The sequence below is a fragment of the Solanum dulcamara genome, chromosome 2, assembly GCF_947179165.1.
Source record: "Solanum dulcamara chromosome 2, daSolDulc1.2, whole genome shotgun sequence".
In the NCBI taxonomy this organism is placed as follows: Eukaryota; Viridiplantae; Streptophyta; class Magnoliopsida; order Solanales; family Solanaceae; genus Solanum; species Solanum dulcamara.
In genome coordinates, this window is record NC_077238.1 from 74,188,570 (window position 1) to 74,254,618 (window position 66,049).

The following is a 66,049-nucleotide window of genomic DNA, read 5'->3' on the forward strand; positions in this document are numbered from 1 at the left end:
CTTCAAATATTCAAGAATCTATGCATTTGGAATCGTAGTATGAAAATCCCTAAAAACTCATCACTTGAAATTAAGAGTCAATATACATATAAATCAATAGGAGTAAATAAACTTAAAATATACCATAATCTATGCATTTGGAACCATCATATGAAATCCCATAAGATTTCATCATTTAAAATTGATATACTAAGTTGAGAAAATATTTGGGCTCCATGGGTGAAAGAACCCATGAATGAAAACCCGCATACCTTAGATTGAAACTTTTAGGAAAGTTTGATTCTTGGTCTTCTATGAGGAGCCTTGAATCCTTTGAGTTTGAGAGAAAAATTGGAGGGGATGATTTGAGAGAGATGAGGATGAAGTTTAGGGTTCTTTGGAGGTGAAAGACTGCAAAATTTGACCCCAAAACGTTCCAAGTTCGTATATATAGATATTAGGTAATTTTCCCAAAATATCCCTACAAAATTTGGAAAACTGGACAAGTTCGCGACAGGTCCCCGACGCGGACGTGTCACGCACCTTTCTGGTCGACAAAAAAAATAAAATTTGGAAAAATTATCAAAGTTCGCTGCAGGTCCGCGATGCGGACTTGTCGCGGACTTGTCGTGGACCTCTCTGTTCAACCAAGCATAACTTTTGACTCTGAACTCGGAAAAATATAATCTTGGTGGCGTTAAAAGGAAGACTCAAAGACCTTTAATTTTATAGGTTATGGTCCACCCAATTCTTTATATTCTAGGAGATATGGTCATTTGAAATTGACCCTTATACGAACTCATTTGGAAACTTAGCCGATAAAAATTCTTTGGAATCGGCTTGGTGTTATAGATCCCTTATGACCTAAAACACATCTAATACTCTTAAAATACTTAGTAATTGATCCTAACTCATATATACAACTAAAAGTCGATGAGTTCGACCTTATACACCTAAAAAGAATGGTTCGAATCTTGGCATAGAAATTTTTGAGATATTACAGCGAAGAAGAAGTACATTGCGACTGGAAGTCTTACATCCATAGCATATAAATTGTCTTCATCATTGAGAACAAAGTCGTGTTTGAAAGCACAAATCATACAAGAACAAGTGCCTCAAAAGTCTCCTCGAAAATCTAAGTGTCTGATAGCACAAGGTATACAGAAACAAACAAAAAAAGGGCAGTCAAGTGCACTAAAGCTCCCGCTATTCACAGGGTTCGGGGAATGACCTGACCACAAAGGTCTATTGTATGCAGCCTTACCTTGCATTTCTGCTAGAGACTGTTTCAAAGGCTTGAACCCGTGACCTCCTGGTCACATGGCAATAACTTTACCAATTACTCCAAGGCTCCCCTTCAAGGTATATAGAAATAAGTGCAATAAAATTCTCAGAATTCTACTACTGCTAAAGAACAGGTTGGGAAGGAACCAATTCCACAAATGTCTCAAAAATCCTCCATTATTGAAGCACAAGTTGTGCAGGAACTGTTTCAATGTGTTACTCGAAATTCTACCACCCTAAAAACACAAGTTGGTCAGGTACAACTGCAACAAGTGCCTATGGATTCTTCCTCTGTTGGAACAGAAGTTGCCCAGGAACAAATGCAACAAGAGCCAAGAGATTTTCCTACTCTTGAAGGTGAAGATGTACAGGACCAAGAACAAGAAGAACCATCTGGAGAAAATGATTTATCCGTAGAATAAGGCAAGAACATATAAGTATACTTTTTACTATTGAATCAATTTACATTATTATTTAATATGTTGTTTAACGTTGTTTAATTTTTAGGCCCTTTGAGCCAAAATAAAAGGAGAGTAGGTATAGTAATGATACATGTTTGTTTTGAATAGTTACAATCAACCGGTTGGTCCTACTGCAGCAGTAGTAGCAGAGCTTGGTAGCTTTCTTGAAATTTGGAAAGAAATGTAATGCTTTGTCCTCTTCATATACATAAGTGGAGTAATATGGATACTAAAAAAAGATCTATGGGAATATACCCTGGTTTGATTTCCTTTTCAATAATTTTAGTTAAGAATACTTTGTAGTTTCTATATTATTAGCCCAAGGAACAATTTGTAGGAGAAATACAAAATTTCTGAAGATGGAAAATTTTGGGTTTTAAAAGGAATTTAGTCTGCTCGGAGAAAGTACAAGAACTACTTGTATAGAAAGCATTATAAATCATTTGCAATTGACACTCTTCCATTGGCAAACAAACCTGACAAAGTTTTAGATTATGATTTCAAGGATTGTCTTAAGTATTAGGCCAGTGATGAATTCAAGATAAGATATGAATCATGCATACTTTAAGTTGGTTTTATTTCATGTATATCCTGCAATACAGTATTAGAATTGTAGGAACACAATTTCCTATGATCATTGTGATCGAAAAAAACTAAGAAGTTGATCACTTGGTTTGTTTATATTCTTAGCGACTCGACTAACTCTTTTGTTCTTAATTTTTTGATTAAGTTCATTTTATAACAATGCTATTTATAGAAAATGAGTGAAATAAATGTAAAGAATCAAAAAAAATTGAAGAATCCACATACTGCAGGTAAAAGAAGTTTTGCTGTGATACGTGCCAACTTGGTGTGTTCTCTTCTTAAATCATTAACTATGAATTTGCTTCATTAAATATTTATTGATACTAAATTTTATTTAATTAGGGAAAAAAGAAGGAAACTTCTGGTGAAGTATTACAAAAGGAACTCTTTGTGGGTATAAGATCAAGGAAAGCTGGTCGAGTATAACAAGGACACTGATTAGGATACGATAACTAAAATTGTATTAATCATCTATATTTTGAAATTATTTAGCTATTATATATATAATTTAATTCATTTGAACTTGATCGATAGGCTTAAATGGAAAGAGTTCAAAGTCAGCAAAGTGAAGAAGGCCAAGGAACCTGGACATCCAGGATTTGTGAGATTGTATAGGCGAGGAGTTAGTAGTTCTGAAACAGAAGAAAAGTGGCGAGTCCTCCGTAATTGATACCAATGAGATGCAAAAAAAGATGGACGAATTGGAAGATAGGATGGTGGAAAAGCTAGAACTTCAAAAAAATAGCATACGCCATGAAGTTACAATTGACATACTTAAACGCCTTAATAGTATGTACCCTGGGCTTCAATTGGATGTTGACATGTTGGCAACAACTTGTGGTCAACCACAACAAGAAGATATCCAACCAATCAATCGACTGTCTGCCAGTTGCAACAATCAAGGTATGACTCTCCTCTTCTTATTATTTTTCTTCTTTTTTTATTCTTCTTCTTCTTCTTCTAATTTATTCATAGTTGTTTGTCGGGAAGGTCTGGAAATTATTTTCTTTCATTGCTCTATTTCATTTTTAATTCATCTACCAATTACCCCAAAGTTATTGTCAAGATCAAATGTTGTTGGCATTCAAATGATGATGTTCTATTTATGATTTTCGTATTGTTACATAAATGTTGTCGTTTGGATTTTAGTTTTGGTATTCGAATGTTGTGGTTTGGGTTTTGATTTTTCATATTCAAATGTTGTAGTTTTGGTTTTGGTATTCAACTGATGAGGTTTTGATACTGGTATTCAAATGTTGTAGTTTGGATTTTTGTATTCAAATTTTATTGTTTTGGATTTGGTTCTCTGTTTGTATGATTTTGTTTAGAATCTATTTGGTTAATGTTAGGGATATTAATACTATTAACAACATAACGAGCTCTTTAAGTTACTTATACCGTGTTTAAGGTTATGGTTATTCATGTTGCGTTTAATCTTTAAAATGGACTGATTTCACATGCCTTGTATAAGAACACTTGATGCCTTTCTTCCCTCACCTCATGTCACCGCTTATATTTAATTTGACTATTATTGAAGTTCTAGCAGATAAATGATGAAAATTGATTCATAACTTTTATTTATTGACTTTTGTAGGTGGAGAAAACAATTTAGGTGGTGATGAAAGCATGGATGAGGAGGACATTTGAGATTTGTTTGAAAGTGGTCAAAACTCTTGCATCATGACCAGATCTTTTGTTGATATTATGAAGTCTTATTTTGCTATCCAGTTGAAATCTGTGCCAACTGTTGTATATTTTGCCCAATTGTATTGTGACTAATTTTTTGTGCCTATGGTTGATAACATCATTATGACTTGCACATTTTGTTTATTTTGCGCCTATAAAGCGGGTGACATGTTGGTTTGACTGAGATATTTTAAATTAGAATCAATCATCTTTCGTGGTATTTACAATTTCATATGTCAAATATTTATAATTACAGCCCAAGCTATTGGAATATTTATGTACTATTCCAGTAGGTAAAATAGATCTATTGCAGTAGCATTTTCAGAAGGACACGCTATAAATTATTGCAACTTATGAGGAATGTTACAACAGGTAAACAAAACCGTTGCGGTAGACCTTCATATCAATGTCATGACAATAAAAATAACCCGTTGTAAAAAACATAATAACAGTTGCAATAGAACAACACATTCGTTATAACATATTGCAATCAACTGTTGCAAAAATATAATAACAGTTGCAATAGTGATATCAAATCTATTACAACAAGGATAATAGAACCAGTTTCAAAACATCAAATGCAACGGTTCTTACCATGCCATTTATCTAAGAAAGTTGTTGTTAGTGAGGGATGAATAACCATTGCAATAAGAATAAGTTAGGGAACAGTTAATGTAATAGTTACATGAACCGTTGTCATATAGATATTGTAATGCTAGCTGGTGCGGCGGGCTTACCTTCCGTTGCCATGGTGTTGGTGTAACGGTTTGTAGGCCTACAGCAACGATATCTATATTGTTCCTGTAACACCATTTTCTAATACAATTAAATGAAATAATTACGATTACTAAATATTTTGACCATGTTATAAAATAAACTAATTTAGCAAATTAATAAGAAAAAGAGATATTAAGAGAATGAAAGAATTGAGAGAATTCTGTATATTTTTTCTTCTGCGCATAAGGCTATAGCCTTAATTATTAAGGGATAAGGGACAGTGTGCAAATTTTCTCCTAAAGTGGGTCCCATAAGATGGACATCCACTATTACTTTTCATAACACTCCCCTTAGGATGTCCACGTGTAAAAGAAAATTTCTAGTGAAAGAACAAATATCATAGTTATCCTGAACATCCATAGATGTTGTGCCTTATTAAAACCTTACTAGAAAAAACTCAGTGGAAAAAAGCCTAATGAAGGAAAAAGAGTACATACATCTGGTAATACACCTTGATTGCTACCTCATTAAAAATCTTACCAGGAAAAACTCAATGGGACAAAACCTTGGTTAAGGCAAAAAGAGTGCAACACGTATTTTACTTCCCCTGATGAAAACTTTATTTGATATTTTGGAGACGATGCATTCTAACCTTATATCTTAGCTTCTCAAAAGTTGATGTTGATAATGCCTTTGTGAATAAATCTGTAAGATTATCACTTGAACGAACTTGTTGTACATCAATATCACCATTCTTTTGAAGATCATGTGTGAAGAATAATTTTGGTGAAATATGTTTCGTTCTGTCTCCTTTTATGAAGCCACCTTTCATCCGAGTTATGCATGCGGCATTGTCTTCAAATATAATTATGGGTACTTTGACATCATTTTCTAGGCTGCATCTTTGTTTGATTAATTGTATCATCGATCTCAACCACACACATTCTCTACTTGCTTCATGAATTGCTATTATTCAAGCATGATTTGAAGAAGTAGCAACAATAGATTGCTTTGTAGATCTCCAAGATATAGCAGTTCTTCCGTATGTAAATAGATAGCCTGTCTGATATCGAGCATTGTATGGGTTTGATAAATAATCTGCATCTGCATAACCAATAAGGTCTACACAAACTTTGTTAGTATAAAATAAACTCATATCAATAGTACCCTTTAGGTATCAAAAAATATGTTTGATATCGTTCCAATGCCTTTGCATTGAGGATGAGCTATACCTTACCAATAAATTAACAGAAAATATTATATCAGGTCTGGTTGCATTAGCAAGATACATAAGTGTAATGATCTTGAGGGTTATTTTTAAAAATTTATGTGAAATTAATATTTTACCCGTATCATTAGTGCCCCAGAATATTATTTGATCGGTTTGTGTAGTTGAAAATGTCAAAATCTTAATGGTTTGTAAATTGTGGAAATTCTTGAGTTTTATAGAGTTAAAAGGTGAAAAAGTGATTTTCGGTACCAACCGGAGCTATGGGTCTCAGAATAAAATTTGTCAATTTCAGCAGCTCTGGAATATGGAAATTGGTCTAGGAGAGTTTACAGAATTAGTTTTGGAGTTGTAACGAAGATTTGAGGTCATGAGTTGGAATTTAAGGAATTTTAGGCTAAGGTTTGACTTTGGTCAACTTTTGGAGTTTCGATACTCAAAATGGAAGTCTGACAACTCCGTTGGATTCGGGGAATGGTATTTGGGCTAGAAAAATGTTGGCTGAATTTTTAGAGGTCCCGAGCCCATTTTGATATTTTGAAGATCTAAGTTGGTTTAGTTGCGACTGTTCGAGTTTCAGGTCAAGAAGACCTCGAATTTGAATTCTAATGGTTCCATCAGCTCCGGAATAGCCAAATTAGGCTAGTAGCTTTGTCGGCATGACTATCGAGGCAATTCATACGAGTTTGGGGCTATTTGACGCTTTTGACTTTGAAAGTTAGCCTATGGCTGACTTTGGCCAACATTCTTCGAAAACATACTTGGATGAAAATTCTGACTGCGCGGTTAGTTCCATAATATCGATTTTGGTCTAGAATGACCCTTTCTTTGATTTTAGAAGTTTCCGGTCTAATCCCGAGACCCTTGTGGAATTTGTCTTAAAATAACATTTTGATGTGGGATCTACTCTATATTAAAATAATCTCGTATGATAATTTTGAATGCGCCATTGAGTCTGGAATATCGAATTTAGTGGGGCAGTATATCTGATTTATTTTTATCGAGTTCTGAACGAATTCCGAAGATCCGTTCGGAGACTAAATAATGCAAAAATCAGAAAAAATCTGGTGTAAAAGTGCAATTTTTTAGATTTTCTCTCAACTTTGAACCCTCATTTCTTGAGCTTTTCAAATTCAAATATGGCGATTCAAGAGTCTATCTTCAAGAGAATTTAATGAGGAGTCTATTGGTGAGCTAGGAATCTTGATTAGAAGCTTTCTTGGAGGTAAGATTTGATATTTTAGATGCTGCCTCGACCATTTTTAGATTCAGATTTTTGTAAATTTTGAAAGATGATTTCTTGGCCATCTTAAATCCGAATTCAGTGATTTAAAGCTCTAAATTGTGTAGTTTTTTTTTGTAGGAATCCAGTGGTGATATTAGAAACTTAATTAGGAGCATCATGTGAGGTAAATTCGCTAATCTAGTTGTTGTCTTTATCATTTTCGAGGTGGAATTTTAATGGATTTTGGAGGATTGTTTCTTGGTCATCTTAGCTCCATTTTTTAATGATTCTTGGGTCTAAATTATGAGTTTTTCTGCAAGGAACATTGTGATGAGATTATCCTTTACCAATTTCTGCAATTATTATCTTCCAAAACATCTTTAAATTAAGATTTCAAAGGTGGGTTATGAGTTTTCTTCCAAGTTAGAAAGTTAAATTTTTATGATTGTGAACTCGATTCTTGCTCGATTTTAATAAGTTTTTCAGTCACGAACTCTACTCGATATGTAGAAGATAATTTTCAAATAAAATTATAGATTTGACCCTTTGGTCCAGAACCTATTAATATGGGTGTCATTGGACTCCTTGTGATGTGTATGTTCCATTGTTGATAGTGAGTTGTCATTTTGGTTATTGAATTCGAGAGTTGCTTGTTCGGTGGAGGTGTTCGAGTGCAATTTTGACAATTGAGATAGGTTTGGCTATCTTTCTTTGAGATTGAGATGGGGTAATTAGTCATCATATGTTATAGACTTTGGGATGAGGTTGTAGTATGATTTGAGAATGTTATATATATATATATATATATATATATATATATATATATATTGTGATGCCCATATGGAGGCTTATTTATTAATGGGTTATTGTGTGGGGGCTTATTTGTATTAGATAGCCCGTGTAGGGGCCATATTTGTTATCTTATTTATTTTGAGAGCATGTGATTAATGATTTGCCTGTGAGAGAGGCTTGATGATATTATTTTACTTGTGATGCCTGTCGAAGGGGTTGAGTTGGGGGGTTTTAGCATGACTGAATATTAAAATATTGTTGAGAAAGTGGTGAACACTTGAATTGGAATATTTTCTTCCCATTTCTATTTATTGAGGGTGAGTATCATGTATAGGTTAAGTTTTGAGAACTTTGAACCTTGTACTACATGTTGAGTTGAATATTGCTTTCATGTCATATGTATTTTGATGTATTCATCCGCATTCATCATATCATAAAACATGGAAGTTAGGAAATATGGAAACTCTTTTTGAGAAAGAAAATGAAATACCTTTAAACCTTTGTATCTTGAGTCCCTGGCCGAGGCAACTTTATAATAGGGTAGTGGATGCATTGTGATCCTTGATCACGAGGAGGTGGCAAGGATAATGAGATATTGTGATTGAGGAATATGGTCTGTGAGACCCCCATGAGTCCTGTTTGGTAGCACAATCAGCAGATGTATACGATAGGCTGTGCTACAGTCTTGATTCCACCATACCACCATATCATTGCATCATCATATTGAATTGTATTGCACTGATATCTGTACTACTTGAATTATCTGGTCAATTGTGATTATGAGCTGTTATTATGAGTTTACTTTACTCGCACCATTATATATATAAACTAGCGGCACCGATGCTGAAGTGAGACTTTTCTGTATGCAGGTAGAAACGTTTCTTAGTTTATTTCACAGGTTTGATTAATTCCTTATACTCAGTCGGCTAAAACCTACAGAGTACATGTGAATTGTACTCACCCCTACTTCTGTGTCCCTTTTTGATGCAGATACTAGTCAGGGTACCTCATATGGAAACTGATATTCTAGCAGATTGTGCATTCTCAGATTAGTGGTGAGGTCCCGGAATTCGGATCGTCACTATTTTATCTTTATTTCTCAGTCTTTTGTATCATTCAGAGACTTATGTTGTATCTTCAGGCTCGAACCTTGTATTAAATTCTCTTTATACTTATGACACTAGATTTTGGATTAATTTCTTCATTGTCTTTTTTTCATTTAAATCGTGGCATGACTTTTCCTTTGGGAGTCTCATATGAGTTTTACTTTTAGGCTTACATATCAGGTTAAATTTTGGGATGTGTGCCATCATGACTTTGATTTTTGGGCCGTGACAATAAATGCACCAATAACATCGAGATATGGTACTTCAGGACCAAGAAATTCTTCATTCTCTTCTAGGGGTCGAAATGGATCTTTATCCAGTTCAAGTAAACGAACAACTATTGGAGTACTTAATGGATGTGCTTTATCCATGTAAAATCGTTTTAAGATTTTTTCAATGTAGGCAGATTGGTGGACAAAGACCTCATCTGCTAAATGTTCAATTTGCAAACCTAGACAAAGTTTTGTCTTTCCAAGGTCTTTCATCTCAAATTCTTTCTTTAGATATTCAATCGTCTTTTGGACCTCTTCAGGGGTTCCAATGAGATTTATGTCATCAACATAAACAACGAGTATAACAAACTCTAATTCCATTTTCTTAATAAAAATACATGGACAAATGACATCATTTATATAACCTTTATTTATCAAGTACTCACTAAGACGAATATACCACATGCGCCTTGATTGTTTCAGACCATATAATAATCTTTGCAATTTCATTGAGTACATCTCTCGAGGTTTAGTACATACTTCAGGCAATTTTAATCCTTCTTGGATTTTCATATAAATTTCATTATCAAGTGACTATAAAGGTAAGCTGTAACTACATACATTAGATGTATTTTAAATTTTTTATGTACAACTAGATTAATGAGATATCGAAATGTTATTCCATCCATAACAGGTGAATATGTTTCTTCATAGTTGACCCTGGGTCTTTGAGAGAATCCTTGTGCAACAAGGCGTGCCTTGTATCTTATAATTTCATTTCTTTCATTTCGTTTTCGCACAAAAACTTATTTATATCCAACTGGTTTTACACCTTCAGGGGTTTGGACTACAGGTCCAAAAACCTCATGTTTAGCAAGTGAGTCTAATTCTGATTGAATTGCCTTTTGCCATTCTAGCCGATCACATCTACCTCGACATTCTTCGACAGATTTAGGCACAAGATTTTCACTATCTTGCATGAGGTTAAGTGCAACATTATATAAAAATATTATCCACCGTAATTTTTGATCGATCTAAATTTATCTCATCACTGATAGAACTTATTAAAAGTTCTTCATTCACTTGAGTCTCGGGTTCACTGATTTCTTCAGGAATATCAGGATTACTCAAATCTTGACCTTCTTCGGGGGGTTATTCTGTAGTATCATTTTTTTTATTCATTACGCTTCTCTTTCTAGGATTTTTATCCTTTGAACCCAATGGTCTACCACTTTTCAGACGTATTTGAGATTTAGAAGCTATGATACTAGTAGATGGTCCTATTGGGACATCAATCTGGATAAGAACATTCATTGTAGGGATATGTTACCTAGTTATCTATTTCAAATTAGTAAATACATCTGGCATTTGATTTGCTATGTTCTGTAAGTGGATGATCTTCTGGACCTCCTACTCACATGTGCGGATACATGGATTAAAATGAGAGTGATGAAACCTTCTACGCAATTTCTCTTACGGGGTCCTTTTTCTCTCCCCTTGATAGCAGAAAAATTATTTTATCAAATCGACGATCTACAAATCGAGCAATAAATAATCTCCTGTCAACGGTTCAAGGTAGCAAATTATGGAGGGTGAGTCAAACCTAACATGTATGCCCAACCTTCATTGAGGGCCCATCTTTGTACGTTGTGGTGGTGCTATAGGCACGTATACTGCACAATCAAAAATTTGTAGATGGGTTATATTTGGCTTATGACCAAATACTAGTTGTGATAGAGAGTATTTATTATAATGTGTCGGTCTGAAATGTACAAATGCTACTGCATGTAAGATAGCATGACCCCAAACAGTAATTGACAATTTTGTTTTCATTAGTAGAGGTCTGGCTATCAATTTTAGATGCTTAATAAATGACTCTGCAAGGCCATTTTGAGTATAAACATGAGCAACATGATGTTCAATTTTTATCCCAATTGATAAGCAATAATCATCAAAAGCTTAGGATGTAAATTCTCTAGCATTATCAAGGTGAATAGTCTTAATTGGATAATCTGGAAATTGCGCCCTTAATCTTATTATTTGTGTTAATATCTTCGCAAAAGCCAGGTTGCGAGATAATAAGAGGCACACATGAAACCATCTAGATAATGCATCTATTAAGACCATACAATATTTAAACAACCCACTAGGTGGATGAATAGGTCCACATATATCTCCATGTATACGCTCTAAAAAGCCAAGAGTCGATGCCAACCTTCAGGTTTGATGGTTTAGTAATTAATTTTCCTTGATAACAAGCAACGCATGAAAATTCATCATTCATAAGAATCTTCTAGTTCTTTAACGGATGTCCGGTTGAATTTTCAAGAATCCGTCTTATCATTATTGATCCAGGATGACCTATTCGATCATGCCATAGCACAAATGTATTTAGATTAGTAAACTTCTGGTTTACGATCATATGTGCTTCAATTGCACTAATCTTTGCATAATATAGGCCAGACGATAAAGTTGGTAATTTTTTTAAAGTATATTTTTGGCCTGAGACACTCTTGGTTATACCAAGATATTCAGTATTCATTTTATTTAATGTCTCAACATGATATCCATTTCTGCGGATATCTTTAAAACTTAACAAGTTTCTTGGAGATTTAGAAGAGAATAGTGCATCATCTATAACAATCTTTGTCCCCTTAGACAGAAATATAGTAGCTCTTCCAGAGGCTTCAATCATTTTTGAATTACCAAAAATTGTAGTAATATTTGTTTTTCTTCTAAGCAAGTTGGAAAAATATTTTTCGTCTTTAAAAATGACATGAGTTATTCCATTATCAATTACACAAATATCCTCGTGATTGCTCATTGATCCAAATAAAATTTGAGACATATCCATATTTTTTTCAAAAAGAAATAAAGTAAATATTATAATTAAAACATGGCTTATTACACAAATTTTATTTATTTACATGGATTAGAAACATACAAACATATTGTCTCTAGATTATTTTCTGTCCTCTTCAAGGATGTTTGATATAGCTGAACCAGACGTTTTGATGACCGGCAAGTCCGCGACCAGTGCCCCATACATCCACATTTATGACATATACTTTATGAATTTTTCTTTGGTAAAGCTTCTGGCTTTTCACTCTTTTTTTGTACTGCTGATCATTTCTCGGTGTCAGCCGAGCATCATGATTATAATTTCTTTTTCGACCATGACCACGACCACGACTAGGGCCATGACCTCTTTCTCGTTGGTTATAATTTGTCTGATTCACTTCAGGAAGTGACAAAGAATCAACGAACCGACTATCATGATTTTTCATTAACAGTTCGTTGTGGCGTTCAACAATAAGAAGGTGAGAAAGTAATTCAAAATATTTTTTAAACCCTTTTTCTTGATATTGTTGCTGCAGGAGCATATTCATGGGTGAAAATGTAAAGTATATTTTTTCAAGTTTATCTTGCTTAATGATTTCTTCTTCGCATAAATTTAACTAAGCTATAATTCTAAACAAGTCAGAATTATATTCAGTTATATTTTTAAAATCCATTAATCTCAGATTTAGCCAATCATGACGTGTCTGTGGAAGGATGATCAACTTCAGGTGGTCATATCTTTCTTTTAGATTCTTCCACAATTTAAGGGGATCCTTTAATGTAAGGTACTGTAATTTTAATCTCTCGCCAAGATGGTGGCGGAGAAATATCATGGCTTTGGCACGGTCTTGACTAGATGCCGTATTGTCATTTTTTATGGTGTCTGCCGATTCATCGATTCTAGATGTAATTCGACATCTAGTGCCTATGATGAGTAGCCTTTTCCAAATATGTCAAGAGCAACAAATTCAAGTTTAGAAATATTAGACATTTTAAGAAAATAAAATTCTTACCCCTTTTGTTATCTTCTTAAAAATATAGCTCAAAGTGATGGAGGCTCATGCTAATAATGTGTTATAAAATAAACTAATTTAGCAAATTACTAAGAAAAAGAGATAGTAAGAGAATTGAGAGAATTCTGTATATTTTTTCTTCTGCGCGTAAGGCTATTTATAGCCTGAATTATTAAGGGATAAGAGAGTGCAAATTTTCTCCTAAAGTGGGTCTCATAACATGGACATCCACTACTACTTTTCATAAATGACCTATTAATTTACAAAATATATAGATTGTATATACTTTATTATATTTATATTGACTTGTAAACTAGATGGCCAATCTGTTCATATTCATAACTTTAATTTCCCTAATTAAAACTTGTGTCTTTTTCTTTCTATTTCAAGAGTCAAAAGTCCTCCATAATTTATATAGCCCATAGAAATATAACATTGATAGTAGCTGACAAAATACTGAAGTACTATATATATTTATAATAAATTTCATAAAGAAATGATCCCATCATATTTGAATTGAATATTCAAATCACCCCTTTTTCCACACGAGAAAAAGTGAATATTATATAGAATAACATTATTAAATTATAAAATTTGTTAACAATATGCCTTAGTCCTTAGGATGACAATGGAGCAGGAAGAGGTGGGGCGAATTTAAGACTATGCAGGGTAGAGCAAGTTAGTCTCTAAGCGGGTATGGAGCGGGTCGGGTCAAAACCTTAGGTTTTTAAAATATAATTATGTGGGTGCGTGTGAGGCGCGGGCGAATCTCCTCCCTTGTGTTTTACTGCTTCTTCTTTGATTAAAATCTCAAACAACATACAAGTTCTGTATCATTTTATAATTTCACTTGTTATTTTATATCTCATTTGCCTAAAAATTAGGAAAAGATTTCAAGTTATTTACTTGAATGTCGTCCCAATTACAAGTAACTACTGATGATGATATTTTAACTGTTTTACAAACTTAATTAACAGTAGTATTTACGATCCCTCCATTTCAAAATAAGTGAATTGTTGGGTGTTTCTTCATAGTTCAAAATAAGTGAATTGTTCAAAGTTCAAGAGAGTTATTGAAAATTTCGTTCATTTTTATCCTTCATTTACATTTTTTAGGTGGTAATTTCAAGAAAGGTAATTATTCATATTTATGATTTTACTTTGAATTATCTACTTTCAAAAATAATTTGAGAATAACTAAAAGAGCAAAAGTGAAAAATGGTGTTCAATTTATGTCCTTAACTTTTTATCATAATGGGTATGTATTGCGTCAACAAATCATTTATTTTCAAATGGAGGGGATAGTATTTTTATCTCCAATGATTTTTTTATGATTACTTACTAGCTAATAGCCAAATAAAATAATTTTAAATCAACTATTGAATTATTCTAAATATAACAATATTGATAATTTATAAAACTTTGAAATATTTGTATCTGTAATAATAAAAAGTAAGGAAAAAAAACTTCAATAGGACAGAGGGAGGCGGATTTATGCAGCGCGAATTGAGAATAAAAAAAATATTATGCGAAACAGATGGGACGGATTGAGAATTTTGTAGTTTGATTAAACTTACTCCGCACTGTGGCTTAGACGACTCTTTTGAAAAGAAAGCAAGATTACATGTAATAATGGGAAAAGTTGGTACGTAGTTTTCATGGCATGTACATGGGACCCAATCATACATGCACGGAAATTTCATAGGGCTTGTTTGGAACTTATTGTGTAATTACTAGTATGAAATAATTACTAGTGTAGTAATTACATAACCAAGTATTTATACAATATAATTATTATATATTTATTTGCCATAAGAATATTACCGTGCAATTTTCAATGTCATATTTGATTGTACATGTGTAATTACATAATTTGATATTTTTTTTACTTCAAAGGAACATGTAAATAAGTGTTATTGTGTGATAAATATACGTATATATAAGAAAAATTAAAAATGAATAAAGAAATATCAATTTGAAAAGTCACCCGAGAATTAAAGTGTGTAATTACACCCATTCAATTATGCTCTGTAATTTTTAACTGATCAAGTAATTATTACTTAACCAGACAAATAAATCAAACTATATAAATAACTCAATTATACCCAAATCTAATTACAGGGTAATGTTCCAAACAATCTCTTATTAAAAGGGAAAAAAAGAAATAATTCTTTTTTTTTGTTTCTATGGGTTTTGGTATCCATATTGGAACTCGATTAAATTCGAATTCGTATTGACAAGTCTCATAGTGAGGCTTTGGTGGGGAAGAGGAAAATGCTCCTTAATAAAGACGATTTTGACATTCCATATCTAATAGGGTCCGAACATGAAACCTTTAATTAAAGGACCAAGAAATAATTGATAGATATGTTCATTGACTTGTGATTTTTCTCCCACCAAAGTCTTTGCAGTTTCTGAAAAAAAGACCAAGTCTTCCTTCCTACTAATCCAATGAGATGACTGCCTCTTTTTATCAATCTCCATGAACTTTCTTAAACAGAAAATATTGAACACACCTATAATATATACTTGTCCTAAACTTCACTTCATTATTATTGAATGGACCTGTAAGTTAGTTACAAATTATGTTCATTTGACAATGTAAGTTTCTCTCTGCTTAAGATAATTTCTCAAGATTGAAACTTTTTTGTATTATGTAGTTTTGGTTTTAGTTCCTTTTATATTAGTTCTTGATGTTACGTATTTGTTTTGATTTTTTTAACATATTTGTTCAGTTGTCATAAGTGGTATCTCGGATTAAAGTGTTTTGCGCTTCTATAAATCGAGGATTCTTCCTTCTCATATCATAACATGGAGAACTAGAACTATTCTTTTGATATTTTTCGTATTCTGGTCCTTTTTTGCTAGTGAATTATTCATATGTAGGTCAATTGCTCAAACCATGTGAATTTATAATATCTCTGTATTGCCTTGTTTATCGTCCTTCCATATTTGCTCCGACTAATAGCTGGTTATTTCGATCTCAACACTTGAAACTTCTATATGTTCTGATTTTAAAAGTTCATGTTGCATGAAACACTAAATTTTCTTGCTTTTGTTTTTATATTGATTTTCTAATATTTGGACAGTAACTACAACTACTACTACGCCTCAGTCCAGAACAAATTGGGGTATTTGAACTATAATTACAACTTCAACTTCAAATTTTGCACTAATTGACTTTCACATTTGAATTTTTTTTCCCTTATCCCTTGCATTTGTTTTTGTAGTTACTATTGTTGACCATTCTGTATTTCTTTTTGAACAGAGAAGCTGAAATATGATGAATTCCAGGCAGGAGAAATATGTAAGGTTAGTTCAATCAAACTCCTATACCAAGAAATGTCCAATTATTTTTATTTTTTTAATTTTATTTTGGCATGTTGAACAGTTGCCAGAGCTAAAAATTCCATTATCAGAAGCTTGCATAAACATCATGATACGATATGATTCGAGCTACATGCAAGAGGAATTAATTCGAAAAAATAAATTAATCAACGAAACTAACAAGATAGGACCTCAATTGGAATTGAAGAACAAAAAGAATCTTAGACCCAGTAGGCGGAGACTGTATTTTCACCAAGGGTTCATCATCTAATATTTATACTTTCACAAAAAATCAACCATGTATCAACATGGCGCAATTTCAGATTACAGAGGACATGACTTTAGATAAAGAGGGTGTAGAGGTCACGTATTAGGATTAGGGTAGAAGGTTAGTAGGTAATGGAGTGTTGTCTTGTTTTTCGAGCTTGTTGGTGTATGTCGTTATACAAGCCGTATTCTTGTAGTTCTAGCTTTTGATATATATCATCATCTGTTTATTGGGTTTCGGCTACTGCACCATTTTGTTGTTGTTCATATTCCGTTCTTGTAGGCTTTGCACTGCTTCTCTTATCAGTTGTTATGTTTTCTTAACTGTTTTCTTCTTCTTTATACCTGGAATTGCTGCACTTGAACTAAGGGTCTTTCGGAAACAACCTCTCTACCTCCACAAGGTAGTGGTAAGGCCTGCGTATACTCTACCCTCACTATACTCCACTTGTAGAATTTCACTGGGTATGTTGTTATTGTATAAACAGTGTGATTTTCTTCCAAAGGGATTCAGATGAACCTACTCCCCCCTCTCTAGCTCCACCCCTGCTTAGATCCTAACCGGGCATTTTTGGTAACAGCTGGTACATGAACCTCCTAATTTTTAGATCTAAATGAAAATGTTTCCCATGGCTTTTCCCAAGTTTGCATTAATCCTTTTGCTGCTTTTAAATTTTCTTAGGTTTCAGGACTGGAAGTCAGAACAATCATCCTTCAGCATTGACCATCAAAATTCTCCGGATAATAGGCCATTTTATTTCAGAAAACCATCATTTAACTCGTTGATGAGCAGTGCCAAAAGAAGGCTCGAGAGGGGTTCTGAAAGAATTTGTAGCTGGAGAAAATCAATTCGCGTGCATCCTCTAACTGATAAGCCAATAAAAGATCAATATGTAGCATCAAAGAAGACAGTTCTTGATCCTCAGGGGCGATTTCTTCAGCTATGGAACAAAGTATTTGTATTGGTTTGTGTAATTGCGGTGTCACTTGATCCATTGTTCTTCTACATTCCTGTCATTGATAACAAAAATAAGTGCCTCGATTTGGACAAGACGTTAAAGATCACTGCTTGCGTTCTGCGTTCTATCAGTGATGTTTTCTATATCTTTCACATTATCTTGCAATTTCGTACTGGCTTCATTGCTCCTCCTTCACGAATTTTTGGAAGGGGTGAGCTGGTTGAAGATTCCTATGCTATAGCCAAGCGATATTTGTTATCTTATTTCATCGTTGACGTTGTAGCTGTCCTTCCACTCCCACAGGTTCGTGTCCTCAAAAGCTTGTGTTTTTTCTAGCATTTTCTGAACGTAAGAGAACAAGTTTAACCTCATTTTTGTGCAGATTGTAATATTGCTTATCACTCCCAACGCGAATGGCCCCATTGCTTTGGCGACGAAAGAAATGTTGAAGATTGTCATTTTTGCTCAATATGTTCCAAGAATTTTTAGAATTTATCCATTGTACAAAGAAGTAACAAGGACTTCAGGCTTATTTACTGAAAGCGCATGGGGTGGAGCTGTTTTCAACCTTTCCCTCTACATGCTAGCCAGTAATGTAAGTTTCCTTTCAACTAATAGATGATCAACATTACATAAAAGACAGAGATAATGATCAAAAACACACTAGAACTATTACTTTTTTTGCAAGCTTCACACCTCAACTATCAACTGTTCTCTTTTCTACCTATCAACTGTTCTCTTCTCTACCTGAACTAACACCACTTGCTCCATTTTCCTATCTGAACTATCACCATATATGTATTAAGACACATCTAGTTGAGTAGATGGTGATAGTCCAGGTAGTAAAAGGGAACTACTGATAGTTGGGGTGTGAAACTCGTGAAAAAATGATAGTTCAAATGTGTTTTTGACTATTAACGCTAAAAGATAATTACAAGTAACTGTCCATAATAAATGGAAGTAGTAACATGATAATGCAGCTATCAAATTACATTAATAATGTAAAGTTTCTTTATACCGTCAGTGTATATAAGTTAAGTCCACTCTAATAGGTGCAAATTAAATGAGTGATCTCAGGTAATTGGAGCCTTTTGGTATTTGTTCTCAGTAGAACGCCAAGATACATGCTGGCGCAGTGCGTGTGACAAGATCCCCACCTGTTCGTTAGACTACTTATCTTGTGACAGAAATGGGAATGGAAATGCTTTCTTACTGAATTCTTCTTGCCCTCTCCTCCAACAAGAAGATATAAAAGATCCAAATGTCTTTGATTTTGGAATCGCTCTTGATGCTCTTCAGTTTCGGGTTGTGGAAAAAAGGAAATTCTGGACCAAACTCTTCTATTGCTTTTGGTGGGGGCTGAGAAATTTAAGGTCTGTTCACTTTTTCTTATTCCCAAACTTATCAAATTCAATGTAGTTCTACAAGTTGCTAAACAATTTAATCAATTTTTAAGGAATGTATGACCAAAATCAACTTGTTGAGTAACTTCCATAATTCTATATCTGTATCTTTGGACTGTGTTAAGAACTAAAATTTCGTCTTACATGTTTCAGTTCTCTTGGCCAAAACCTTAAGACAAGCACTTTCGTCGGAGAGATTCTCTTTGCGGTCTTCATCTCAATTATCGGGCTTATCTTGTTTTCCTTGCTTATTGGCAATATGCAGGTTAGCACAGTACTACCCTTTATCATACAATAGCATGGAATTGAGTTCCAAAAGATTAAAAAGAAAAACAATTATTGTTATGCATTATCATTTTTCAACAAAGAAACAGTCTCTCTACCTCTCATAAGGTAGGGGTAAAGTTCGCATACACTCCACCCTCTCCGGACTCCACTTGTGGGATCACACTGGGTATGTTGTTGTTGTTGTATTTCAACAAAGGTTGATGCTCAAATGTTTCCTATTTTCCAAACTAGATAAAACTAGGACCTCTCAAAATGAACATTTTGGCATTTTTAGAATTGGACTTGACTTAGACAGTACACTATAAGTGCAGTTTTAACATCTTATTTACCGGATTACTAATTCCATTTGTTTTAGTAATTACCTGCAATTACCTTTCAAGTGACTTGATAGTGTAAAAACAATTTCACGCCATCAGTGTGATAAAGTTGAACTCTTCAGAATGAAGTTTGAGTAATTTCGTGTTGGTTGTTGGAAACAGAAATATTTGCAATCTATCACGGTTAGAGTAGAAGAGATGAGAGTGAGAAGGCGGGATGCAGAACAGTGGATGTCTCATCGCATGCTTCCTGACAATCTGAAAGAGCGAATTAGAAGACATGAACAATACAAATGGCAAGAAAACAGGGGAGTTGAGGAAGATTTACTGCTTCATAATCTTCCTAGAGACTTGAGGAGAGATTTAAAGCGCCATCTCTGTTGGTCTTTGCTGAGAAAAGTAAGTACTTATTATCACATTTATAATTATCCCTGTCCAACTTCAGCATGTGTTGTTGTAGTACTGTTTTGTTATTATATGTTGTTTCTTGTGCCTCTGTTACTTGTTTTTTTGGACTATTTTTTCTTAAGCAAAGGATCTGTCAGAAACAATCTCTCTACCTCTGAGGTAGGGGTAAGGTCTACGTACACTCTACCTTCCCTACACCTCATTGTGTGGGACTACACTGAGTATGTTGTTATGTTGAAATGGTGTTTCATAGTGAACATTTTTTACTGGTAAAGAAATGTGAACCTTTAGCCTTAATTGTGAACCGGCAAACAAGATCAATTATTTCCTCTTCTTTGAAATCATTTTCTGTATGTGCAATCAAAGAATGTTTTGCTTCCTCCATTTCATTTGTATGATGATGTTTGACTAAACATGGAGTTTATGAAAGAAAAAACAAATTTTTGGCACATTCGAAAAGTACCCTTAGAACTTTTTGTCCTAAATATGTCATCACATTTCTATGACTATGGGCATGTCATTAATGTAAAATGGGAAGTTAGAGTTTCGAAATATAGAAACGCGTCATTCTTTTCTGGAACAGACTAAAAAGAAGTGTCGTAGACTAAAACACATTATCAAACCACATTAAGTATCGATCAATCAATCAACTATACGTGAAGCCCAAACTAGTTGGGAACTGCAATATATACATAAAAAAGAGAGGTTGCTCTTTGTTTTCCTCCTTAAAGGTAAAGGTCAGGTGTTATACTACTTCCTTGGTTAAGTATCCCATCCCATAAAATTGGAACAAATCTCTTGTGCTTAAGACATGAGAATGGAAGGCGGTCTTACTACTTGTTATTCTTGCATTTCTTTCAAACTATTTTTTGAAAAATAATTTTTTTGAGCTGAGGATCTATCGGAAACAACCTCTCTACCCTCACAAAGGTAGGGGTAAGGTCTGTGTACACCCCACCTTCCCTAGACCCCACTTGTGAGACTTTAATTAGTATGTTGTTACACTTTAATCATTTATGATGATCCCTCCAAACAAGCACTAAATTTGCATTGGTTCGGTAGTGCAGGTTCCTATATTTGAGAAAATGGATGACCAATTACTGGACGCATTGTGTGATAGACTGAAACCAGCACTCTTCACAGAAAAAAGCTTCATAATCCGAGAAGGTGATCCAGTAGAAGAAATGCTCTTTCTAATGAGAGGTACACTGTTAACTATGACCACAAATGGTGGAAGGACTGGTTTTTTCAACTCTGCTCATCTCATGGCTGGTGCCTTCTGTGGAGATGAGCTTTTGACATGGGCTTTAGACCCCCATCCTTCCTCCAGTAGTCTTCCTATTTCGACTAGAACAGTGGAGGCTGTAACTGATATAGAAGCTTTTGCCCTCACTGCTGATGACCTCAAGTTTGTCGCCGCGCAGTTTAGACGTCTAAATAGCAAGCAGATTCAGCATACTTTCAAGTAAGTTCTTAGTCCTTGTTCCATTTCATAACAAGCTTCAACTTGCTTCAGATAGCAATTTAACTTTATATTTGATGCAATATGCATAAAGTTGAGTGACCATCCGTGAAATTAACCCTGCATAACTAGTGTATGAGTTTTGGAGGAAGCCATTAACACTTGTGTACTTATCTATTTCAGGTTCTGCTCACAACAGTGGAGGACATGGGCTGCATGCTTTATACAAGTAGCATGGCGTCGACACTGCAGGAATAAGCTCGAGAAATCTTTACGAGAGGAAGAAGATAGACTGCAGGCTGCATTAGCTAAAGAGAGCACAAATGCACCAAGTCTTGGAGCTACCATTTATGCATCAAGGTTTGCTGCTAATGCGCTGCGCGCCTTGCGAAGTAAGCGCACAACTGCTGCAAAATTACCTCCCACATTACCTCTGCTGCTTCATAAACCAGCTGAACCAGATTTTAGTGAGGAAAATGATATCATCTAGAAATGTTAGAAGATGTTCATATTGTTGGAGTCACATTTCCTTTATATTTTATAAAACAACTTCTTGGGTAGTACATATGTTACATCTTGATTCATTATGATTCTTGTAGAAAGAAACAGGTAATCTAAATCCAAGGCCTTGAAGCTTGATGTTCATGAAATAATGCATTTGAAAAATATATGAATATTCCAGGTAAAATTTTAAGGCCATACATGGATTTCAAAACTTGTTAAACAAGTTGTCACATTAAGGAAGCCTAAAATGAAACAAATTACATTTTATTTAGGTATGACCAGGAAAAGAGGATAAACATAAACGGTAAAAACTGACTCACACTGGGTGTATACATAGTATAATGTGTTTGCATAACAGTTGAGCAAAGTAGTGTAATTGCTACAAGCAGCGCGATATCTGACCATGGAGTACTAAAATAAGTCCAGTAGCACTCTGCAATCGACGTTTTCCATCTGCTGCTAACATGACATTGCATTTCCTTTATAACATCAACAAGAGTACCACCATGAGAGACCACATCATAAGTCATAACGTCTTGGAACACTTTAGCTGCTTCTTCATCTGTTTCCATGTGGTTACATATTACTCCTACCTCTCGTAGTTCTTTGACATCCTCTGTACATACTACAAGTGACTTCATGAAGTTCACATAAGACGTAGCCTCATATCGAGTTTCTTTGTTTGGATTCGTCTCATAAGCAATCATGTTCGCGTAAGTTACCTTGGTATACATGCTGATATGTTCCTTTGGTAGATGAAGTTTTCCGAATAAAACATAGGATTTGAATTTGATTGCCTGAAGAGCATTTGTGTTGCTTAATCTGAAGAAAATGCCCTTTTGTTTGAGGTCTCTAACTGATCTAAAGGGATAGATGTGAGTACTCTTTGATTCTGAATTGCCACACTCTATTGCAGTTCTGAAAATTTCAGATCATAACATGTTAAAGTAGAAAAAATGGAAATACTGATTATCCAGGAAAGTTAAATTTGGATGGGTTATTAATCCATTCATTTATTATATTAGTCCATTATAACTCATCAAAATTTGTGATGATATTTAGCCTAAATCTTGTCAATTTTTTAAAAATATTTTATTTTATTTGATATGTTATATATAGCCATAATAAAGAAAAAATATAATTTTGTAAAGTGCTAAAAATATAAAAGAACAAATAAAGTAATTTAGAGTTGAACAGATTAGGCATTTTAGCCCATGTCAACCCAACTCATTTAGCTCAAGTAATTTTTAGGCAGATTATGAACTCAGTCCATTTTGGCCCGCCCAAATTCAACTCGACTCATTCATTTGCCACCTATATCATAAGTGACGAAAGCAGTCCATGAAATCATAACCCGCCCAATCTGTTCAAGTTTGGACTGATTATAATTGACCCGCCCTTTTTTTAAATCAGCACAATTCATTTCATACCATCAAAGTATTTTTTAGTGAGATGAATGAGTGAGTTGAGAGGAAATGGGGATTATTTTTGTTTTTGTTTGGGTTATACGGGTGGGTTATTATGGGTAGATGGGTTAATATGGGTGGGCAATTGTATTTTGGGTTTAATTAATTGGTCAAATTGGGTCCTTATGTAGGATTGCGACACGTGTCCCTAATTGGTCTTCCGTTAGAGTGAAGGGCATATATGCTCTTGTTTTTGGACGGCAGGGACACCAATGTCCCAAAAGTATACGGAGGACATCTATGTACCATTTTCGGTAGTTCGGGGATAAATTCGTCCTTTTTCCCCAAATAATATGTGTCAAATTTTTTATCGAATATGTTATAAATATTGAATTTAAAATTTAATTATTATTACTTAAAGTCATTAACAAAAATTAAGAATTCATAAAATTAAAATTCTAATTAGGTTGGATTGAGATCGGCTCAGTTGATCCCTGTTTAAGCTTGGGCTCATTGAGCCGACTTGATTTTAGCTCAGTTGGCTCGCTTTGATCATGTAATAATCACTTAAAACTAAAATTCATCCATCATTCTTAATTAACTTGGTAAATATCAATTTAATTATTATTTATTACAATTATTTATACTTTTGTACTTCTAACATTGCACAACTATTTAAAATGTTTTATGCTGAGTATGAGCATATCATTTGGATAAAAAGGGACCTCAGAACCTTTGAGCATACAAACAGAGCCTGGACAGTCTTGTTAAAGAGATTGCTTATGTTTGTAACGTTAGAGCCCTTAGTCGAATTAGTTAGTATGAGGGTTATCCTATTTGATAGCTGGTTGTGTTGACTAAGCTATGATGCTTGTAATGTTCACTATGGAATTAATAAAATTATTAGTTACCAAAAAAAAAGTAACTTCTTGTTTTATTTTTAATTTTTGCCTGAATATTCTATTGTATTCTAATTTAGACTAATATTATATATAATTCAATCAAGTTAAATGTAATGATCAATTTAAACAAGTAATGCTTATATTATTCAAACCAATTTATCATAAATTTAATTTTCTAATTCCTCCATTGATAAACTCCCTAACCAGTTTATTACCTGGCTTAGGACCAACTTGCAGCATAGAGGCTAGGAGGCCTATTCCTGTCCAGTTGTCCCACCAGAAAAGAGAAAAACAATTGTTAATTTTCCATAATATGAGGTTTTACTATCTCTCTAAAAGTCATTAGCTCCTTCCAATTTTAAGATTGTCCATAGCTTCATCTTTTGGACACTGAGTTTACTCTAATGCAGTATTTAAGACTTGGAGGGAATGAAACAAGAAGCAAGATCAAATGTGACCTATATTGGTATATATACAGCTTCAAACTGTTTTAAGGAGCCAAGAAAAGAAATATACGATGCTACATTACAAGTGATCACTTTGCAACAATATAATTTGACTTTCTTGTCTACTTACAGCATGATTAGTGCGAGAGGAGAAGTTGGTATTTGTGATTCAAGAACTTCAAGATTGAAACTTGGTATTAGTTGGTTGTTTGCTGTACAGTGATCCGGCTGCAGCTGGAACTTCAGCTTGTGAGGAGACCGTTGTGGAGAGTGGCTGGAAATTTGTGTTACCAACAAACCAGTAGAGCACCCACTTCAAATTGCAGAGTGTGTACTTGAGAGCTTTGGTCCAATTTTCTTGTTTATTAAAGCTCTGGGTTATGGAGTAACTTTCAACTTTGTCATTTTCAATCCTGCAAGAAAGCCCGAGACAGTTAGGCAACAGTTATAGTACCAATACATCAAATGAGAACTTTATTGGAGAATGCCATATCTATATCTATAGTCGAGTCAAGTATTCCATGCCCAATTGTGGCCTCCAGTAAGTACATCCTAATAAATGCCATATAAAAAGCTCAACATCTGTCCTTCAAAGCGGCAGTTCGAAAATCAAGACAAATTAGTGGAGTACAAAATAATAGCAGTGTCTTAAAAGCACTTCCCAAATGAGCCTAACTGCATAAGGTTGCGGCTCTAAGACCAAAAAGCATCAAGTTTAGCACCCTTCCATGTTGGTATTTGTCCAACTCTCACTTATTAAGTCCCACTGGTTCCATGCAGTTGTCTAAGACATATTATAGACTCTTACATCAATGATTACGCCAAGTCACACAAACCTCTCTATTACCAACCCAAAAATGAAAAAAGGAAATAAGATGGACATATGCAAGCAACCAACCTTAAAATGAAACAAAATCTACCAAGCTCTTCTTTGCAGAAACTCTGACAACCAATTACCCAATAGTAATGTATGTGACAGAGAAAATATAAATCCGAGATTCACTACAGAACATTCTGCTAAAACACTGAAGCTTCTAAGTATTGGGGAATTATGCTTCTTGAATATGCAGAGACTTACTTGTAAGGAAGCTTAAAACATTTCTCAGGACGAATATTGTTTTCCCTATCTTTTGAATTTGCAAACTCGGAGAACTCCTTTAGGCAGGTCAAGAACAATGTCATTGCTTTGTCATACCGTGTGCTCCAGAAGAGATTTACTGGGCCAAATCTTCAAAAGAGTAAGATGGGATCATATTAGCTAATTCTAAAAGGTGAGATATTGCAATTGGAAAACCACAAACAATGCCTGTTACTGTGAAGGTATTTAAGATAACTGGAAACGAAAATGCAACATAACCGGCCTCCAGGAAGTGATTTCGCAGTTCATACATCTCATTTACTATTATCAATAGAAAGCTCATTGTATTACAAATGAAATCATGTTAACAGGAAACAGACTACCCATCCTACATTTACTGACTATGATATTATTGCATCATTCACCCACCTGAAAGTAACTTATTTGTATCAAATTGACAGAATGGTAACTAATATTTTTGGATAGAATAAACTTACAGTTCATAAGTAGTATTATTGGTGTCAATGATCCGAGGATAACTTCCCATAGGAAGAATTTTTATCCGATATCTGGAAAGGGAAAATCAAGGATATACAATGGATAGAAAACAGCAAGAACATTACACTTTATGGTCAAAATGCGCAATATTTTAGTGTCTACCTTTTGACCGACTGATTTATACTCCAGAAATTTTAAAATATCAAAATTATTCCACCCACATCTACGCGTTGCAACCAGAGATTCTTCAACATCCATAAGGACCCTTGTCATCCATGTGATTAAGTTGATTTTATATAGACTATTTGAAGGTTTCACTTGGATGAGGAGGAGAAGAGTAGGCTTAAAGATATCTATAAGAAGGCGAAGACGGAAGTGAAGTCGGCGGTCACCAGTGCTAAGACGGCAGCTTTTGAACGCTTATATGTCGAGTTAGGAGAAAAAGGTGGGGATAAGAGATTGTATAGGCTCGCCAAAGTGAGAGAGAAAGAAAAGCCCACGACCTGGATCTAGTAAAGTGCATCAAGGACGAGGAAGGTGAAGTGTTGGTGGATGACGCCTCTATCAAGCAAAGATGGCAGGCTTACTTCCACAGTCTCTTAAATGAAAAAGGAGATAGAGACATTGTACGGGGCGATTTGGCATACTCTCATAGTCTTCGAGACTTTGGGTACTGCAAGTGTTTTAGAGTTGAGGAGGTTAGACGTGCTATTAGCAGGATGAGGAGGGGGAGAGCGACCGGGCCCGATGAGATTCCAGTGGACTTTTGGAAAAACACTGACAAGGCAAGTGTGGAGTGGTTGACTAAGTTGTTTAATGTTATTTTGAAGACTGCTAAGATGCCCGATGAATGAAGGTGGAGTACTATGGTTCCATAGTACAAGAACAAGGGTGATATCCAAAACTGTAATAATTATAGGGGGATCAAATTGTTAAGCCACACTATGAAGATTTGGGAGAGAGTGGTAGAGACGAGGGTGGGGAGAGGAGTGTAAATCTCATAGAATCAGTTCGGATTCATGTCGGGGCGGTCGACTACTAAAGCAATTCATCTTATGCGGAGACTAGTGTAGAAATTTAGAGAAAGAAAAGGAATCTTCATATGGTATTCATTGATCTTGAAAAGGCTTATGACAAAGTTCCGAGAGATGTTCTTTGGAGGTGCCGGGAGGCTAAAGGTATCCCGATGGTGTATATTAGAGCGATAAAGGACATGTATAATGGAGCCAAGACTCAAGTTAGGACGGTGGGAGGTGAATCAGAGCATTTTCCTTTTTGCCTTGGTGATGGATGAGCTTGCACAATCTATTCAGGAGGAGGTTCCATCGTGTATGCTATTTGCGGACGACATAGTTTTGATTGATGAGACTCGGGACAAAGTTAATGATAGGTTAGAGGTTTGGAGACAAACTCTGGAGTCCAAAGGGTTCAGATTGAGCAGGATCAAAACTGAATACTTGGAGTGCAAATTTAGTGGTGCGATGGATGAAAAGGGCATAGAAGTGAGGCTTGCCACTCAGCCTATCCCCAAGACAGAAAGCTTTAAATACCTTGGATCCATCATCCAGAGCAGTGGGGATATCGACGAGGATGTCACGCATCGCATTGGGGTAGCGTGGATGAAATGGAGGCTTGCCTCTGGAGTCCTATGTGACACCTAAACTTAAAGGTAAGTTCTACAGAATGGTGATTAGACCGACGTTATACGGAGTGGAGTGTTGGCTGGTAAAGAACTCTCATATCCAAAAGATGCATGTTGCGCGATGAGAATGCTGAGATAGATGTGTAGACACACTAGGAGTGATAAGATTAGGAATGATGTCATTCGGGAGAAGGTGGGAGTGTCCTCTGTGACAGACAAAATGAGAGAAGCGAGATTGAGATGGTTTGGGCATTTGCATGTGCATGTGCAGAGGAGGGGTGTCGACGCCCCAGTTAGGAGGTGCGAGTAGTTGGATTTGGGGGTTATGTGAAGGGGTAGGGGTAGACCGAAAAAGTATTGAGGAGAGGTGATTAGATAAGATATGACTCTACTCCGTATCACCGAGGACATGACCTTAAATAGAAAAGAGTGGGGGTCGCGAATTAGGGTAGAAGACTAGTAAGGGTAGAATAGTGTCTTGCCATATGTCAATTTAAGGTTGTCGTAGGTCTAGGCGTGCTATTATAGTTGCGGTGTTTTGATTACCACATTACATTTTTATCGTTATTGTCCTTGTCTTGTAAAATTTGCATCGCTTTTCCTTTTTTTGTGCCATTATGCTCTATATATTTTTTTTCTTACTTGGGAATGTGTTTTTTGAGTCGAGGGTCTTTCGGAAACAACCTTTCTATCTCTATGAGGTAGTGGTAAGGTCTGCGTACACCCTACCCTCCCCACACCCCACTTGTGGGATTCCATTGGGTATGTTGTTGTTGTTGTTGTTGAAGTTTTACTTGCAAAAAAAATTCCAAGTCCCAAGAGATGTTCAAGACCTTAGTTGATTAATGATTTTGCAAGAAAAGAAAAAAATTGAACTGTAAGAATGGAGCCAAACATGTAAAATCTTTGAAGTATGAACACACACCACACAAGATGAGGACTAGTGTGAAAATAGAGTTACGAAAAACGACCCTGGTGAAATACCGGTGAGAATGAAGGCTAGAATAAGAAAAGTTAGATTGGATTATAAAATACACAGGTCATTCATAGAATTCAACAAGAGGACCATACACTAATTTGAGCGGTAAGGTCAAAGATCCAACAAGAACTTTATGCACCTCGGATCAAACCTAATCTACATGTGTTCCAATAGGACATTTGAAGTTAGGGATATTTAAGGTAGTAAATTTTAACCTGAATAAGGACAATTGGGTTATAGAGAGTGCACTGATTCGTGAAAGTTAGTTCGAACAAGATTAATTCACCTTGAGCTGAAGTAACTAATAGCCTACCAGAAAGGGACATTCTAGGTTAGGAGTACTTGAAATAGCCAATTATCTTGAAGGACAATTATGTAAATGAACTTATTTTACTCATGTCTTCCTATTGTTTGACAAGTTTGTGCTAAATTTGAATCCTAATAGTCAAACTCATTGAAAGTTCTCTCAAAATCTTGCTCTTGTTAGTCTAAGTGTGATTTCATAGTAAATTCCGTTTTTACATTTGAATCAACCAATGGAATCTCGACATTCGACATTTCAAATGACAAGATCAAACTAACTTCTTTGTCAGTTTATCCTAGTCTTAGAGGGATCAAAAACCCGTTTTACCTCTATATATTTGAACCTTAATTCACTTGTGTCATATTGACCACATCGTTATTTTGCTGGGATCCTCCAAAAAGGGCACCACACCCATGTCAGATTCTCCAAAAATGCGTAAATTTTGGAGGATCCAACACGCAACCCACGACATCTTTAAGATCCGGGCAACATAGTATCAACGTTCACCTTCCAGTAGCAAATTGTCTATGCCACTGAGCTCAAACCTTAAACATGTGCAAGTTAAGATTGATAATTCTTAAGTACCAATAGTTATTTCTTTATAACATTGGTATCTGAGACAGTTTGCACACATAAGCTCCAATAATTCTTAGGCTGGGCATTGCATCCTAAATTCCTAATAGACAAACTAGGCAATATAAGATTGTTCTTGCTTCGATCAATCAAGGAATTCACCGATAGGATGATACTTTACTCAAAAACAAGAAAATAGATGTATGTTTCAATAAGGATACTGAAACTTTGGACGGAAATGTTGAGCCATTGTATGGAGAAGAAGGCATGCTTGACCCCAGGCTGCATTTATCTCGTCCCACTCAACCTAAGCAAGTATCACAAAAATATTGTACATTATAGATAACAAAAGAATTTAAAAAGGAAAGTAATTTTATGATGAGAAAAAAAATGACAAAACAAGAAATTTCAACACACAGTATCATAGTGTAGCACAAAATATCAGTTCATAAATGCAAACAGAAAAAAATGGAAAATAAATAGCTACTACCATACCAAAACTTCATCCAAGATGAATAAATGAAACATAGCAGTTCATACACCTACATGGAGTTCAACTAATTAAATTCTGTAGTACTTGCTATTTCTCCTTTTCCTTTCATCAGATTCTGTATTGAACAGGAGATAGAATTGAAAATGTAACATACTTCACAATGGCCTAAACAGAGGTGGTACTCCCTCATCCAATTTCCACAACCTATTTCTGTTTTCAACTACAAAATGTACTTGACTCCTTCTCCAAAAATTACCCCAACAAAAATAATCATCAATTATATTTTTAACATTAATCTGATATATTGAGGAAGTACTTGAAGAGAAAATACGATTTCAGTATAGAATATCAGATACTGCAGCAAAGCATGATGCTGAACTTGTCTACTAGAAACCAGACAATTATATCCAAATAATTAAAGTAACATACCGGAATTTTAGGAAGTCTTCCAAGACGAAAGTTGTTAATCGTTCCAAATTCACCGTCATACCAGATTGGAAATGCATCATTGAGCACATTGGTCCGCTTTAGCAGCTCTAAATGAGCTTGTGAAACTTCTGTCTTAGCTAAAATTGCATCTCTCTCTTCCTGCAGTAAAAAGATCATTTTTAAAAAAGGGATTGCTTCATCCAACACCAGCATCACCACCCTGGAAAACGGGAGATACTTCTCTTCTACCCCAAAATTTGAGTCAGATTTCCCAAATCATCTGAATTGAGTTACATTTTTGTTCTCAATATATCTGTGGCTCTTTAGAGAGGAGGGATAGTATGTGAAATATGAAGCAAAAGAACAGTCAAACTACCATTTAAAGAGATATAGCCAAAGCTTATGCCCACAGGAAAATTAAATATGACACAAACAGACGCATGGTGAGAAGAAGAAGCAAGAAACCTGATGAGATATCAATTGAAACTGAAAGTTATTGAATTCGTGCCAGTACCTGTTAAATAGAAGGCATGCTAACAATTAGCAATTAGTGATGGGTAATCTCAAACAGAAAATTTAAAGAATAGATAACTATAATTGAACTCTGGGTCCAGGCAACCAAATCGGGATATAGTAACAGGAACTCTTTTAATTGCAGGTTTCGCTACCAAGCTTACATTTTTGAACGGTCTCCCTAAGGACTCTTTTCAAATAATCCGAACCTCGATACTACATTCATGAAAAAGGATTCCCCTAAGCTAAGGGCTCCTGACATTCATCTCAAAGTATCAGTCCAATGAGGCTTTGACATACAAATCTCTAGATAGACAGAAGAATCCTAGAATAAACAGAGAAGAAAATTCTTATATGCATAGGCCTAGAAAGAGAGAAGAACTCCTAAACTATATTTATGACGGCTAGTTACTGCACCAACAAATGAAAAAATGCAATCCAGGTCATTTGAGAATTACCGCTCCTCCAACTCCTTGAAACGGCTAGACTTCATCTCGAGTTCCTTCAGTTCGGCAGTGACTACAGCACATTGCTTCTCTGTTTCTTCTATTGCTGTTTCAAGTTTTTGCTCTTCTTCTTCTATCTTTAACAGAATCAAATACATTCAAGTCAGTAAATGCTTTTCAATACAAAAGATTAAACGTGCAGCAGACATAATTGCAAAAAAGGTACGTGCTAAGCCTCAGCTTTCTTATCCACTACTGCGTTTCCATTTCATTCTAATATATTATCTTTGTAATATGCTCAGATTCAGACCAATTATCAATAGAATGCTCTAGGATCGAGGAGTTCAGGGTGCTTAAATATTTTTGCAGGTCTAAGTTTTCCTTAGGTACTTTTGTGCTGGATCGGGTCACATAGCATATTAATCTATTTGTCCTCTTATATATAAAGGGAAAAATACAGGGACCTTTATGTGACTCAAAATTGTTAACCACCTTCAATTTCTCCTTCAGAAAATCAGCCTCGCTAAGAACATTTCTTGCTTCTCCCTCCAATTGCTGAAGGCAAGCTTCATAGGCTTGTATGTCCCTGTTAACATCTTCAACCTCCTTATCAAGTTTATCAGACAGCACCCTCATGCATTCAAGACACAGGGGTTGCTCGATCTGGGTCTGTGTTGTGGCAATATCAAATGCACGCTTTAGGACAGTGATGGTGGAGTGAAACCCAGAATTGTTTGTCTGCATGGGAGCATTTGGAGGTCCACCATCTGGTGATGGAAGATTCGTACCAGCTCCATCAGATGTAGGCTCACACTTATACACTGAAGCAGCTGGTGGAGGCAAAACCACAAATGATTCTTCCATGGCCCTCCCAAAATGGCTTGCATCTGGCTGTGCAGACCCTCCTCGTCCTCGAGGCGGAATCCCTGCTCCCTGATTTCTTTGCTTTGGCAACATAACATATGAATGTTCCATTCGGCTCGACCCTATAACACTACCAGCTCCATGTATTGAAGAGGCCTGCATCCCTGCACAAACATTCCAAATCAACAAATAGCAGATGTATTATCCAGTCTCCTAGCCATGAAACTTATAGTAGAAAAGAAGCCCTTGTACAATTCCACAGGACATAGAAAAGAAAACAAAAAAGCAAAATAAGGATCTATGGAAACAAGAAATCTAGGGATTTCATATTACAACAACAACGTACCCATTGCCATCTCACAAGTGGGGTCTGGAAGGGTGAGATGTACACAGACCTTTTGAGCTACAGAGATTGTTTCCGGGAAGTTATTTGTAGTATGGAAAATTAACATTTTTGAACTGACAATTAAAACCTTATCTAGCATACAATTACTTCACGAAGAAATTTTAGTAAAGGTAAAAGCTTTTAGTGCATATGAAAATTAAGCAAAAAATAAATAAAAATCCAGTTGGTACCTCCAATACACATCAATTCGCATAATTTTTTGCAGCAATTTCAGCTATGTAAACATTTAATAGTCGTTAGCTAACAAAAAAAAAACTATTCATCACAATTTCCTAAACATAGGGCATTAACATAGTCGACTACAATTAATTTGGGTCCGATTAATGAATACATAAAGCTAGAGAGAAAGAAGAAGAGGGCTAACCGGAGCGAGTAGAAGAATCCGGGAAGAACTTGTCGGCATAATTATCGACGCCGGCGATGCATAGGGGATTGTGGCAGTTCTGACAGATGTACCGGGGAAGATTCGGGTCAACGGGTAAAGTCCGACCCTTATCCGGCGTAGCGCTGCTGCTATTTTTCACCATGGAGATCGACGAATTTCTATATCCAGTATTGAAATTGAGTATATGAATTTGATGGAAAATTTGGAAAAGGAAGAAGTTGAGTGCGTTGGGCAGTTGGCCCAAAGAAAAAGCCGAACTGGCATGCTGGGATGGGGCTGGTCCAGGCCCAGCCTGTCCCTATCCGGTCCGTGGTTTGCCAAAAAACTATCTAATTACACAAGTATTCATATCATAAATACTAATCAACTATATAGTTTGAAATAATTATATATTTTTTAGCTAATTAATTAATTTTATGTCAAATTTTAAGTCAGACATACCACTTTTTTAAATTTCAAGTCAGATATATGTATCTTTGATATGATATATAGATATATAGGGAAAAAGGTGAGCGGAAAAGTCAATATGTATCCTTTGATATTACACATGTATCTTTGATACCAAATACATTCTGAACGAATAGATAGGGAGAGAGATAATGTAACTCACATACATGTGAATCACGATTAAATATAATGTATCTGAAATAAATTATACCTAATTAATTTATATATATTCGAGATATATGTATCTAAGTGTGTCAAATATCTGTATCTAGCAAAATAAATGTGGTACAAAAATTAATTTCAAAAACTAAAGTAAAGGCACGTAATTAGGTTTTAAAGTAATGAGATTTATGTTGCTTGCTTCAAAAAAACCATTGAGAACGGCTAGTGGACCCTCCAAACGTCTACTTTCACTTTGAAACACCCCAAAACACCCTCTCCCAAATAAACTTTTATTGAACTCCAAATTTTATTAAAATAGACTTTGGTCCTATTTCTACACTATAAATATTCCTTTATCCCTTATTATTTTCTCACAAATTCATGCATCTTTTTTTTCTCAGGAAAAGGCTCAACTATGCCATCAAACTTTGATAAAAAGACTCAATATATTATTCGTTAAAAGTTTGGCTCATCTATGTCATTTCTAGTTGCAAAAAGGTTCATCCATGTCATTACTTGTTAACTGAAAATAGTTTCGATTTAGCAAAATTATTTTTTACACTTAGTCAATTATAATTAGGCCACTTCATTAATTAAATTATTTTTAAAAAGGAAAAAAACTTAAATATGTCATTGAACTCTGAGAAAAGGCTCATATATGTCATCCGTTAAAAGTTTGGCTCATCTATGCCATTTCATCAAACTAATAATGGCATGAATAAGTCTTTCCTCAAACGGATATAAAAATACAAAGTGAATACCATATTCATAGCAATATATTGTGTGTATAATTTGTATGCAATTAGTATATAAATAAAATTTCAATGCGTAACTTTTTCCTTTCTATTAACAAACTCATTATATTATCTTATAATCGGTTTCAAATATTGATACGTCAGTGCATCATTTACAACCCAACTTGGATAAGCTGAATCCCAAGATATTCTATGTAGAAGGGAAATAGAGAATTTTGCTAGATTATGAGTTAGTACCTTCCATGATCGGGGAATATATAAAATATTGATTTCTCCAAAAGAACACACCAATCTCCATATATCCTCGCAGGTGGTTGCTATTTCATAGCATATTGTTGTCTTCTTTTGTAACATTTGCACCACATTCTTTGCATCTAATAAGATATGAATACGTGATCAACCATTCTGTAAAGCTCGTTCCAAAGCCTTATGAATTGCTAACGCTTCAGCAGTTCTAGCCTTCCCTACAAATTGAATAGGAATGCCAAGAACATGAAGTAAGTGTCCATAGCTATCCAAGTCGTCATTCCAATACTTACCTTTTTCTTCTCCAATTATAAACTTGCATCCGTAAAAACAACAACACTATCTTGTGTCATAATAATATTTTCATCATGAATAGTGTTTGGTATACAAGTTAAGGTTGATATAGTCTGTACAACATCGTCATATTCATGTAAATCAAATATAGCCTTATTAACTATGGCATTAGGTTCATACATATCACCATTAACGCTTAACAAATTTCTAGCTTCCCACATTTGCCACATAAGAGAAACACTTAACCTCATTAGTTTAATTGAATCAGGGTATTTGACATGTATTTCAAAATAAATCATTCCACCATAATGCAAAATCAATATTTTTATCTAATCTGGCCAATTAATAGGAGCCAACTGTCACACTAACTAGGCTTTCGGATGATTGAAACAAGTATGCTCAATCATTTCTATTGATAAACCGTAGACCTTGCAAACATCGCACACATATATATGACTTAATCTCTTAGAAATATTTACATTAACAGGTAAAACATTAAGAATGCATTTTCTAAGAAAATATTTATATTTATTTTTTATGTTCATTGACCAAAGAAACTTCTGGAAAGGCTTTGAAACTGAATGACAACTGGCTTGGGGCCTATGAGTAGTAGCGTCGCTATAATTAGGGACTAAGGGGCTTTACATTTAATAAGAGTCAAAGACAACATAATATTTTTTCTATGTCCAACCATACCTTCTACATTAAAGACTTGGCGGGGGCTAAGACATGTCCCTAGCTCACCCTCAAAATAAGTGTCAAGAAATACCTTAATAAAAGTCTTAATGTTCTACACAACATAAGCTTAGAATAAAAGGGGTGTTGTTCCCGAATCATGGAAAGTCACCACAAGCAATCTTCAAACTAATCCGAGCTAGCCACGTGGAGGAGGTCGATGAGCAACGTCGGTTCCTACATGGTGATATCATGTAGGAAAAATTATGTAGTAGTACTTTGAATGTACTAAGTATGTGAGTATGCTATGAAATGAAGAGCATAAGAGAGACATGAGTAAGCAATATGCATAAGTGAATGCATGCATTAGACATCATCATATGAAACTTTAAAATATTTATTTTGTGGGAAAGTGACCATAACCAACATTTAAGACCATGCGAGCTATTAAATGGAATCCAACATAACCCCCTACGTTGGCATGTGGAGACTACTTGTCGGGTAGAGCTCTATTCAGTTTACATTCAATTATTTAACATTTGGTGGCTACAAAGGCCTAGCCGACAAGGGCTCCTATGGTGGCACATATATACAACATGAGACTTTACTTAAGGACCCCTTAGGTCGAGTCCTCATCTACATGCTACATTCGGTGCTAGGTCAATCCCATGGAATAATATTTAAGTATCAGGTTGTATGTCTCGACCCCAATAGGTAATTCTTTAGTAGTGGATCAGGTCTTTAGATCCTGTGTGGTTACTATTTAGGGGTGTGATGCTAGAGCTGATCTCATTTTACTTGATATAGTGGATTTTGATTTGGTTTTGGGAATGGACTGGTTATCCCTTCACCGTGTGATCTTGGATTGCTATGCCAAGACTGTTACCTTAGCCATGCCTGGTATTCCGTCGGTGGTATATCAGGGCTCTTGTAGTCACACGGTAGTTGGGGTGATCTCTTTTGTTCGGGCCTAGATATTAGTGGCTAGCGGGTGTTTGGCATACTTGGCTTTTGTTAGAGATGTGATCAAGGGTGGCCCTATAGTTGATTTAGCACCTACCATCTGAGAGTTTGCATATGTGTTTCTTATCAATCTACCTGACCTCTCTTCTAATCGCAATATTGACTTTGCTATTAATGTAGAGCCGCATACTCATCCTATTCCAATCCCACCATACCATATGGACCACATAGAGCTCAAGAAGCTCAGTGTTCAGCTTCAGGATCTCTTGGATATGGGATTCATTCGGCCTAGTGTATCTCTTTGGGGTACCCCAGTCCTCTTTGTTAAGAAGAAGGACGGTACTATGTGGATGTGCATTGACTATAGGTAGTTGAAAAAGGTGACGGTGAAGAACCGTTACCCTATGCCTAGGATTGATGACCCTTTCAACCAACTTCAGGGTGACATGGTGTTTTCTAAGATTGATTTGTTATCTAGCTATCACTAGTTGATGATTAGGGCAGCGGACGTCCCTAAGACCGCATTTAGGACTCATTATGGCCACTATAAATTCCTAGTGATGTATTTTGGGTTGACCAATGCCCCTGCTGTGATCATGGATTTGATGACCCGAGTGTTCAGGCCGTACTTGGACTTATTTACCATAGTCTTCATAGATGACATTCTGTTATACTCGCGGAGTCGGGAAGTGCATGAGCAATATTTGAGAGTAGTGCCCCAGATTTTGAGAGATCAGCAGCTTTGTACCAAGTTCTCAAAGTGCGAGTTTTGACTTGAGTCTATGGCATTCTTGGGGATAGAATTATGGTAGATCCGATGAAGATTGAGGCTATCCGCGATTGGGCCAGGCTCACCTCTATAACAGAGATTCGTTGCTTCTTCGGATTGGTAAAGTACTACAGGCATTTTGTTGAGGGATTTTCTACTATAGTGGAATCTCTGACTCGGTTGACTCGCCAGGATGTCCTGTTTGTGTGGTCGAAGGAGTATGAGAGAAGCTTTTTAAGGCTCAAGGAGTTACTTACCACCACTCCTATATTAACTCTTCCAGTTGAGAGCGAGGGATTTACCATTTACTATGATGCATCCCACGTTGGTTTGGGTTGTATATTGATGCAGTAGGCATGGGTTATTGCTTATGCGTCGAGGCAGCTTAAGCTACACGAGCGCAACTACTCCACTCACGACTTAGAATTGGCAGTGGTAGTTTTTGCGCCTAAGATTTAGAGGCACTACCTGTATGGAGTTCGATGTGAGATTTATACTGATCAAAAGAGCCTTTGGTACATTATGAGCGAGAGGGATCTTAATTTGAGGTAGTGCCGCTGGATTGAGCTCCTGAAGGAATACGACATGTCTATTCTCTACCATCCGGGCAAGGTGAATATAGTAGTGGATGCCTTAAGTCGGAAGGCGGCGAGTATAGGTAGTCTATCCTTCCTTTTTGCTGTAGAGAGACCATTATTTTTCGACATCCAGTCCTTAGTTAACCAGATGATTCTGCATGATATCTCTAATTCCTGATGTATCTTAGCTTATGTAGGAGCTCGATCATCTCTATTGGATCAGATTCACAGCCATTAGTTTGAGGATGAGGACTTAGTTGCACTCTAAGACCAAGTTTTGGGAGGTGACGCCAACCTGGCTACCTTAGATTCAGATAGGGTTTTAAGGTTCGGTGGTCGACTTTGTATTTCGAGAGTTGGAGGTTTGATTCAGATGATCCTTAGTGAGGCCCGTGACTCTAGATATTCTATCCATCCGAGCATAGCTAAGATATATCCTGACTTGAGATAGCGCTACTGGTGGAGCGTCATGAGTAGAGATATTACAGATTATATATCGCATTATTTGAGTTATCAGTAGGTTAAGGACAAGCACTTGAAGCCTGGTGGCGAGCTTCAGAGATTACCTATTCTTGAGTGGAAATGGGAGCGGATCACCATATATTTTATTCTGAGGTTGCCTCATACTTCCCGTAGTCTTGATAGTATTTAGGTCATCGTGGATTGATTGACCAAGTCAGTGCACTTTCTTCCCGTTCATACTTTCTACAGTGCTGAGAGGATAACTCGTATCTACATTTGAGAGGTAGTTCGCTGTTATGCTGTGCCTGTTTCTATCATCTCCAATCGGGGCTCACAGTTCACATCTAGCTTTTGTAGGACTTTTCAGGAAGAGTTGGTACCCGTGTCGACCTTAGCACAACTTTTCACCCGCAGACTGATGGTCAGTCAGAGTGCACTATATAGGTTCTCGAGAATATGTTGTGGGCTTGTGTTATGGACTTTGGGGGTCAGTGGGATCGGTTTTTGCCTTTGACAAAGTTTACGTACAATAATAGCTACCACTCTAGTATTTAGATGGCCCCATTTGAGGTCTTATATGGTAGTCATTGTCGCGCTCTAGTTGATTGGTTTAATTCTACATAGCCCAGGCCGCACGATACAGACTTGATGTAGGAGGCCTTAGATCATGTGAGGGTGATTCAGTATAGGCTCAGGACAGCTTAGAGTAGACACTGGAGTTATGCGGATCGTAGGAATCGGGCGTTGAGATTTGGCATTGGTGATAAAGTATTCCTTTGTGTATCGCCCATGAAGGGCGTGATGAGATTTGGGAGACGGGGCAAGCTCAGCCCCAAGTATATTGGTCCTTTTGAGATATTAAGGACAGTTGGTGAGGTTGGATATAATTAGCTTTGCCCCAGGCGTTTTCATCTATTCACCCAATTTTTTATGTTTCGATGCTGCGCCGGTATGTTCCAGATGAGTCCCATGTGATTCAATATGACGCGATTGACTTGGATGATCGTTTGAGCTATATTAAGGAGCAGTTGCTATGTTGGCCAGAGATGCCAGACAGTTGCGTTCTAGAGCCATTCCCATGGTTAAGGTCTGTTGGAGGCATCGTCCAGTTGAGGAGGCTACCTAGAAAACCGAGCATGAGATACGGGCACAGTTTCCCTGCCTATTTGAGCTTTCAGGTACTTTTTGACTCTTACTTTCGCGGACAAAAGTTCCTTTAGTAGTAGATATTATAATGACCCTCCAGATTATGTTTGAATTAAAGCATTCATTTCATCATTTAGAGCATTCTTATAGCGATCCTAAGTCATTTATAACTTGCTGGCACTGACTGTTCGGTCACCTAGTCGTTCATTTAGGATTTAGGCTCTTTTTCCTGTTTTGGAGCTTTTATAACTTAAAAAGTTGAGTTCGGTCATAACTTTAGGAAAATGACCTTAAAATGGGATTCTAATGGTTTCATCAGCTTCATAATAGCCAAATTAGGCTAATAACATAGTCGACACGAGTATCGAGGTAATCAGTACGAGTTTAGGACTATTTGATGCTTTTGCCTTTGAAGTTTGGCTTATAGTTGACTTTGGTCAAAATTCTTGGAAAATGCGCTTGGATGAACTTTCTAACGACGCGGTTAGTTCCAGAATGTCGAATTTAGTCTAGAATGACCTTTTGTTCGCTTTCCGAGGCTTTTGATCTAATCTCGAGGCCCATTATGTAATTTGGCTCAAAATGGCCTTTGGATGTGGGACTCACTTTCAGTCGTAACAACCTCGTATGGGAATTTCAACTGTTCTGTTGAGATTGGAAGGTCGAATTTGGTAGGGTAGCATATCTCATTTGCGCACACGGGATTCCGAATGAATTTTGAGTACCCCTTCGAAGTATTTGAACTTGGTGAAAAACTCAACTTTTGTTGATATCTGGTGTAACACCATTTGCTCTCTGCGATCGCGGGCCCTAGGTCGCATTCGCGGAGCCTTGGCCACTTTTGCGGAGGCTTGAGTCATTTACCTCTGCTATCGCGAGCCTCTGGCCACATTCACGAAGGTCCAATTCCTTAGCCTCCGCATTCGCGGAGCACTGTTGCCACGTTCACGAAGGCCATTGACCTGGTCTTTTAATGAAAGACCAAGTCGAAATTCAGCTCATTCCTCAAGATTCAAACTTTGCTTTCTCCATCATCCTAAGGTCAAATTAGGTGATTCTAAGGTCAAATTTCAAGTGAATTTCATGAGGAATCTAGTGGTGGGCTCAGAAACACGTAGGGAAGCTTCCTTTGAGGTAAGGATTCGTTTTTAGTCACCCGCTATAGTTATTTTTTGGAGTTGTGTTTTGTGGAATTTGTAAAGGTTGTAACTTGATCAATTTAACTCCATTTTGAGTAATTCTTTAGGCTAGATTTTGGGGTTTTTCAAAAGGATTGTCGTAGTGTAATTTGTTTGGGTTGGAAGGGTGTTGTCTTTTCAGAATTAGGTGATCAAGAAGCTGCCATTTTTGATCTTTTAGTCGAATTTTATGAATTTTGCATGCGCGTCTCGCATAGGTTTGTACCTCGAATTGTGCTATAATGTTGATTTGTGAGCTTGAGGTGACATTTAGAACCTATTTTTGGGGTCAATTCCAGAAATTCAAAAGTGGGTCCACATTTCCCGTTTTAAATCCAAAATTAGTCCATCTCCAAATTTGATGATTTTAGTGTCATAACAATCATAATAACATTATGATTCTATTATTGATAGCATGGCAGTATTCGAAGGCTGCTCGGAAGGAAAAAGCTCCAATTTCATGAGTTGAAGCGCGCGTGGTTGGCTTTCAGGTAAGCTACGATTTTCCCCTCATAAGACAGAGCATGTTTCGGCAAATATACATTGATTTGTATGAGTATGGAGGGGTTCAGGTGTGAGCATGCTAATTTTCTAGAATCCATGTCCTAGGCCTTATTCGGGTAATTATTGGACCATGCAAGCATGACTCATGTTATTGTTGATCATCCATGCCTTGTGGTGAATTATGTGCTTGTGGTTATATGCTTGGAAGCATGTTTGTCCTTAGTCTAGGCTTAGACTAGTGTTGCCTTAGACTTGTGTGGTTTCGGTGCCGTTGGGCCTTAGAGCTTTTCCGACGTCATTTTGGACGGTTAGCTCCCCGTAGACTTATATAGAAGACTTGAGACTGATAGTGTAAGCCTTAGCTTGCCAGTAACTCAGCTTGTGACTTTACCTCCATAATGCCATGTCCTCCTGTCGACCCTATATCATTCGATTCTTCATTTCCGAAAGTTTCCTCGGCGATTTGGGGTATTTTTGGTTTGGGCTAGAATGATATATTGATGGCACTTGGTTTGGAGGCACTCTCCGTGATGCACGGTTGGATGCTGATTCTAAATCAATTCGATCCCTTAGTTGAAGTTACCGGTGGAAGTCCATGGTCCAGGTCACTTGTGTTCGGTTCCTTACCTACTGTAACCCGGTTCAATTCTGTGGTCTAGCTTACTTGTGATCGGTTCCTGGTCCAGCTTACATATGTTCAGGCTTTCTAGCTACAGTTACTCGGTTATAGTCTACGGTCTAGCTTACCCGTGCTAGACCTCTAGCTATAGCTATCCAGTTAAAGTCTGTGGTCTAGACCACTCATGTCGATTCATTAGCTACAGTTAACCGGTTTCATTTCGTGGTCCAACTTGCAGGTGTTTAAATTTCTAATTTCCTGATGAATCTTCAGTTAAGTCTTTCGTCTACTCTCTATTGTGGATTGAGGTGTTAGAGTTTGGAAATGGTTCGGTTCAAGTCCGGAAAATGGTGAGATTATTGTGATCCATTGGCTTCGTTTAGTTTCCTTCAACTATTCTTACATCTGCCGGACTTATGGGAGTCCGTGCAGGTGGTTACTCTTTATTTGTGCATGAGTGTATCTGTCGGGTTTATGGGAGCTTAACGGAGTTAGTTAGATTCCTTCTCTTTGTTTGCTTGTACACTCGTGTACATACCTACATTTACTTTTTTTCTTATCTTTGATTGTGATCTTTGGCTCGCATTTCAGTTTACTTTTGCTTATCTTGCTCAGTCGGCCTATGATGCCTACTGGGTACCTGTTGGTTTGGTACTTATACTAAACTCTGCATCTGTCTTCGTGATGCAGGTTCGAGTACTAGCTACCGGCGTTGAGTTCAAGCAAACTGCAGTCGTGATCGGAGGCGAGGGTAACCACATTGCGTCATGGACTTACCCATCTCCTTCTGTATATGCATTTTGCCTGTCTTTTGCTTTTTGAGACAACTTTGTTTCTGTGGTCCACTTTCTATACTTGTACTCTTTTACTAGTAGCTTTGTACATGTGACTTTCAGGTTTTGGGAGGGATTCATTTTGATTTGTATATATTTAGTTGCTTCCTCCATTTCATGTATGCTCCTGCTATTTTCATTACTGTTTTAGATAGATTTGTTGATCTTCTACTCTGACATCCCATTACTTACAGTTCCGAGATATTGGTCGGCTCGCCTACTGGTGGGTTATAGTTGGCGCTATCATGACTTAGAAACCGAGTCGTGAAACCCTCACTATAAATGACACATATTTTCACTCTTCTTCACTACTCTATCCCTTTCCTTCACATTTCTCCATCAAAACCAACCAACAACCACCAAACCCACCAAAATCCTCTTCTTTTCCAGCCAAACACACTCCATTTTCGGTGAGGTTTGAGCTTTCGCTTCCAAATCTAACTTGACATAAATCTCTCCGTCATTTTTTGAGGCCTCCACATTTTAAAAGAAGGAAATTTAGTTTAAGTTTATATATGTTATATTGTTTGAACGGACTGATTTATGTTTTTATCCAGTTATAATGAATTGTTTAGTCATAGAGCATTAATTTTATTTTGTCTTCTGTAAAATGATATCAATTGGGTCTTATTTCTTTATTTTTTTCATTGTCTTGTTAAACTTTTCAGCAACATGTGATGTTATTTTGGTATTTCTCACTAATTGATGAACTTTCTGCATAAAGTGTGTTTTCTTATCATATTCATTATTTTATTATTATTGTTTATTTTAGATTTATATATTTTTCTCTTAACATTACTTTGTTATGATTGTTATCTCAGTTTTGTTATTATTTAAAGTTGCTCTTTCTCTTAGTCTTGCCGTTTTAATGTTGTTATTTTTGTTATGAGAGTTATGTTTAATTTTGTGTTAATCTTTTATCCTTCCACATTTCTAAATATTACAATTCTTGGATATTAAACAATTTTTAAATATTAAAAAGGCCGATGAAGAAATTACCGTCGATTTCTAAGGCCTTCCATGTTTATAAGACGGATTTTATTTTTGAGTTGTTGTTATTATTATTATTATTGTTCATATTTATCCATTACTAACAATTTTACTAAGTGTCTTTACAGGTACCCAAAGTTTCTTCCCGGAAAAGCTATTCGAATTAAATTCGAATAATATTTTTAATTTGTTATTATGTATATTAGGTTGTTTTTAATATTATTATTTTATTTTATTAGGTTGTTTTTAATATTATTATTTTATTTTATTCTTTCTGTATATTTTATGTTTATACTTGTGTATCATTTTTATCTTCTCTTCAATTTAAAAAATGAGTTCAGTTCGGACCCACAATTATGGATTTTGAAGGATGCTAATAACGTTCCTTCGGAATCACTTGAATCCCTTATCTAGAATCTATTGGTTTCATAGACATTTTTGTAAATAATTAATTGATTGCCTAATTATTCTGAAATTAGGTTTCGACTCCTCAAAATAATCTTTTTCTTTAAATTACTTTTTAAATTATTAAATTAATTTTTTTACGAGTGTCATGACATTGCGCCTTATTTGCAAAAATATGAATGTAACAATATCATCTTATTCGGACTCCCAATTTCCACTATCCAAGCAAAATCCTTTGATGTTATTACAGTTGCGCTTCTGGATATTTTTCATGTGAAAAAAATGAAGTATTTTTATCTCCCTCTTGCAATCATAAAGCTCTAGATTTTTGTTTCCAATACACTTCCTCGTCTTTATAAGCTTGTCCTAACTCTTTTCTTAAAATCCAAAGTCTTTATAAATCAAAATTATTAGGATCATTCTTAAGGTTTTCAATTTGATATTTGATACTAAGGATTCTCTTTTTCGAGTTTCCTTTTGCTCCTCTCAACCAAGACATTAATGAGGAATGACATTTTTTAAGTTTACAACCAACTTTAGGTTGTTCAAACCCATCTAGTTGGCCATGCCAAGACGTTTCTACTAAGTTATTGACCACATCCTTTTCGCTCCACCTTTTATCAAAATCGAAACGTCAATTTTTCCTTATAGGGCTGGGCTTAGTATTAAGGATTAAAGCAGAATGATCAGAAGCCTCTGTATTTAAATGAGTTACTTGAGCTGGGTAAAATTCTAATCGTCATTCCGGTGAAACAATCCCCCTATCCAATCTTTCTCGAACAATTCCATCATTTTCCCTAAAGCACCACCCACTCCATGGTTTTCCTTTAAATCCTAAATCTACTGCCCCTAAATCCCAAATAAAATTCTTAAAACCTCTAAGTGAAGTTATTTCTCTATTTCTACCGTTGATTTTTTCAGAGTTATCAATAATATCATTAAAATCTTCAGCTATAATCCAAAGAGGACCCCAATTACTAGATTTTCCCTAAAGCACCACCAAGTCCACGGTTTTCCTTTAAATCCTAAATCTACTGCCCCTAAATCCCAAATAAAATTCTCAAAACCTCCAAGTGAAGTCATTTCTCTACTTCTACCCCTGAATTTTTCAGAGTTATCAATAATATAATTAAAATCTCTAGCTATAATCCAAAGAGGACCCCAATTAGCAGATTTTAAACTAAGTTCTTATAGTTGTTCTCTATGAGTAATTCTATCGGTATTCAAACACACAAAGATGCACCATATTGAGAATCAACTAAAATATCAAGCACCAATGTTTCGATATAAAAATGAGCAGTGTGAGAGTGACATACCTGAATTTCATCGTTCCAAAATAAGCTCAAGCCTCCAAATAATCCCACAGGGTCCACAATTGTAGCATAAGGCATTTTAAGTTGTCTCTGAACTTGCTTAATAGTAATCTCCCTATTTTTAGTTTCACTAAGGAAAATAAGATTTGGGGAGTGAAGATGCAATGTCTCCTTTAGAAAAGGAACTGTCAAGTTCCCACCAAGCCTCGACAATTCCATACCATAGCTCTCATTTTGGAGAGGGAAGCCATTTAGGGCTGACCTCCAGCTCCACTGCAAGTTTTTGTTTTTGTATCTATATCTATTGATAAAATTGTAGAACTTTTTCGTTTATCCCCAATAATATGCATACATTCTCCTGTAACAACCACTGCCTCCAAATGTTCATTAAAACTGTTTATCTCTTTTTCATTTTTTAAACTTTCAAGAATGCCAATTTGTCTAGCCATCCGTTTCCAATTCCTCTTAGGTCTCCCTTCATTATAATTATCATTTATTGTTTGAGTTTTGCTAGGATGTTCTTTGGGAGGTTTAATAATTATAGTGTTAGACGAGGTTTTAATATATGGATCAAAATTAGGGGTACATACCTATTCGTTTGTTCCTTGTATGGAGGCGGTTTTGTTTTGGATTTCTAGCTGATCAACGTTGTGGTAGCTTGATTTATGTTGCCAAAATTTCCTTCTCTCATGTCATTCCCAGTACCAACAACATGTATCTCTCGTGAACTATAAGTCGTTGCCTCCATAGGCTGCGTTTTGCTTAGATTTTCAATGTTAGATGCATTATCATCTTTTCTGTTCAAACTCAGAATGCTCTTTCCTTCATCTTTTCTTATACCAGCCTGCTTATTAGTTACATCAGCTTCCTCTCCCAAATTTAGCACATCGATTGAAGTTCCTGCCAATGTTCCTAAGTCATTTTAAAGTTATGATTTCTCACAGTAGGATGCTATTCAGTGGTGTTTATCCCTTGGCGCTTATGATTTCTTAAGGAAAAAACCATGCTTTTCAGCTTTTAACCATGTCCCAAACTGATCCTTTTTTACTGAACCTGATTCTATATCCTTCTTCTTTGCACACAAATTTAATCATTATGTCCTAACAAACCACAATAATAGCAAACATAAGGTAGATTTTCGTATCTTAGTTCAACCCACGTAGTCAGTGGCAGATCTAAAATTTCCTTTAAGGGGGTTCGGAAAAAAAAGAAGGTAGTGCTTAAAGTTTAAACTTGGAACCTCAAGGTTAGTTTTGAACCCTTTAACCACTAAGCCAACCTCTAAATTTATATTTCAAAGGTTCCAAATTAATATATAGACATAAAAATTCTTTAAAATACCTTCTATATACAATGTAATTTTTTGCCAAGGGGTTTTTGGTGAACCCCCTCGATTACCTCTAGGTCCACCCTTGCATGTAGTATCCATTCCTAACTTGATCAATTTACTCTGGGCAGTGGCTTAGTAATGTTCATCATGACTTTAAGCCTCATATACTGACCTTCTTTGCTTTCATTTGCGGGAATCGAATTATCAATGGCACCTCCCAAGGCATGTCCTATTTCGTGCCCGACATCCTTAGACATCCAGTGTAAAGGGATGTTACATAATTGAACCCACAAATTACATACATTAAACACAGGAGAATCACTCTTCAATCTTTGTTCCCAAGGGTGAATATTAAAGAGATATTTGTCATACATCCATGGTGTACTAAATAATACTTTATCCATACTTTTCTTGTCCTTAAAATTGAATTGAAAAAAATTCCACCCCACTTCCTTTATCTGCAAACCTACTGGGTTTCCCCAAGCCAGAGGCATAGTGTTCTCAACACCTTGAACAATTACTTCTTCTTTTTTTTTAATCACAAATCACCTTGCCAAAAAGGCTTACCTCACAATCCTTCATGGTGAAAATTTACATTTCAATGTGTAACTATTATGAATAGATTAATGCAAATTTCATATCAAACTCATACAATATATTTTGTATACAGTTGGTATGTAATTGGATTTAAATGGTATAAGTTGATTACTCATATTATATAGATTATATTATCTCCGTTATACGAAAGACTAAAAAGGAATCATAAATCTCCTTGGACTAATAGTCTAACAGAATTAGTTCAATCTGTTAAACAACGTATTAAATCTTTACCATGTTTAACACTTGCCAACCCTGCTTGGCAAAAGATCATTGAAACTGATGCTTCAAATAAGTATATATATAATATATAATGTAAGCATACTATTATAATAGATAGTATATTGTGAGTATATTAGATATACATTGTAAGTATATATAATGTAAGTATATTATTATAATAAATAGTATATTGTGAGTATATTAGATATACATTGTAAGTATATATAATATATAATGTAAGTATATTATTATAATAAATAGTATATTGTGAGTATAATAGATATACATTGTAAGTATATGTAATACAATGTAAGTACATTATTATATATTTTAAGTATATAAATTATTATAATTACTTTTAAATTAAATAGATAATGATACACTGTATTGAGGATTCACTCAAATTTTTGAATACTTAAACGTCGCAAAAAAAAAATAATCGAACCCAACGGGCTCAACCCGGCCTGGCCTGTCAGGCCCAACCACTATACCCTTAATGGGTCATGGGCTGGGCCGTTTGGCCTTATGGCCCTATTGGGCTCGGACCGACCCGACCCATTAAGGGCAATGCCGGCCTAGCCCAGCCCGGTAGACCGGTGGACAAAAAGTATCGTGGGCCGGTCTGACCCAGCCCGACCCACTTAGCACCTTTAGATTTATATGATGTAATATTGGATCTTAAATACATACATGGGGTAGTTCTTCCTATTTATTCTTCTTTAAATAAGATTAAGGGGGTAAATAATACTCATAAAGTTAAAGTGCTAAAGTAAGTTTGACTGCCAAATTAAAGTTCAAAACCCACTTTTTGCACTGCGTAGCAGAAGCAACAACTTCTCTTTGTGCATTTTCTCTGATTCGACGAATAAAAATTAACAAAAGGTCTCTATAGTATAATTAGGAACAAACTTAGCTAATCAACAGAAGTAAAAAAAAAAGAAGATAGTTTACTCCCTTCGTTTCATTTTACTTTGTTTCTAGATAAAAAAAAAAGAAGGTTGAACCCATTGGCAGCCCCTTAAAGTTGGCATCAACTTTCACTTAGACATCTCAAGTAAGCCTAGTTCATTTTAAACACCTCAAGTAAGATTTTGTTGTGTTATTTTGATACTTTTCGCTGACATGGAAAAATGAGTGTCAAAATGACAAAATCGCTCCCTAGTTGAGGTGTTTAAAACGAACAAAGCTTATATAAGGTGTCTAAGTGAAAGTTGGTACCAACTTTAAGGGGTTGTCGATGGGTTCAACCAAAAAAAAGTGTTTCATTTTACTTGTGTTATGCCATGTGTATTTCATTTCTAGTGCAATGAACGAAATATCTACTAATAAAAGTATAGCCACTAAATAATTCCACTATTATTAATCTTGAGATACCCTGTTCACCAACCAATACCTTAAAATGTTAGATGTTCTCTAGAATTATTACGATTATTCAAATAGTAACAATCATCAAACAAACTATAACTGATTTTAATGATCAGTTATTTGCAGTTTCACAATCCGAATTAGTTTAGACATACACATGCATGACCTTATCTAGACACCAAGTATATGACTATTGGCAGGATCAATCAGATAGCATCCTCATCAACGTCGACATTGCATGAGCCTAACAAGCTCAAAATATAACCAAATTCAAGATGAACACCATCATCATTCATATAAAGAGCATCTTTTGAGGTACCAACCCAGAACAAGAGAGTTCTAGCCAAATAAAAAAAAATTATTTAGTTTTGAAATAAAATGATAAGAATACATATTTTAAACTGTAATTTCATTGGAAATATTAGACCTTCAGCCAGACTTTTCACAGTTAAGGCCAAAAAAGAGAGATCCCTAAATTGCTTTTTTTTTTAAAAGAAAAAATAGTGTCACGTGCTTTAAAATTAGGCATAAAATTGTTGGCGTGTATTTGGGAAAAACAAAAAAATCCCAGTTGGGTATTTGCAAAATCTTTGAGAAGAATAGAAGAAAAATGGTCAATTTAAAGAAAGTATTTTTAACTGTTAACCAAACTTCCCTTAATCCTCAAACATATTTATATCTTATACCAAACTGTTAGCGAAAACGTGAAAATATAAATAATAAGGAAGAACAATAATATTTGACGTGGTTCGGATCAGAATGATCCTACGTCCACCAGAGAACAACTGTCTTTATATTAACAAATAAAAGGCAGAGATCCCAAATACAACTAAGAGAATTGCTCTATCAATTCTCTACTCTTCTAATGTATTTTGCAAATGACTTAGAATATGAGAAGACAAGAGAGAAATATTTTTGAGATGTGTTTCAAATGAATCAAGATCTATCTATTTATAGGAATAAATTCTTGTTCTTGATGTCATCCATGACATCACATTTTGTCAAGATGTCAAAGTTTACCAAACTTTCACCTACCAAGTTTACCAAACCTTCACCTAACTTTCCCCTACCAAGTGGTTATATTAATGTCATGCCCGGGGAGGGTACCCTAGATGTAACCGGCACTCAGAAACCATTTATGGCTCCCAAGCGAACCGCATAGCCTGATCACACATCCGTCCATTATTTCAATCAGCGGAAAGTTTTAAAATAAAGAATAATTTAGCGGGCAACTCAAATCACCCATCCAACTCAAAAAATAAAATAAAGGCCATGGCCAAAAGATCAACTAGGATATTTGTCATTAAAATAGTTTGACAAGAATAACTCAAGGATAGAAATACTCAATCGACTCATCACTATCTAGTCTATGAAGCCTCTATCACTACTATCTAATTGGTGCCAATGACATGTTCATGGCTACCTCAAATAAAAATGGAAAGGGCTAACTCAACGCAAGATTTCATAAGAGGTGTCCTCCGAATGTAGGGAAGGACTCACCAATACGCTGAGTGTGTATAGATCCTCAATGGTGCTCCTATTGACGATCTCATAAACCTGTCTCTGCATCATAAAATTATACAGGTCTAAATGAATGTCAGTACGTGGAATGTACGAGTATGTAATATGGCAGAATGAAACATACCTCAAGAAAGAATATCATCGGTCCAAATATCTCAAATTAGAAAGATAAGAGAGACTCAAACAAAGCGTCATAAGTCTAAAGTAAGGATACATTTTTAGACAAAGACCAATCACACATCATGCAATCCAATCCAATCATACACAATACAGTTCAATCAAATCGTATGTCATCCGATTCAATCCAATCATATACCCTTCCATCGTACACTATCCAATCACATATCCTATAATCCAATCCATCACATATCACCTGATCCGATCATATAAAATCAACTCAACATTCATCTCAACAATCAACTCAAGGACCCAACTCAATAACTATGCAAATTAAATTATGCAATGTTTTACAATTCAACTCAATCATCTACAATCACAATCAAACCAATTATATCAAGCACAATTCATTCAATTGGGAGTTTCTCTAATCGACAACCATCACCATATGAGCGAGTGATAGTACAACAAGCCGACGTGGTTGTCACGTCCGTTCATACCTTGCCAGGTTATGAACGAATCAACCAATCATGGATCCAATCCAACCAATTCCTATAATGTCAGAAAAAACATTTTGGGGAAGCATCCGACTTTAACGGTTCAATCCCCTCCTACATTTGGTGACGTAGTTTATTGGTTCGAGTATGGACTATACTCTTATCCAATTCGGTGCTCGATACTCCTCTCAAGACTCAATATGCTCATATCTATCAAGTGAGTAAAATACTTAAAATACTCATTTAGTCTCATTGAACTCTTTCAAATCAACTCATTTAGTCTCATTGGACTTTTTTCAAAACTCAAATCAAATCTAGCCTCATTGGACCTTCTTTCAAATCGACTCATCTCAAATTATCAAACTCTTCTCTTTAAATTGATACCATCTCAACTCAATGGATGTAGAAAATATTATATGCATTTAAAATATAATTCCAACTCCTTAACTCTAACTCAAAATAGACATTTTTATGTAAAAATGTTCAACCCATTTATACTCAAAATACTCATGTTCAAAATAATTAAAAGACTTCTCAAACTCAACTCATGCTTAAACTCTTTTCAAATAATAGATGAAAATAATTACTCTTTAAACTCAAAATAGTGTATAAATAGTTTATGCAAAAATGGTTTCAAAAATCATTTATTTTCAAAATGCTCATAAGAGTCCAACCACATCAAATTAGGTAAATCACATATCACATTAGACTCCAATCCACTTCATCACACAACATCCTCATCAACATAACCTCTTCATTCACATCATCATCAACTATCATCATTCACATCGTCACCAAACATCATCATCACATCATCATCATATATCATCATTCACATCATCATCAACATTATTATCACATTATTGTCAAATATCATCATCACATCAATCATCAAACATCTACTCCAAAATCCTTATTTTAGTTCTATGTTCATTTTGTAGAAGCAAAAGGACATTCTTAACTATCCAATTCATTCTTTTCATTCCAATCAATACATATATACACCAAACATCCATCTCAACTCAAGACAAATTATGACCAAAAAGAAATCTCATCTTGGGTTCATGTGAAGGAAACATGAATCCATACTACTCTCAATAAAACTCAACTCAAGAATACCATTAATACATATTAATTTATATGCAAAGATCCATTTGTAGTCAATAATATGAAAGATAACTATTTAGTAACTCAAGTCATTAAAACCATCCATCAATTTCTAGCATATGAAAATATTCTAGGGTTTAGGTAAATTTTAAGGAAAATCTTCCTAGAAGGTTCAATTTCTTCACAACTCCTATCCAACACATCAATGGGCATATGGAAGAACTCAATCCATATTTTAGGTTAGACTTACATACCTTGTTTGAAGACTTTGAAGAAACCTTGATGTTAGGTCTTCAATGGAAGGCTTGAAATCTTGAAGCTCTAGAAGGCACCTTTTGTTGGAGAAGAAGAAGAAGAAGAAGAGAGGAAAAACATTAGGGCTTTTAGAGAGAGAGAGAGAGACTGAAAAATGGTCCCAAAACGTCCAAGGGTAGTGTATATATAATTTGGGGAAATACCCAAATTGCCCTTTCTCAATAATCTGGAAGATAGGCTAAAATGCTCCTAGCGCGGTAGTGGCGCGTCGCGCCATTGCAGTGCTAGGTCGATTACACCTAAAAACCTGCACATTTGTTAGTGGCGTGCCGCGCCAAGGAACAAACTACTGAGGTACATTCTTGGCGCGATAGTGGTGCATCGCGCCCTTACAGCGCCAAGGCCATATTTTCTGGGTTCTGGAAATTTGGCCTAAAAAACCCTGCACACCTCATAGTGGCGCGCCGCGCTAGGGACCAAACTACTGAGGCTTGTTCCTGGCGCGATAGTGGCGCATCGCGCCACTGAGGCGCCAAGCCCAGGCTTTCTGCAGTCACAACCTAGGCCTGAAATTCCGGCAGTACTAGCCCGTCTTAGGATGGTCATAACTTTTGACTCCGAACTTCAAAATTTACAATCTTAGCGGCGTTGGAAAGAAGACTCAAAGACCTTTAATTCGATAGGTCATAGGCCATCCAATTCATCCTATTTCAGGAGATATGGTCATTTGAAGTTGGCCCTTATACTAATTCGTCTGAAACCTTAATCGATCGGGATTCTTTGGACTCGACTTGGTGTTAGAGATCCCTTATGACCCCTAAACACATCTAACACACTTCAAACACTTAGGAATTAATCCTAACTCATGTGCAACATTATAAGTCCTCCGGTCCGAGTCTATACTCACGTGAAGAAATGTTCGAATCTTAGCAAAATATTTTGGGGGGTGTTACAATTAAGACTATCTAAAATCTTGTCAATTTTAACACAAACAAACATGGATTTCTCAATCAATTTACAAAAGGAGAAATAGTTTTGAAATAAAATAAACAAATCAAGATTTAATGAGGCATGCTTCTTGGTAAATTAAAATTAGGGATAATGCATAAGTACCCCTGTGCGCTCATATGGCCCGGTCTCATGTTCCATAATCTTGCCTTGTCATCATCAGATAACTGCTGCACTGTAGATGCATTAATAAAGCCAACAATGGTTCTTCCTTCTAGTGTGTAGAGGCCATCCTCCAGCTTGGCCTTCAGCAAGACTAAAGAACCTTTAGCCACCTTCATTGTACCTCCCTTGCTCATGTACTTGTAGCCTTGATTATCTAGAGTACCCAAGGATATCAAATTATTCTTCAGATCAAGAACATGATGCACTTTTGTAATAGTCCTCACGATTCCATCATGGCAGTGAACCCGAATTGAACCAATGGCAACTATTTTACAAGTTGCATTATTGTCCATTACTATAGTTCCTCAACTTTTCTCATAACTACTGAACCAATCTCTTCGGAATGTCATATGCAGAGTACAACCAGAGTCTAACACCCATTTGTTATTATCATAGACTCCAATATTGCATGATGTTGTTAGTACATATTCATCAGAATTATGTACCGGCTCAATAATGGATGCACTCACCTTTTCTTTGGACTTTGACATAGGACAATCTCGTTCAAAGTGTCTCTTCTTGTGACAGCCCTAACACTCCACATTCTTCTTCTTCACATGAGATTTTGATTTGTGCTTTGATTTGCTCCTTCCCTGTTGGCTAGTACGACCTCTTACAAAGAGCCTACTAGCCTCATCATCTTTATCTCTTTCAAAATGCCTCCGCACATCACAAGAGTTAAGTGCTTGTCGCACTTGCTCAAGAGTGATAGGCGCCTTTCTATACATCATTGAATTCTCAATATCATAATATTTTTGAAGTCAATGAAAATAGCAACGCACATGCAAGCGTCTCCTCATCCTTTTTAATTCCGACAATCTATAAGTCCATCACAAGTTTATTAAATGTATCCAGATGGTCTTGCAATAAAGTACCTGACTCTATCTTAAATGTGTGAAGACGCCGTTGTAACAATATCCTTATTGTAACTGACCGGTCCTGGTAAAGCCCTTCCAGCCTATCCCATAACTTGTACTCACTTCACAGAGCACGTTAGGTGCAAGGGATAGTTGGATTACACTCAATACATCTCCTTCAATCTTTGCCTTGTCGGAAACTGATGTGTTATCGGGGTAGTTTCCTTCAATAGCGTGGATTGAACCTTCCCTCAGTAGTAACGCCATCATCTGGTTTTTCCAGATATTGAAGTAGTTGCACCCATTAAATCTATCAATTTCAAACTTCATGGAACTCATTTTTACTCGTTCTTCCTCTTCTACTACAAATTATTTGGAAATACAGAAAATCAAAGTAATTCTTTTCTGATGTAGAAGTTTAAATTGTGCTGCAACAACAGAGCATACTCAACAAAGCCTTGGCTCTGATACCAATTGTTAGCGAAAATGTGAAAATATGAAGAACAACAATACTTAACGTGGTTCAGATCAGAATGATCCTACGTCCACCAGAGAACAACTGCCTTTATATTAATAAAAAGGGACAGAGATCTCAAATACAACTAAGAGAATTGCTCTATCAATTTTCTACTCATCTAATGTATTTTGCAAATACCTTAAAATATGAGAAGACAAGAGAGAAATGTTTTTGAGGTGTGTTTCAAATGAATCAAGATCTACCTATTTATAAGAATAAATTTTTGTTCTTGAATCTTGATGTCATCCATGACATCACATTTTGTCAAGATGTCAAAATTTACCAAACTTTCACCTATCAAGTTTACCAAACTTTCACCTAACTTCCACTTACAAAGTTGCTACATTAAGATTATCTAGAATCTTGTCAATTTTAACACAAACAAATATGGATTTCTCAACAAATTTACGAAAGGAGAAATAGTTTTGAAATAAAATAAACAAATCAAGATTTAATGAGGCATGCTTCTTGGTAAATTAAAATTAGGGCTAATGCATAAGTACCCCTAAACTATGATCGAAATTCTAACGACATGTAACACCCCACCTTAAAATAAGAAGTCCCACATCGATAAAACATAGGAGAGATATTGGGTATATAATTAAGCATGCCTTACCTACTGGCAACACATTTTTAAGTGTGGGCCTAGGCCCAAAGCGGACAATATCACTAGCGGGCTGGGCCATTACAAATGGTATCAGAGCCGTTCCTGTGTCAGCCTTGTTGATGTGGGCCAGAGTTCAACTGAGTTTTGGCAAATTCTGGTAAGGCGAGACAAATCTCAGTGCTGAGTCTAGGCAAATTCCATGCGGTGGGACAAACCTTCGCGAGGACGCTGAGTCAATAAAGGGGTGTATGTAATACCCCACCTTAAGATAAGAAGTCCACATCGGCAAAACATAGGAGATATGTTGGGTATATGAGTAAGCATGCCTTACCTACTACTGACGCGTTTTAAGGCCCAAAGCAGAGAATATCTCTAGTAGGCTGGGCCTTTACACGACACACCTTAACTTAATTAGGATCTTATTATCTCCCTAAACTATTTTAAAATGGAATAAATACACCCTAAAAGTTGGCGTACACTCTCTTGAAGGCAAGTGACGAGTTAAAAAATCAGACACTTGTCTTTTTTAATTGATAACTTTATAATTAGTTAGTACACATAATTATTGATATTAAAACTTATATTTTTAATTATTATTCCTTTTTATGTAAAATATTTATTTTAATTTCTTCCTCACTATAATTATTTATTTATTTTCTTTCATTAATTTTTTATCTTTTCAATTTTAATTATTTTTAAAAACTTATGTGGTTTTTTTTTAAAAATAATTAAAAAGTATTCTTTAATTTAAACGTTTCAATTTTTTTATGTTTTATTTGATTTTTCACTTATTTTGATATTCATTCGAAATTAACTTATTTTAAATACAAGGCATTTGAAATTAAATTTGAAATCAAATCAAAAGGAAAGACAAAGAAAATAAAAAGTGTAAATAAAATCAATACAAAAATAAAAGAGAAAAGATAATGGATGAAGGTAAAAAATTTAAAAAGTTTAAATGCAAGGAATATTTTTTAAAAAATTACATGTATTAATTAATTTAAATACAAGATGAAGAAAATAAAAAGATTTTATAATTTTTTTTTTAAAAAACTTAAAAAATATATATTTGCTGGCGTGGCAGCGCGTGTGTAAAACACAACCAATTTACTTGGTTGAAGGTGACATGTCAGCACAGAAGGTGCACAAAAATGTGAAAAAATGAGTTCGAAAGTAATAGGACCCTAGTTAAGCTAGGATATTTTGCTGAGATTTCGATCATAGTTCAGAGGTACTTATGCATTATCCCTTAAAATTATATAGGTGTATAATAGAAATGGAAGCTCAAACGATACCAACAAGATTACTCAACAACAAAGACCGATTGCAACTGGTTTCAGGTGTTTTAATTAGCTATTTGTTAATTAACAAATCGACCTCCTATCTAAACTCACTGATAATGTCTTTTAATTTTATAAAATTTATGTTGTTATCTCCTAAATTTACATCACCAGGATCCTAACTACTGTCATGACCCAAAATGGGCCATGAGTGACACCTACACTTAACCTCCTAAGTGAGAGAACCAACAATACAAACTCCAACTAATAAATATATCAATAACGCGAAAGCTCAAATAAATACGTTTTTCCCAAAATCTGAAAGTCATCACATGAAGGACATCTAAATTCTAAAACTAAGTCTGAAAATATCAACACCAGAATAAACAATTAACATAGTGTGTCCGAAAACTAAGGACACCATGCCATGACAAGAGATTCCATCGCCAGCTAGAAGGATAGCTCACCCTGCAATCCGATGAACCGGAGACTAACTAGAGCTGAGGTCGAGTCGGAGCCGATGGAAGACTCGCTGCACTCCACAAATAAAACAAAGAAAGATACAAGTAGGGGTCAGTACAGGACAACATGTACTGAGTAGGTATCATCGGCCGACTCAAAATAGGAATCAATATGCAATAAGTAATAGTGGGAAATCAACCGTAGCACTTAACAGGTAGCAACCAACAAGATCAAGATCAAGTGACAACACAATGAACAATTTCATAACCAATCAACAATATTAAGATCACACATGAGGACTCAAGACTCCACATCACACTTTTTTGGAAAATGAGTTATTGGAGATTGAGTAGTATTAAGTCATTTTAATTTTTTTCCTTTAATATTACCATGCCGGAACGTGACACCCGATCCAAATATATACCGTGTCAGAACGTAAAACTCGATCCAAATATACCGTGTCGGAATGTGAAACCCCATCCAAATATACCGTGTCGGAACGTGACACACGATCCAAATATAATTAATTTATCATTTTTCATGATTACATTCTACTTCATTAACAATATTTCATCAAGCCTTCTTTATTCAAGGCACCATTTTTGATAGGGCAAGTTCAAGATTATGAATTTTATGACCTCGGAATTTCAGACCAATCACAACAACATATCAACCATCCAAACCACAAAAATTAAATGCATAGTAAACTTCACACATTACTCAATGAATATCAATCACTATTAAGAGTCTATCTATGATATAGAATAAAAACCATAACCTACCTCAATCGAAGAACCCAAGTCAAGCAAGCTAATTCACCGATGATTTCCCTTTCTTCGATGCCTTAAAACGTTCCCTATCTAACAAGTAAACAATATCCGTAAGTAAATGAGTCCGTAGACACCCATATTACTATATGTCTAGCTTAGACCCAAAAACTCACCTAAATCTATAATTAATTTCCTAAATTTTAAGTCTAGAATTAAGTCTTAATTCTTCTAAAAAACATAAATCTAATAATATTCACATAATACAATACAAAGATTACAGGTAATATTACTTCAAAAATATAAATATATACAAACATTTTTGTATAAAATTAATCTTCTAACTATACTGAATTCAACCTATTGTCCTTAATGATTTACTAAAAGGTACCTTTATATATAAGACAAATTTAGAACTTACTGAAAAATAAGAGACTACCAAAAATACAAGTTTAGAAATATTATTGGTTGATGGAAAGTGTATCTCTATGTTAAGCTTGTAGAATCAGTAGTACTAGTCTACTGTATCATCATCTAGAAACTAAAGGCGAATCTCCTTTACATATTTTCTTAATAACAAGTTTGGTCACTGTTTTGTCGTTTAGAAGGAAAAAAATATAGCATCTGACACATACACTAACGAGATCAAATTGCTGCAATTGTTTATGAAGCTAACAATCTAATACGCATTCAGATGATAAAAACAATTCGAAGCACTTACCTCACGCAGCGTGCTCTCGTCTCAATGCTGCAGGTACTATCTCTCTTTGTTTTTTTTTTCTTTTAATTAATTAGGGCAACTAATCATGAATTAATAAATAACTAAAGCTAAACCCCACTAATATATTTTTATATGTATTGAACAAGTGGTACATGGTATTAAATAAATTACCACTTTAACCCATTAATTTAATTAGTTATTTAAATTCATCCCTCAACTAAATAATCATAGTTATTGAAAAGTCCAAAATACCCATTAAAAATTTACGGATGAGTCTTTTATGAAATAAAAAATTCTAGTTCTCAAAACGATAGAAAACAAGTGCAGCACCAATAAATCCATGAGAGATTATTTGTAAAAGGGCTCTCTAATGGGTCGTTACAACTATCTTTCTGTTGAAGAGGCCTACTTAAAACTGATTTCTCAGTACATTTTATATAAAGGCCTAAGCAAAATTTTAACTTGAATAAAATTATTTGATTTCCTAAACTCTATCCTATCTAGGTAAGAAAAGAAATGGTTGCCATGCTTTCTTGGCTATTTCTTATCTAAATAACCTTATATGCAAGTATTGTTGCTGCTAATGATACTTTGTTTCCAAATCAATTCCTTGATAACGACGAGACTTTAGTTTCGTCCAACCAAAAATTTGAAATAGGATTTTTTGGTTCTATTTAATTGTTTTGATGCAAGAGGTACCTGTTCTATTAGAATGTTTTGATGCAAGAGGTACCTGGATTGTGGTACAAGAATATAAGGCCCAATGTAGTTTGGGTTGGTAATAGATTGAATCCAGTTGGATGTGGTGCAATACTTGTACTCAATAAAGAATGATTCTTTTTTCTCCATGATTTTATAGGAACAATCGTATGAATTTATAATCCAAACCAGATTGTTTCCAGACCAGTTTTGCAACTCTGGAATAGTCCATAAGATTGTTCTTATAAAATCTTGAAGAAAAATGTATCCTTCTTTCTTGAGTATAAGTGTTGTTCCACATCCAAGTGGATCCAGTCTATTATCGACCTATATTACACTGAACCTTATATTCTTGTACCACAATCACATGTACCTCTTGAATCTAAACATTCTCATAGAACAAAAAAATTATATTCCAAATCTTTGATTGGACAATACTAAGGTCTCGCAGTCTAAGGAATTGATTCAGGAACAAATTATCATTATCAACAACAACCTTGCATATGAGGTATGGAGATAAGAAAGAGCCCAGAAAGCATGACAACTATTTCTTTCTTAGACAGAAGAGAGTTTAAAAAATTAAATGTTTTTATTTAAGCTAAGGTTTTTGTTCTATAAATGCAACTACAATTACTAGAAACAAGCCAAGTAGAACAAATGTGAAAATAGAAACATTCCAATAGAAAGGTGAAAACAAAAAGTTAATAAAACAGTCATTCACAAGATAGAAACACAATTTACAACATGCATTTAAGTTGTAAGTCTTTAATTTCATAATAAAGATAGAAACACAATTTACAACATGCATTTAAGTTGTAAGTCTTTAATTTCATAATAGGGGTATTAAACTAGTCTAACATTCCCTCATCGTCTCCATATAATACACATTTGTATCCTACATCTTCTAAATTAATAGAACATATTCTCCAATTTTAATCAGTTAGTTACTTCATTATTCCCAAAGACATATTATTTGAATGACATTACAATTATAGTTGTTAGCACCATATTTAAGGATAGAAATCGAGATAATATTCTAAATAAATTCTGTATGAGCTGCACAATCACAACTAGCTTAAAAACAAACATGATTCAATACTTAAAATAGATGTAAATTTCAAAAACAATTAAGACTGGAAATTAAATATAATCAGGCTCCTTAGCTATAGTTTGCTTAATTATGATTCACAGCTACATGTTATAATGAGGATAGAGGCGAGCGAGATTGGAAGAGGTAGGAAAGAGGTGAGCGAGATTGGAAGAGGTAGGAAAGAGGTGAGTGAGATTTGGGAGATAGAGGAGAGAGATACAACCGATTTATATATCTGATCAATACTTGTATCATGAATACAGTTAATACAATTGATTTGTATAAAAAGGGAAAAATTACCACAACTTATTTTACCATATTCTCTAAAATTGCCTACCATTTGAAAAAATTACAAAAATCCGTACTTTCTCCTAATCAGATACATCACTTTATGCGATATATCGGAATGTTAGATACATCACTTATGAGATGTATCGGTCAGTTATATCACTTTACGTGATGTATCGATCAGATACATCACTTTATATGATGTATCGGGACGTCGTCGGATACATCACTTTGCACAATGTATAGGTCGGATAAATTATTTTACGCGATGTATCGGTCGGATATATTACTTTAAGTGATGTATCAAGACGTTTTGGGATATATCTGGATTCCACCAAATTTAAGGTATTTTTGTAATTTTAAAAAGAGTAGAGATAGGAATGTAATTAATTAGATCTTAACACTATGAGATTTTTGTGTAATTCTTCCATAAAAAAATTAGCCACTAGCCAAACTTTTCACAGTTAATGCCAAAAAAGTGATTCCTAAATTGCTTATTGTTTTTTTTAAACAAAAATGTCCCGTGCTTTAAAATTAGGCATAAAATTATGCAGAGATTATGCAAATTCCATAGTGTTAAGAGCTGATTAAATCCTATTTCTACTTTTTTTAAATTACAAAAATCTCTTTAATTTTGTGGAATCCGTATATATTCCAAAAACACCCTGATACATCACGTGTCGGTTACGAATACATTCCTCAACATCCCGATACATCATGACTCGATTCCAGATACATCATTCAACCTCCCGATATGTCATGTACGTCACGATGCATCGCGTAAAGTGATGTATCCAAAAATAGAAGAGAGTCAGGATTTTTGTAATATTTTCAAATGGTAAAAAAAATTAAAGAATATGATAAAAATAAATTGTTTATTTAGATAATTTTCCTAAAATTATTGTCGTGTATTTGGGAAAAGGAAAAAGAATCCCAGTTGGATATTTGCAAAATCTTTGAGAAGTATAGAAGAAAAATGGTCAATTTAAAGAAAGTCTTTTTAACTGTTAACCAAACTTCCCTTAATCCTCAAACATATTTATATCTTATACCAAACAAAAATGAATTTCTCAATCAATTTACATTAGAAGAAAAGGATAAATAATTTTGAAATAAAATAAACAAATCAAGATTTAATGAGGCATGCTTCTTGGTAAATTAAAATTATACAGGTGTATATCAGCTGATAATATCTTTTAATTTTCTAAAGTTTATGTCGTTATCTCCTAAATTTACATCACCAGGAACCTAACTACCTTTCTCTTGAAGAGGCCTACTTAAAACCGATCTCTCAGTACATTTCTATATAAAGGCCTAAGCAAAATTTTAACTTGAATAAAAGTATTTGATTTCCTAAACTCTATCCTATCTAGGTAAGAAAAGAAATGGTTGCCATGCTTTCTTGGCTATTTCTTATCTAAATAACCTTATATGCAAGTATTGTTGCTGCTAATGATACTTTGTTCCCAAATCAATTCCTCGACAATGACGAGACATTAGTTTCGTCCAACCAAAAATTTAAAATAGGATTTTTATGGTTCTATTAGAAATGTTTTGATGCAAGAGGTATCTGGGATTGTGGTACAAGAATATAAGGCCCAATGTAGTTTGGGTTGGTAATAGATTGAATCCAGTTGGATGTGCTGCAACATTTGTACTCAATAAAGAATGATTCTTTTTTCTCCATGATTTTATAGGAACAATTGTATGAATTGATAATCCAAACTAGATCGTTTCCAGACCAGCTCTGCAACTCCAGAACAATCAGATTTGGATTATAAATCCATACGATTAAAATCTTGAAGAAAAATGTATCCTTCTTTCTCGAGTATAAGTGTTGTTCCACATCCAAGTGGATCCAGTCTATTATCGACCTATATTACACTGAACCTTATATTCTTGTACCACAATCACATGTACCTCTTGAATCTAAACATTCTAATAGAACAAAAAAAATTCTATTTCAAATTTTTGGTTGAACAAAACTAAGTCTCATAGTCTAAGAAATTAATTCAGGAACAAAGTATCATTAGCAACAACCACCTTGCATATGAGGTATGGAGATAAGAAATAACCCAGTAACCATAACAATTATATTTCTTTCTTTCTTAGATTTGAGAGAGTTTAGAAAATCAAATGTTTTAATTTAAGCTAAGAATTGTGCTTAATATTTTACATGAAGAAGTAGTGAGAGTGTGGTGTTAAGTAGGCCTCTTTAAGAAAGAAGTGGTTAAGAGCCCGATGATGTAAATTTAGGAGACAATGGCGGAAAATTTAGAAATGAAAACATACTAAATAGTTGATTTAGATAGAAGGGTGATTTGTTAATTCACAAGGAGCTAATTTTTCTTAACAACCTCACTTCGGTACACATGCCTTCCCAAATTTTGCTCCTATCATTAATTATGTATACAGTAAAAAATAAGTAACATGCAACACATTTTATTTAGTACAATAAAGTGATTTCTAAAATAAAATTCAAGGTTAAGAAACCTACTATTTAACGACTGAGATGATTTCGATGTTTTAAATAAAATTCCAATAAGACTAGATGATAATGTTAATATGAGCACATATTTTGGGAGTAGTATTGAAAACCGAGTTGGGTAAGAGTTTAATTGACTCAAACCCAGAACTACGTAGTCAGCGTAGGATGGAGGCTATGCCTCTTAAGTCCCAAAAGAAGACTTTGATGATTGGATCCAAGATGGTGATGTCCTTTACTCTGGAAAGGTATTAGATAGATGTGGCAACGACATCGCTTTTTTGTATCATCACTAGCTCATAAGTGATGGTTGTCGGTTAGAGAAACTCCCAACTAAGTAAACATTGCTTATTATTATTATTATTTTTAAACTTGCATTACATATTGATGTTGAGATGATGTTGAGTTATGAGACGAGTCTTCCTGAGAGGAATTTCTTGATATCTATCCTTACTTTCCTGTCATTTTATATATTCGTACATTCCATGTACTGACGTCATTCGACCTGCATCGTTTTATGATGCAGATATAGGTGTTCTAGATCCTTAACAGGCGCATCATTAAAGATCATTACTTTCCATCTATTTGGTGAGTCCTTCTTGTATTCGGAGGAACTTTTAATCCTTTTTTATTGTTGAGTATTATGTTTCTTTTGAGGTAGCCATGGACATGTCATTGGCATCGTCTGATAGTGTTAGAGGTTTCATAGACAGAGTTTGATGATGTAATTGGAGTAGGAGCCCATTTGGATGGGCTTAAAAAAGTGACTTTTATGTATGAAGTGCTTTTAGAACTTTTAAGTGCTGAAAGTTATTTTTATAAATAAATAGTTGAGTGTTTGGATAAAAGTGCTTATGCTGAAAATAAGTTGTTGATGTGTTTGGCAAATAAGCGTTGTTAAGCACTTATTTTCTATCAAAATGACTAAAATTTCTTTAAAGTTGTTAACACCATAATAAAGTTGATTCAATCGACGGAGGAAGCAGTAGCAACAACAATGGTGGTTTCTCGTTGAACCACCACCTTTCAAATGCCAGATTAGTACTCTTTGCTTTCATTGCCTTGGATGGAATCACATTTGCCCGCCGCCGTTATCTAGTTAAAAAATTCAAAAAATAACCGGCTGAATTTTTCAAAGCTAAAAGAAAATTGCGTTATCACAATTTTTACGTTTTTCTCACTCATTGAAATTAGTTCAAAGATTATAGTATTTGTTTGTAAATGAAAGCTCTCAAACAAAGTCAGACTTCATCGTCTTCAAATTCACCTTCACCGTCTTCATCTTACTATCTATCTCTCCCTAAAACTGCTCGAAAACTCAGCAACATTAGGAAAAGTTAATTAGAGTATCAAATAATAGAAATGCAAAACAAAAAAATGAAGATATGCAGGGCTTTAGCTGAGAGAGTACTTTGGAAATTAAAATAAAATATAAGGGATATAAAAGTCATTTCCATGGTCAACGAAAATGGTTTAAGCCCTCCAAAAAAAGTTAGGATTTTCAACTTTTTCATTTTGGGTGACTTTAAGAACTTTATGGCTTAAATTTAGCATTTAAGTTGATAGCCAAACACCACAATAAGCTAAAAAGGGCATATCAAACCAACTTATAAGCCCATCCAAACGGGCTCTAGTTCTCCTTTGAAACTACTTCTTCCAAGGATTTTTCTTTCATTTAATGTTGATGATGGCGAGCCCACATAAGTATTCTTAATTTCACTTAAGTCTTCCGCTGGTGAACAAATGAGCGATGAGACCAAGTGGTTCTCTCAGAGGCCAGAGATAGTTTCTAAGTATCAGCCACACCTAGGGTACCCTCTCAGAGTTTGACAATAATCATATGCATTGTTCTCACTTCTGCCTTGCACATTATAATCATATCATCTGCAAATGCTAAATGATTCACTTTGAGACTACCTCTTGGCATTCCAAACCTCTTAAAGTCTTTCTTCTCCATAAGATCATTTAGGGATCGAAACATAACTTCAACTACCAATATAAACAGGGTAGGTGAGAGAGGATCACCCTTTTTAAGTCCTCTAGAAGATTTAAAGAATCCCTTTGGTTGTCCATTTAGTATAATCAAGTACCAGTTGTTACTGATTAGTCTAAACACCATATGAATAATCCTTTCCCCTAAACCAATTCTTCTTAATACCTTAGTCGTGAATATCCATTCTACCTTGTCATAAGCTTTCATCATATCCAGTTTTATAACTAGATTTGGTGGCTTTCCTCTCTTTCTGATTTCAGCAATGATTTCTTGCACTAATAGCACATTCTCTGCTAGAATCCTTCCTTTCACAGATCCTGTTTATTCCGGAGA

At 35.2% G+C, this 66,049-nt stretch overlaps 2 protein-coding genes and 1 long non-coding RNA gene across 5 annotated transcripts in view; 1 reads left to right on the plus strand and 2 right to left on the minus strand.

Annotated features, from left to right (window-relative positions):
* The first annotated feature begins 15,507 nt into the window (after window positions 1–15,507).
* LOC129880723 (cyclic nucleotide-gated ion channel 1-like) lies at window positions 15,508–22,122 on the plus strand. The gene is made up of 9 exons (XM_055954900.1): window positions 15,508–15,729; window positions 16,397–16,440; window positions 17,405–17,984; window positions 18,064–18,276; window positions 18,759–19,054; window positions 19,238–19,349; window positions 19,852–20,088; window positions 21,165–21,562; window positions 21,743–22,122. The coding sequence occupies exons 2-9, from the start codon at window positions 16,409–16,411 to the stop codon at window positions 22,047–22,049; spliced, it is 2,175 nt and encodes a 724-aa protein (XP_055810875.1). The 5' UTR covers window positions 15,508–15,729; window positions 16,397–16,408; the 3' UTR covers window positions 22,050–22,122.
* A 122-nt stretch (window positions 22,123–22,244) lies between these two features.
* On the minus strand, window positions 22,245–33,662 carry LOC129880725 (beclin-1-like protein). Of its 3 annotated transcripts, XR_008765483.1 has the most exons (11): window positions 33,407–33,662; window positions 32,265–32,800; window positions 31,785–31,909; window positions 31,279–31,327; window positions 30,814–30,972; window positions 30,113–30,198; window positions 26,393–26,464; window positions 25,896–26,045; window positions 24,948–25,230; window positions 24,587–24,631; window positions 22,245–22,981 (listed from the first exon to the last, which is right to left on the minus strand). XR_008765483.1 is itself a non-coding variant. In XM_055954902.1 (10 exons), the coding sequence occupies exons 1-9, from the start codon at window positions 33,567–33,569 to the stop codon at window positions 24,996–24,998; spliced, it is 1,575 nt and encodes a 524-aa protein (XP_055810877.1). In that variant the 5' UTR covers window positions 33,570–33,662; the 3' UTR covers window positions 22,245–22,981; window positions 24,948–24,995. The 3 variants fall into 3 exon arrangements, 2 of the variants coding, with proteins under 2 accessions (XP_055810877.1, XP_055810876.1); XM_055954902.1 differs by lacking the exon at window positions 24,587–24,631; XM_055954901.1 differs by lacking the exons at window positions 22,245–22,981; window positions 24,587–24,631 and having other exon boundaries at window positions 24,816–25,230.
* Window positions 33,663–57,269: 23,607 nt separating this feature from the next.
* Window positions 57,270–66,049, minus strand: part of LOC129880726 (uncharacterized) — a 14,127-nt gene continuing 5,347 nt past the window's right edge. The window contains exons 5-6 of the long non-coding RNA XR_008765484.1: window positions 58,456–58,533; window positions 57,270–57,743 (exon numbers count right to left, since the gene is read on the minus strand). This is a non-coding gene — a long non-coding RNA (uncharacterized LOC129880726). The remainder of the gene's footprint in view (window positions 57,744–58,455; window positions 58,534–66,049) is intronic.

Excerpts from the sequence above, each read along its gene's own strand:
- LOC129880723 (XM_055954900.1), top strand. The coding sequence starts at position 16,409 with ATGATGAATTCCAGGCAGGAGAAATATGTAAG. Across the intron at positions 16,441-17,404 it reads AGGCAGGAGAAATATGTAAG|GTTTCAGGACTGGAAGTCAG; the intron begins GTTAGTTCAATC and ends AAATTTTCTTAG. Across the intron at positions 20,089-21,164 it reads GTTGGTCTTTGCTGAGAAAA|GTTCCTATATTTGAGAAAAT; the intron begins GTAAGTACTTAT and ends TCGGTAGTGCAG.
- LOC129880725 (XM_055954902.1), bottom strand. The coding sequence starts at position 33,569 with ATGGTGAAAAATAGCAGCAGCGCTACGCCGGATAAGGGTCGGACTTTA. Across the intron at positions 31,910-32,264 it reads TTCTGAAGGAGAAATTGAAG|ATAGAAGAAGAAGAGCAAAA; the intron begins GTGGTTAACAAT and ends ATTCTGTTAAAG. Across the intron at positions 31,328-31,784 it reads TTCAAGGAGTTGGAGGAGCG|GTACTGGCACGAATTCAATA; the intron begins GTAATTCTCAAA and ends TCTATTTAACAG.